We start from the raw sequence: 72,089 nt of genomic DNA, 5'->3' as shown, positions 1-72,089 counted from the left end.
AGGAGCTCCAGAGAACTAGAGCTGATCCTGAACTACAGAGATGACATCAACCCTATACTGGATGAGAACACCAATGACCTGGCCAGACTCAAACTGGCTATCAAATACAGACAGAAAGAGGTAAGATATAATTCATGTTTCCTCAGGAACCTATGTTTATTGTCATTTTTCTGCATGCTGAAGCTTGGCCAGGTGACTCTCCCGCCCAATGTCTTTGGTACAGCTGAGGATTTTACATGTTGTATTTCAGAGGATAAAGCATGAAGCTAACTTCTGCTGTTATCTCTAAAATAGGATTAAGAAGTAGTAGATGGCCGGATATGGGTGGAGACTTCCTATGGGAGTTGTAATTATGTGGTAATCACCAGGCTGTGTCTGAAAATGGCATCCTTCCTTAGTGAAACAACACATTACTGGAGCTACACTACATGACCAAAAGTATGTGGACACCTGCTCGTCAAACATCTCATTCCAAAATCATGGGCATTCATATGTAGTTGGTCCCCTGTTTTCTGCTTTAACAGCCTCCACACTTCTGGGAAAGCTTTCCACTAGATGTTTGAACATTGCTGCGGCGACTTGCTTCTTTTCAGCCACAAGAGCATTAGTGAGGTTGGGCACTGATGTTGGGCGATTAGTCCTGGCTCGCAGTCGGCATTCCAGTTCATCCCAAAGGTGTTCGATGGGGTTGAGGTCAGGGCTCTGTGCAGGCCAGTCAAGTTCTTCCACACCAATCTCGACAAAACATTTATGTATGGACCTCGCTTTGTGCACTGAGGCATTGTCATGCTGAAACAGGAAAGGGCCTTCCCGAAACTGTTGCCACAAAGTTGGAAGCACAGAATCGTCTAGAATGTCATTGTATGCTGTAGCGTTAAGATTTCCCTTCACTAGCCCAAACCATGGAAAACAGCTCCAGACCATTATTCCTTCTCAACCAAACTTTACAGTTGGTATTATGCATTTGGGCAGGTACAGTGCCTTGCAAAAGTATTCATCCCCCTTTGAGTTTTTCCTATTTTGTTGCATTACAACCTGTAATTTAAATTTATTTTTATTTGGCTTTAATGTAATGGACATACACAAAATAGTCCAAATTGGTGAAGTGGAATGAAAAAAATAACTTGTTTCAAAAAATTCTACAAAATAAATAACGGAAAAGTGGTGCGTGCATATGTATTCACCCCCTTTGCTATGAAGTCCCTAAATAAGATCTGGTGCAACCAATTACCTTCAGAAGTCACATAATTAGTTAAATAAAGTCCACCTGTGTGCAATCTAAGTGTCACATGATCTCAGTATATATACACCTGTTCTGAAAGGCCCCAGAGTCTGCAACACCACTAAGCAAGGGGCACCATTTACATTTAGCAGATGCTCTTATCCAGAGCGACTTACAGTCAGTGAGTGCATACATTTTAATTTTTTATACTGGAATCAAACCCACAACCCTGGCGTTGCAAATGCCATGCTCTACCAACTGAGCTACATCCCTGCCAGCCATTCCCTCCACCTACGTTGGACAACGCTGGGCCAATTGTGTGCCGCCCCATGGGTCTCCCGGTCGGTTACGACAGAGCTTGGATTCGAACCAGGATCTCTAGTAGCACAGCTAGCACTGCCTTAGACCACTGCGCCACTCGGGAGGACACCAAGCAAGCGGCACAATGAAGACCAAGGAGCTCTCCAAACAGGTCAGGGACAAAGTTGTGGAGAAGAAACCCTACCTCTTTAAGGAATACCTGGAATAGTAGAAAGGTAATCCTTCTCATCACCCGAGAACACCATCCCCACAGTGAAGCATGGTGGTGGCAGCATCATGCTGTGGGGATGTTTTTCATCGGCAGGGACTGGGAAACTGGTCAGAATTGAAGGAATGATGGATGGTGCTAAATACAGGGAAATTCTTGAGGGAAACCTGTTTCAGTCTTCCAGAGATTTGAGACTGGGACAGAGGTTCACCTTCCAGCAGGACAATGACCCTAAGCATACTGCTAAAGCAACACTCGAGTGGTTTAAGGGGAAACATTTAAATGTTTTGGAATGGCCTAGTCAAAGCTCAGACCACAATCCAATTGAGAATCTGTGGGTATGACTTAAAAGATTGCTGTACACCATGGAACCCATCCAACTTGAAGGAGCTGGAGCAGTTTTGTCTTGAAGAATAGGCAAAAATCCCAGTGGCTAGATGTGCCAAGCTTATAGAGACATACCCCAAGAGACTTGCAGCTGTAATTGCTGCAAAAGGTGGCTCTACAACGTATTGACTTTGGGGGGTGAATAGTTATGCACACTCAAGTTTTCTGTTTTTTTGTCTTATTTCTTGTTTGTTTCACAATAACAAATATTTTACATCTTCAAAGTGGTAGGCATGTTGTTTAAATCAAATGATACAAACCCTCAAAAAATCCATTTTAATTCCAGGTTGTAAGGCAACAAAATAGGAACAATGCCAAGGGGGGTGAATACTTTCTCAAGCCACTGTAGCGTTCTCCTGGTATCCGCCAAACCCAGAGTAGTCCGTCGGACTACCAGATGGTGAAGCATGATTCATCACTGCAGAGAACGCATTTCCACTGCTCCAGAGTCCAATGGCGTCGGGCCTTACACCACTCCAACCGACACTTGGGATTGGACATGGTTATCTTAGGCTTGTGTGCGGCTGCTTGGACATGGAAACCCATTTCATTAAGCTCCCGACGAACAGTTCTTGTGCTGACATTTCTTCCAGATGCAGTTTGGAACTTGGTAGGACAGATGGTTTTTAAAAAGCTACGCTCTTCAGCACTTGATGGTCCCGTTCTGTGAGCTTGTGTGGCCTACCACTTCGCGGCTGAGCCGTTGTTGCTCCTTGACGTTTCCTCTTCACAACAACAGCACTTACAGTTGACCGGGGCAGCTCTAGCAGGGCACGAACTGACTTGTTAGAAAGGTGGCATCCTATGTAAGGCCATCTACTGCCAATGTTTGTCTGTGGAGATTGTATGGCTGTGTGCTCGATTTTATACACCTGTCAGCAACGGGTGTGGCTGAAATAGCCGAATCCACTCATTTGAAGGGGTGTCCACATACTTTTGTACATACAGTGCGTTCGGAAAGTATTCAGACCCCTTTACGTTTCCTATATTTTGTTACGTTACAGCCTTATTCTAAAATGAATGAACTAAAAAAAATCCTCATCAATCTACACACAATACCCCATAATGACAAAGCAAAAACAGGTTTTTAGAAATCTTTGCAAATGTATTAAAAATTAAAAAACAGAAATACCTTATTTACATAAGTATTCAGACCCTTTGCTATGAGACTCGAAATTGAGCACAGGTACATCCTGTTTCCATTGATCATCCTTGAGATGTTTCTACAGCTTGATTGGAGTCCACCTGTGGTAAATTCAATTGATTGGACATGATTTGGAAAGGCACACACCTGTCTATATAAGGTCACACAGTTGACAGTGCATGTCAGAGCAAAAACCAAGCCATGAGGTCGAAGGAATTGTCCGTAGAGCTCCGAGACAGGATTGTGTTGAGGCACAGATCTGGGGAAGGTTACCAAAAAATGTCTGCAGCATTGAAGGGCCCAAAGAACACAGTGGCCTCCATCATTCTTAAATGGAAGAAGTTTGTAACCACCAAGACTCTTCCTAGAGCTGGCCGCCCGTCCAAACTGAGCAATCGGGGGAGAAGGGCCTTGGTCAGGGAGGTGACCAAGAACCCGATGGTCACTATGACAGAGCTCTAGAATTCCTCTGTGGAGATGGGGGAACCTTCCAGAAGGACAACCATCTCTGCAGCACTCCGCCAATCAGGCCTTTATGGTAGAGTGGCCAGACGGAAAACACTTCTCAGTAAAAGGCACATGACATCCCACTTGGAGTTTACCAAAAGGCACCTGAAGACTCTCAGACCATGAGAAACAAGATTCTCTGGTCTGATGAAACCAAGATTGAACTCTTTCGCCTGAATGCCAAGCGTCACGTCTGGAGTAAACCTGGCACCATCCCTACGGTGAAGCATGGTGGTGACAGCATCATGCTGTGGGGATGTTTTTCAGCGGCAGGGACTTGAGACTAGTCAGGATCGAGGCAAAGCTGAACGGAGCAAAGTACAGAGAGATTCTTGATGAAAACATGCTCCAGAGTGCTCAGGACCTCAGACTGGGGCAAAGGTTCACCTTCCAACAGGACAACAACGCTAAGCACACAGCCAAGACAAAGCAGGAGTGGCTTCGGGACAAGTCTCTGAATGTCCTTGAGTGGCCCAGCCAGAGCCTGGACTTGAACCCGATCAAACATCTCTGGAGAGACCTGAAAATAGCTGTGCAGCAACACTCCATCCAACCTGACAGAGCTTGAGAGGATCTGCAGAAAGGAATGGGAGAAACTCCCCATATACAGGTGTGCCAAGCTTGTAGCGTCATACACATGAAGACACGAGGCAGTAATCACTGCCAAAGATGCTTCAACAAAGTACTGAGTAAAGGGTCTGAATACTTATGTAAATGTCATATTTCCGTTTGTTATTTTTTTAAAGAAATTTGCAAACATTTCTAAAAACCTGTTTTTGCTTTGTTATTATGGGGTATTGTGTGTAGATTGATAAGTGAAAAAAACAATTTAATCAACTTTAGAATAAGGCTGTAACGTAACAAAATGTGGAAAAAGTCAAGGGGTCTGAATACTCAGTCTGCTGTCCAGTCCCTTGATGGGAACATAATGAAACATAATGATACATCAATAATGATGCTACAAATATGATAATGCTCTGACTGAATGTTTCCTTGGGATACTAACTCACAATACATCTAAATTACACAGAAAGCAGCATGCACAGGAAAACAACAACCTTGGCCACGTCCCATATGGCACCCTATTCCCTATTTAAAAGTAGTGCACTAACTAGGGAATACATAGTGTGTGGGGGTCAGACCTTTTGTGCTCTTCTCATGGCTTGTATGCCGTCAGTAGTTTGTGGGAATATTGTCTCATGTTAAGTGTACAGCACTGTATTGTGAATGTTTTGTTTATTTTTGGTTGCTTCCACGGATACTGTAGATGAGCAGGTACAGTAAGGTTATGAAATGGAAGTTGTGAAATGTTGCCCCCTCCTGAGTAGAAGTGGATACTGCATATGTTCTCACCTAGAGAGTGAAGTGGACTGAGAACTGCAGAAAAAACACAAATTCATTGCTAAATACTTTTAACCCTTTCCATGAGATGGACATTTACTGTATGACACTGTGGAAAATACAAAACATGCTATATCGCTTTAGAGTTAGGGATAGAACAGAGATAAGACTCAAGTCTCCATAGAGAGACATTTATAAAGAACTCCATGTTCCTGTTTGAAAGAGTGCCTGTCTGTCAAATCTGTTCCTCATTAAACATGATTATGTTTTTGTCTCTGTGAGATTTGATAGAACCATCTGCTGAACATCTGCGCTGCTCTGTGTGACGGTGAGGTTAATCTCAGTCTAACAGAATTACAAAGAAATTACAACCAAATGGATCCCCATCACTTAGAGCAGGGCATTGTGGGGGATGAGGTCATTAGTGAGGTCATCAGTCAGAGAGCGACTGAGACAGAGAGTGTTTTAGATAGTGCCTGAGACTAATAGAGTGTTCCTTATCAAACCTTGTAAGCAGAGGCTGATCTGAGATACATACCCTTTTCACACTACTGAGCCTAGTTGAGCCTAACTGTAACGGTCTGGTTACACATCCACCACAGTTCCTGGAACCGTGCTGACAAGGACAATATGAAGAGAAAGCATCCGACACAGCGCAGAACAGTGTGTGAAGAGGATATTAGAGAGGAACAGAGATGCCAGGGAGGGACACTTGGGACCAGGCCAGGGACAGCTGGTAACACTCATCAGAATGATCATGCACATTAAGGTCATTAACAGCTTGAGGTGATGCTGGACTAAACCAGACTGAACAGTCATTGACTGCGTCACAAATGGCACATAGAGTGTCATTTGGGATGCACACATAATGTAATCTGGGAACTCAATTGACCTCCTCCATTAGCTGAGTGTGTTTACTGCTGTGCCCAACTGTCCAACTGTCCAACTGTCAGTATGCTGTATGCTGTACCCAACTGCCCAGGCTTGCTTAAGATGTGCCTGTTTTCGTGTCAGTTGTTTGTCAATGTGGAGTGGAAAGCAAGTGAGAAAGAATAGTAAACATTGTGAAGTTGCATTAGACACACAGGTCTCCAATAACAACTCATCAGTAATGTATCATAAAGGCTGACTCACTCTCTCTTTCCCTCCCTCCCTCCCTCCCTCCCTCCCTCCCTCCCTCCCTCCCTCCCTCCCTCCCTCCCTCCCTCCCTCCCTCCCTCCCTCATACCACCTCTATCCCTCTCTCCCTCCTCTTTTTCCTCCCTATCTCTCTCTCTCTCCTTTCCTCCCCTCCCCTCCCCTCCTCCTTCTCCCCTCCCCTCCTCCTCAATCTCCCTCCTCCAGTTTGTAGCCCAGCCCAACTGTCAGCAGTTGCTTGCGTCTCGTTGGTACGATGAGTTCCCTGGGTGGAGGCGTCGTCACTGGGCAGGGAAATTCCTAACCTGTGTCTTCATCGGCCTCCTCTTCCCCGTCTTCTCCCTTTGCTACCTGGTCTCTCCTAAGAGCCACTATGGATACTTCATCAGGCAAGTGGCCTAGAGGTTAGAGAGGCAGGCCAGCAACTAGAGGGTTGCCAGTTTGAATCCCTGGTCTGATGGGAAAAATCTGTCAGGGAGCTGAAGTTGAATTTCTGTTAGACCTAATGGACAATAAAGTAATCTTCTTCTTCATCATTAGGAAGCCCTTCATCAAGTTTATCTGCCACACAACGTCGTATCTCACCTTCCTGTTCCTGCTGCTGCTGGCCTCTCAGCACATCGTCTCTACAGACCCCAACAGACAGGGGCCGACTCCTACTGTGGTGGAATGGATGATACTGCCCTGGGTACTGGGTAAGAGTGTGTGTGTGCGCGCGTAGATGTGCTGATCAAGAAAGGAAAGACCCGGACACATGCTGCTCCCTCCCTAGTGCTTTATTCCTGCACTATGATACATAACAAGATTTCAACTTCACAGAAGGTCAGCTGATAATAGAGTGTCATTTGAGACATACCAAGTAAACTGCTATTGATGTTAATGATGTTAGTTGATGACAATTCTGACAGGAAATGGTGGAAACCAAGCTTGTGTTTCAGCCAAATACTCTATCTACCTTTTACAGCTGGTTTTCATGCATTGAACGCACACTGTATTGTAAGACAACCCAGCCTATGTGTTTCCGATGTAACTCCCATTATGGTGTTCTGTTCAGTACAACCGCATGGCAGGATGCATGGGTATGCTACCTGTCTACCTGCTCATAACTGTCTACCTGTCCTGCATCACCGCTTGATATGGCAAATGCACCACCCTCAATAGCAAAGCGCTACAGAGGGTAGTGTGGACAGCCCTGTACATCACTGGGGCCGAGCTCCCTGCAATCCAGGACCTCTATATCAGGCGATGTCAGAGGAAGGCCCGAAAAATTGCCAAAGACTGCAGCTACCCAAGACATACCGTCCAGCAAATGGTACCGGAGCATCGGCTCTTGGACTAACAGGCTCCGAAACAGATAGAAACAGACACATAACACGCATACCGACAACACAAACATACATACAGACGTAGGATCTTAATTTGAGCCAGATTGCTACAGCAGGAAAATAATCCTGCAGCAACAGGAAATGTAAATGATTATGTGGATTATAATGAATGGACATTTTGGTAGGGATTGATATATTTTACGTTAGGGCAAATCAATTTCAAAGTGGAAATCACAAACTTTAGAATACTTTTCAAAACTCAAATACACTACAAGTTTGCATTTCCTGCAATGCTGGAAAATTCTCACCAACAAAAAAGTGGTCAAGTTAAGATCCTACATCTGTACACACACATGCATAACGAGTCACTTTGCCCTGCCTTCATGTACATATCTACCTGAAATACCTCATACCCCTGCACATTGATCTGGTACTGGTACTCCCTGTACATACAGTAGCTCCATTCTTGTGTATTTTATTCCTCTTGTGTTACTATTTTATTTTTATTATAATTATTTAACTCTGCATCGTTTGGAAGGGCTCATAAGCAAGCATTTCACGGTTAAGTCTACACCTGTTGTATTCAGCGCATGTGACAAATACAATTTGAGTTGATTTGAACACTCCCTCTTCACCTGAGGAATGTGGCCATAGATCAGAAAAGTGAGACAGACATGATAGATTAGCTCTGCCGGGCGTCAGACAGACATGACAACCCTAACCCTAACTCTAGGTCTGTGTCCCAAATGGCACCATATTCCCTATTTAGATCACTACTTTTGACCCCCATAGGCCCTCTTCAAAAGTAGTGCACTATGTAGGGAATAGGGTGAGTTACATAGGGCTCTGGTCAAAACGGATTTACGTAGGGCTCTGGTCAAAAGTAATGCACTTTGTAAGGGATATGATGCCATTTGGGACATAATTAACCCTGCTGGTCTGTTCTCTGTCCTATAGGCTTCATCTGGACAGAGATCAAACAGATGTGGGATGGAGGATTCCAGGACTATATCCATGACTGGTGGAACCTCATGGACTTTGTTATGAACTCTCTGTACCTGGCTACCATCTCTCTGAAGATTGTTGCCTATGTCAAGGTATGATGGTTGTTGTGTACTAGATAATATGAAATACGCTTGAATAAATCTGCAACGAATTCTTGAAAATTCAACCAGCTGACACTCAGGCTTCATTAAAATGAATAGGAGCAGCTCACGCTCGTCAAAAGTTGTCAGGTGGAGCAGGCCTATTGGACTTACTATGGAATGTCCCCTCTCCGTCTCTCCCTCTCTCCCACAGTAGACTCTGACCTGTCTCCTCTCCGTCTCTTCCATCTCTCCCACAGTAGACTCTGACCTGTCCCCTCTCCGTCTCTCCCTCTCTTCCACAGTAGACTCTGACCTGTCCCCTCTCCGTCTCTTCCATCTCTCCCACAGTAGACTCTGACCTGTCCCCTCTCCGTCTCTCCCTCTCTCCCACAGTAGACTCTGACCTGTCCCCTCTCTCTCTCCCTCTCTCCCACAGTAGACTCTGACCTGTCCCCTCTCTGTCTCTCCATCTCTCCCACAGTAGACTCTGACCTGTCCCCTCTCCGTCTCTTCCATCTCTCCCACAGTAGACTCTGACCTGTCCCCTCTCCGTCTCTCCCTCTCTCCCACAGTAGACTCTGACCTGTCCCCTCTCTCTCTCCCTCTCTCCCACAGTAGACTCTGACCTGTCCCCTCTCTGTCTCTCCCTCTCTCCCACAGTAGACTCTGACCTGTCCCCTCTCTGTCTCTCCATCTCTCCCACAGTAGACTCTGACCTTTCCCCTCTCTGTCTCTCCATCTCTCCCACAGTAGACTCTGACCTGTCCCCTATCCGTCTCTCCCTCTCTCCCACAGTAGACTCTGACTTGTCCCCTCTCTCTCCCATCTCTCCCACAGTAGACTCTGACCTGTCCCCTCTCTGTCTCTCCATCTCTCCCACAGTAGACTCTGACCTTTCCCCTCTCTGTCTCTCCATCTCTCCCACAGTAGACTCTGACCTGTCCCCTATCCGTCTCTCCCTCTCTCCCACAGTAGACTCTGACCTGTCCCCTCGCCGTCTCTCCATCTCTCCCACAGTAGACTCTGACCTGTCCCCTCGCTGTCTCTCCATCTCTCCCACAGTAGACTCTGACCTGTCCCCTCTCTGTCTCTCCATCTCTCCCACAGTAGATTCTGACCTGTCCCCTCTCTGTCTCTCCATCTCTCCCACAGTAGACTCTGACCTGTCCCCTCTCTGTCTCGCCATCTCTCCCACAGTAGACTCTGACCTGTCCCCTCTCCGTCTCTCCCTCTCTCCCACAGTAGACTCTGACCTGTCCCTCCGCCGTCTCTCCATCTCTCCCACAGTAGACTCTGACCTGTCCCCTCGCTGTCTCGCCATCTCTCCCACAGTAGACTCTGACCTGTCCCCTCTCCGTCTCTCCTCTCTCCCACAGTAGACTCTGACCTGTCCCCTCTCTGTCTCTCCATCTCTCCCACAGTAGACTCTGACCTGTCCCCTCTCTGTCTCGCCATCTCTCCCACAGTAGACTCTGACCTGTCCCCTCTCCGTCTCTCCCTCTCTCCCACAGTAGACTCTGACCTGTCCCCTCGCCGTCTCTCCAACTCTCCCACAGTAGACTCTGACCTGTCCCCTCGCTGTCTCTCCATCTCTCCCACAGTGGACTCTGACCTGTCCCCTCTCCGTCTCTCCATCTCTCCCACAGTGGACTCTGACCTGTCCCCTCTCCGTCTCTCCCTCTCTCCCACAGTAGACTCTGACCTGTCCCCTCTCTGTCTCTCCATCTCTCCCACAGTAGACTCTGACCTGTCCTCTCTCTGTCTCTCCATCTCTCCCACAGTAGACTCTGACCTGTCCCCTCTCCGTCTCTCCCTCTCTCCCACAGTAGACTCTGACCTGTCCCCTCTCTGTCTCTCCATCTCTCCCACAGTAGACTCTGACCTGTCCCCTCTCTGTCTCTCCATCTCTCCCACAGTAGACTCTGACCTGTCCCCTCTCTGTCTCTCCATCTCTCCCACAGTAGACTCTGACCTGTCCCTCTCTCTCTCTCCATCTCTCCCACAGTAGACTCTGACCTGTCCCCTCTCCGTCTCTCCCTCTCTCCCACAGTAGACTCTGACCTGTCTCCTCTCCGTCTCTCCATCTCTCCCTCTCTCCCACAGTAGACTCTGACCTGTCCCATCTCCGTCTCTCCCTCTCTCCCACAGTAGACTCTGACCTGTCCCCTCTCTGTCTCTCCATCTCTCCCACAGTAGACTCTGACCTGTCCCCTCTCTGTCTCTCCATCTCTCCCACAGTAGACTCTGACCTGTCCCCTCTCTGTCTCTCCATCTCTCCCACAGTAGACTCTGACCTGTCCCCTCTCCGTCTCTCCCTCTCTCCCACAGTAGACTCTGACCTGTCCCCTCGCCGTCTCTCCATCTCTCCCACAGTAGACTCTGACCTGTCCCCTCGCTGTCTCTCCATCTCTCCCACAGTAGACTCTGACCTGTCCCCTCTCCGTCTCTCCCTCTCTCCCACAGTAGACTCTGACCTGTCCCCTCTCTGTCTCTCCATCTCTCCCACAGTGGACTCTGACCTGTCCCCTCTCCGTCTCTCCATCTCTCCCACAGTGGACTCTGACCTGTCCCCTCGCTGTCTCTCCATCTCTCCCATAGTAGACTCAAACCTGTCCCCTCTCCGTCTTTCCCTCTCTCCCACAGTGGACTCTGACCTGTCTCCTCGCTGTCTCTCCATCTCTCCCACAGTAGACTCTGACCTGTCCCCTCTCCGTCTCTCCCTCTCTCCCACAGTAGACTCTGAGCTGTCCCCTCGCTATCTCTCCATCTCTCCCACAGTAGACTCTGACCTGTCCCCTCTCCGTCTCTCCCTCTCTCCCACAGTAGACTCTGACCTGTCCCCTCTCCATCTCTCCATCTCTCCCACAGTAGACTCTGAGCTGTCCCCTCTCCGTCTCTCCCTTTCTCCCACAGTAGACTCTGACCTGTCTCCTCTCCATCTCTCCATCTCTCCCACAGTAGACTCTGACCTGTCCCCTCTCTGTCTCTCCATCTCTCCCACAGTAGACTCTGACCTGTCCCCTCTCTGTCTCTCCATCTCTCCCACAGTAGACTCAGACCTGTCCCCTCTCTGTCTCTCCCTCTCTCCCACAGTAGACTCTGACCTGTCCCCTCTCTGTCTCTCCATCTCTCCCACAGTAGACTCTGACCTGTCCCCTCTCCGTCTCTCCCTCTCTCCCACAGTAGACTCTGACCTGTCCCCTCGCCGTCTCTCCATCTCTCCCACAGTAGACTCTGACCTGTCCCCTCGCTGTCTCTCCATCTCTCCCACAGTAGACTCTGACCTGTCCCCTCTCCGTCTCTCCCTCTCTCCCACAGTAGACTCTGACCTGTCCCCTCTCCGTCTCTCCATCTCTCCCACAGTGGACTCTGACCTGTCCCCTCGCTGTCTCTCCATCTCTCCCACAGTAGACTCTGGCCTGTCCCCTCTCCGTCTCTCCCTCTCTCCCACAGTGGACTCTGACCTGTCTCCTCGCTGTCTCTCCATCTCTCCCACAGTAGACTCTGACCTGTCCCCTCTCCGTCTCTCCCTCTCTCCCACAGTAGACTCTGAGCTGTCCCCTCGCTGTCTCTCCATCTATCCCACAGTAGACTCTGACCTGTCCCCTCTCCGTCTCTCCCTATCTCCCACAGTAGACTCTGAGCTGTCCCCTCTCCGTCTCTCCCTTTCTCCCACAGTAGACTCTGACCTGTCCCCTCTCCATCTCTCCATCTCTCCCACAGTAGACTCTGACCTGTCCCCTCTCCGTTTCTCCATCTATCCCACAGTGGACTCAGACCTGTCCCCTCTCCGTCTCGCCCTCTCTCCCACAGTAGAATCTGATCTGTCCCCTCGCTGTCTCTCCATCTCTCCCACAGTGGACTCTGACCTGTCCCCTCTTCGTCTCTCCATCTCTCCCACAGTAGACTCTGACCTGTCCCCTCGCGGTCTCTCCCTCTCTCCCACAGTAGACTCTGACCTGTCCCCTCTCCGTCTCTCCCTCCCTCCCACAGTAGACTCTGACCTGTCCCCTCGCTGTCTCTCCCTCTCTCCCACAGTAGACTCTGACCTGTCCCCTCTCCGTCTCTCCCTCTCTCCCACAGTAGACTCTGACCTGTCCCCTCTCCGTCTCTCCCTCTCTCCCACAGTAGACTCTGACCTGTCCCCTCTCCATCTCTCCATCTCTACCACAGTAGACTCTGAGCTGTCCCCTCTCCGTCTCTCCCTTTCTCCCACAGTAGACTCTGACCTGTCCCCTCTCCATCTCTCCATCTCTCCCACAGTAGACTCTGACCTGTCCCCTCTCCGTTTCTCCATCTATCCCACAGTGGACTCAGACCTGTCCCCTCTCCGTCTCGCCCTCTCTCCCACAGTAGAATCTGATCTGTCCCCTCGCTGTCTCTCCATCTCTCCCACAGTGGACTCTGACCTGTCCCCTCTTCGTCTCTCCCTCTCTCCCACAGTAGACTCTGACCTGTCCCCTCGCGGTCTCTCCCTCTCTCCCACAGTAGACTCTGACCTGTCCCCTCTCAGTCTCTCCCTCTCTCCCACAGTAGACTCTGACCTGTCCCCTCGCTGTCTCTCCCTCTCTCCCACAGTAGACTCTGACCTGTCCCCTCTCCGTCTCTCCCTCTCTCCCACAGTAGACTCTGACCTGTCCCCTCTCCGTCTCTCCCTCTCTCCCACAGTGGACTCTGACCTGTCCCCTCGCTGTCTCTCCATCTCTCCCACAGTAGACTCTGACCTGTCCCCTCTCTGTCTCTCCATCTCTCCCACAGTAGACTCTGACCTGTCCCCTCTCTGTCTCTCCATCTCTCCCACAGTAGACTCTGACCTGTCCCCTCTCTGTCTCTCATCTCTCCCACAGTAGACTCTGACCTGTCCCCTCTCCGTCTCTCCCTCTCTCCCACAGTAGACTCTGACCTGTCCCCTCACCATCTCTCCATCTCTCCCACAGTAGACTCTGACCTGTCCCCTCGCTGTCTCTACATCTCTCCCACAGTGGACTCTGACCTGTCCCCTCTCCGTCTCTCCATCTCTCCCACAGTGGACTCTAACCTGTCCCCTCTCTGTCTCTCCATCTCTCCCACAGTAGACTCTGACCTGTCCCCTCTCTGTCTCTCCATCTCTCCCACAGTAGACTCTGACCTGTCCCCTCTCCGTCTCTCCTTCTCTCCCACAGTAATAATAAATAATAATAATTGGTCATTTAGCAGACGCTCTTATCCAGCGACTTACAGAGCAATTTTAAGTCTGCCTTCTCGCTCGACAGATTTTTCACCTAGTCTCGGTTAGAACTCGCCTTTCCGTTACTGGCTACAGCTCTTAACCACTAAGCTACCTGCCGCCGTCTCTCCATCTCTCCCACAGTAGACTCTGACCTGTCCCCTCAATGTCTCTCCATCTCTCCCACAGTATACTCTGACCTGTCCCCTCTCTGTCTCTCCATCTCTCCCACAGTAGACTCTGACCTGTCCCCTCTCTGTCTCTCCATCTCTCCCACAGTAGACTCTGACCTGTCCCCTCTCTGTCTCTCCATCTCTCCCACAGTAGACTCGGACCTGTCCCCTCTCCGTCTCTCCCTCTCTCCCACAGTAGACTCTGACCTGTCTCCTCTCCGTCTCTCCGTCTCTCCCTCTCTCCCACAGTAGACTCTGACCAGTCCCCTCTCCGTCTCTCCCTCTCTCCCACAGTAGACTCTGACCTGTCCCCTCGCGGTCTCTCCCTCTATCCCACAGTAGACTCTGACCTGTCCCCTCTCCGTCTCTCCCTCTCTCCCACAGTAGACTCTGACCTGTCCCTCGCTGTCTCTCCCTCTCTCCACAGTAGACTCTGACCTGTCCCCTCTCCGTCTCTCCCTCTCTCCCACAGTGGACTCTGACCTGTCCCCTCGCTGTCTCTCCATCTCTCCCACAGTAGACTCTGACCTGTCCCCTCTCCGTCTCTCCCTCTCTCCCACAGTAGACTCTGATCTGTCCCCTCGCTGTCTCTCCATCTCTCCCACAGTAGACTCTGACCTGTCCCCTCTCCGTCTCTCCCTCTCTCCCACAGTAGACTCTGACCTGTCCCCTCTCCGTCTCTCCCTCTCTCCCACAGTAGACTCTGACCTGTCCCCTCTCTGTCTCTCCATCTCTCCCACAGTAGACTCTGACCTGTCCCTCTCTGTCTCTCCATCTCTCCCACAGTAGACTCTGACCTGTCCCCTCTCTGTCTCTCCATCTCTCCCACAGTAGACTCTAACCTGTCCCCTCTCCGTCTCTCCCTCTCTCCCACAGTAGACTCTGACCTGTCCCCTCACCATCTCTCCATCTCACCCACAGTAGACTCTGACCTGTCCCCTCGCTGTCTCTCCATCTCTCCCACAGTGGACTCTGACCTGTCCCCTCTCCGTCTCTCCATCTCTCCCACAGTGGACTCTGACCTGTCCCCTCTCTGTCTCTCCCTCTCTCCCACAGTAGACTCTGACCTGTCCCCTCTCTGTCTCTCCATCTCTCCCACAGTAGACTCTGACCTGTCCCCTCTCTGTCTCTCCATCTCTCCCACAGTAGACTCTGACCTGTCCCCTCTCCGTCTCTCCCTCTCTCCCACAGTAGACTCTGACCTGTCCCCTCACTGTCTCTCCATCTCTCCCACAGTAGACTCTGACCTGTCCCCTCTCTGTCTCTCCATCTCTCCCACAGTAGACTCTGACCTGTCCCCTCTCTGTCTCTCCATCTCTCCCACAGTAGACTCTGACCTGTCCCCTCTCTGTCTCTCCATCTCTCCCACAGTAGACTCGGACCTGTCCCCTCTCCGTCTCTCCCTCTCTCCCACAGTAGACTCTGACCTGTCTCCTCTCCGTCTCTCCGTCTCTCCCTCTCTCCCACAGTAGACTCTGACCTGTCCCCTCTCCGTCTCTCCCTCTCTCCCACAGTAGACTCTGACCTGTCCCCTCTCTGTCTCTCCATCTCTCCCACAGTAGACTCTGACCTGTCCCCTCTCTGTCTCTCCATCTCTCCCACAGTAGACTCTGACCTGTCCCCTCTCCGTCTCTCCCTCTCTCCCACAGTAGACTCTGACCTGTCATCTCGCCATCTCCCCATCTCTCCCACAGTAGACTCTGACCTGTCCCCTCGCTGTCTCTCCATCTCTCCCACAGTAGACTCTGACCTGTCCCCTCTCCGTCTCTCCCTCTCTCCCACAGTAGACTCTGACCTGTCCCCTCGCCGTCTCTCCATCTCTCCCACAGCGGACTCTGACCTGTCCCTCTCCGTCTCTCTCCATCTCTCCCACAGTGGACTCTGACCTGTCCCCTCGCTGTCTCTCCATCTCTCCCACAGTAGACTCTGACCTGTCCCCTCTCCGTCTCTCCCTCTCTCCCACAGTAGACTCTGAGCTGTCCCTCGCTGTCTCTCCATCTCTCCCACAGTAGACTCTGACCTGTCCCCTCTCCGTCTCTCCCTCTCTCCCACAGTAGACTCTGACCTGTCCCCTCTCCGTCTCTCCATCTCTCCCAAAGTAGACTCTGACCTGTCCCCTCTCCATCTCTCCATCTCTCCCACAGTAGACTCTGACCTGTCCCCTCTCCGTCTCTCCATCTCTCCCACAGTGGACTCTGACCTGTCCCCTCTCCGTCTCGCCCTCTCTCCCACAGTCGACTCTGATCTGTCCCTTCGCTGTCTCTCCATCTCTCCCACAGTGGACTCTGACCTGTCCCCTCTCCGTCTCTCCCTCTCTCCCACAGTAGACTCTGACCTGTCCCCTCGCGGTCTCTCCCTCTCTCCCACAGTAGACTCTGACCTGTCCCCTCTCTGTCTCTCCCTCTCTCCCACAGTAGACTCTGACCTGTCCCCTCTCTGTCTCTCCATCTCTCCCACAGTAGACTCTGACCTGTCCCCTCTCTGTCTCTCCATCTCTCCCACAGTAGACTCTGACCTGTCCCCTCTCTGTCTCTCCATCTCTCCCACAGTAGACTCTAACCTGTCCCCTCTCCGTCTCTCCCTCTCTCCCACAGTAGACTCTGACCTGTCCCCTCACCATCTCTCCATCTCTCCCACAGTAGACTCTGACCTGTCCCCTCGCTGTCTCTACATCTCTCCCACAGTGGACTCTGACCTGTCCCCTCTCTGTCTCTCCATCTCTCCCACAGTGGACTCTGACCTGTCCCCTCTCTGTCTCTCCCTCTCTCCCACAGTAGACTCTGACCTGTCCCCTCTCTGTCTCTCCATCTCTCCCACAGTAGACTCTGACCTGTCCCCTCTCCGTCTCTCCCTCTCTCCCACAGTAGACTCTGACCTGTCCCCTCACTGTCTCTCCATCTCTCCCACAGTAGACTCTGACCTGTCCCCTCTCTGTCTCTCCATCTCTCCCACAGTAGACTCTGACCTGTCCCCTCTCTGTCTCTCCATCTCTCCCACAGTAGACTCTGACCTGTCCCCTCTCTGACTCTCCATCTCTCCCACAGTAGACTCGGACCTGTCCCCTCTCCGTCTCTCCCTCTCTCCCACAGTAGACTCTGACCTGTCTCCTCTCCGTCTCTCCGTCTCTCCCTCTCTCCCACAGTAGACTCTGACCTGTCCCCTCTCCGTCTCTCCCTCTCTCCCACAGTAGACTCTGACCTGTCCCCTCTCTGTCTCTCCATCTCTCCCACAGTAGACTCTGACCTGTCCCCTCTCTGTCTCTCCATCTCTCCCACAGTAGACTCTGACCTGTCCCCTCTCCGTCTCTCCCTCTCTCCCACAGTAGACTCTGACCTGTCATCTCGCCATCTCCCCATCTCTCCCACAGTAGACTCTGACCTGTCCCCTCGCTGTCTCTCCATCTCTCCCACAGTAGACTCTGACCTGTCCCCTCTCCGTCTCTCCCTCTCTCCCACAGTAGACTCTGACCTGTCCCCTCGCCGTCTCTCCATCTCTCCCACAGCGGACTCTGACCTGTCCCCTCTCCGTCTCTCCATCTCTCCCACAGTGGACTCTGACCTGTCCCCTCGCTGTCTCTCCATCTCTCCCACAGTAGACTCTGACCTGTCCCCTCTCCGTCTCTCCCTCTCTCCCACAGTGGACTCTGACCTGTCCCCTCTCCGTCTCTCTCTCTCTCCCACAGTAGACTCTGAGCTGTCCCCTCGCTGTCTCTCCATCTCTCCCACAGTAGACTCTGACCTGTCCCCTCTCCGTCTCTCCCTCTCTCCCACAGTAGACTCTGACCTGTCCCCTCTCCGTCTCTCCATCTCTCCCAAAGTAGACTCTGACCTGTCCCCTCTCCATCTCTCCATCTCTCCCACAGTACACTCTGACCTGTCCCCTCTCCGTCTCTCCATCTCTCCCACAGTGGACTCTGACCTGTCCCCTCTCCGTCTCGCCCTCTCTCCCACAGTCGACTCTGATCTGTCCCTTCGCTGTCTCTCCATCTCTCCCACAGTGGACTCTGACCTGTCCCCTCTCCGTCTCTCCCTCTCTCCCACAGTAGACTCTGACCTGTCCCCTCGCGGTCTCTCCCTCTCTCCCACAGTAGACTCTGACCTGTCCCCTCTCTGTCTCTCCCTCTCTCCCACAGTAGACTCTGACCTGTCCCCTCTCCGTCTCTCCATCTCTCCCACAGTGGACTCTGACCTGTCCCCTCGCTGTCTCTCCATCTCTCCCACAGTAGACTGACCTGTCCCCTCTCCATCTCTCCCTCTCTCCCACAGTGGACTCTGACCTGTCCCCTCGCTGTCTCTCCATCTATCCCACAGTAGACTCTGACCTGTCCCCTCTCCGTCTCTCTCTCTCTCCCACAGTAGACTGAGCTGTCCCCTCGCTGTCTCTCCATCTCTCCCACAGTAGACTCTGACCTGTCCCCTCTCCGTCTCTCCCTCTCTCCCACAGTAGACTCTGACCTGTCCCCTCTCCGTCTCTCCATCTCTCCCACAGTAGACTCTGACCTGTCCCCTCTCCATCTCTCCCACAGTACACTCTGACCTGTCCCCTCTCCGTCTCTCCATCTCTCCCACAGTGGACTCTGACCTGTCCCCTCTCCGTCTCGCCCTCTCTCCCACAGTAGACTCTGATCTGTCCCTTCGCTGTCTCTCCATCTCTCCCACAGTGGACTCTGACCTGTCCCCTCTCCGTCTCTCCCTCTCTCCCACAGTAGACTCTGACCTGTCCCCTCGCGGTCTCTCCCTCTCTCCCACAGTAGACTCTGACCTGTCCCCTCTCCGTCTCTCCCTCTCTCCCACAGTAGACTCTGACCTGTCCCCTCGCTGTCTCTCCCTCTCTCCCACAGTAGACTCTGACCTGTCCCCTCTCCGTCTCTCCCTCTCTCCCACAGTAGACTCTGACCTGTCCCCTCGCCATCTCTCCATCTCTCCCACAGTAGACTCTGACCTGTCCCCTCTCTGTCTCTCCCGCTCTCCCACAGTAGACTCTGACCTGCCCCCTCGCTGTCTCTCCCTCTCTCCCACAGTAGACTCTGACCTGTCCCCTCTCTGTCTCTCCCTCTCTCCCACAGTACAGCGGCTTCAGGGCCAGGAACGAATGGCAGATGTGGCATCCTACCCTGGTAGCAGAAGCTGTGTTTGCCATCGCTAACATCTTCAGCTCCCTCCGCCTCATCTCTCTGTTTACAGCTAACTCACACCTGGGACCTCTACAGGTCAGGATTATCATACTACGTTTACATGATTTGTAATTTAATGCTATGTTTCTGTCATTATGTCCAGGGGCAGTATGTATTAAGGGTCTTAGGGTAGGACTGCTAATTTAGGATCAGTTTTTCCTTTTATTTAAAGGAAAAATATTACATGGTCAGGGGAGGACCTGATCCTAGATCAGCAATCCTACTCTGAGAAGATTGATACTTATGACCCATGATCTGTAAAGCTGCAATTTATTGTATGAAAGGTTCTAGTTTATGATGATGATGATGATGAATATGATGATAATCCTCATTATTCCAGATCTCTCTGGGCAGGATGCTGCTGGACATCCTTAAATTCCTGTTTATCTACTGCCTGGTGCTCCTGGCCTTCGCTAACGGGCTCAACCAGCTCTACTTCTACTACGAGACAGACAAGGGCCTGAAGGGATGCAAGGGCATCCGCTGCGAAACACAGAACAACGCTTTTTCAACGTTAGTAAAGACCATGCATTATAATGTGTTCGTTTGTAACATGTTTAAGTTTTGGTAGGGTTAAAAAACTTTGTTAACTTTCCCAGAATTCCCGGAATCATTAGGCAATTAGCAGGAAACCCAGGAATTTCTGGAATTTGGGGAAAGTTACTGGAATTTTGCAACCTTACATTTTTGTCGTTTAGACGGATACGTATGTTTTGCCAATTGCCTGGATTAGGGCAAAAGTAGAATGGCAGCCTTTTATGATATCTTGACTATTCTTGTAGATCCTGCTTACCTTATATATTTAGAAATATAACCCCCTCTCCCTTTTATCTCTCTCTCTCTCGCTCTCTCTTTCATCCCTTTCTCTCTCTCTCTCTCTGTCTCTCTCTCTCTCTCTCGCTCTTTCATCACTTTCACTCGCTTTCTCTCTCTTTCATCCCTTTCACTCATCTCCCTCTCCCTCTCATCTCTTTCTTTCTCTCTCATCTCTCTATCTTTCTCCTCTAGGTTGTTTGAGACGCTCCAGTCTTTGTTCTGGTCTGTCTTTGGGTTGATCAGTCTGTATGTGACCAACGTGGAGGCAGACCACCAGTTCACAGAGTTTATAGGGGCCACCATGTTTGGAACCTATAATGTCATCTCTCTGGTGGTTCTACTCAACATGCTGATCGCCATGATGAACAACTCCTACCAACACATCGCTGTGAGTCTTACACTATCACTGGAAAGCAAAATCATTCATTCATTCACTTGTTTGTTTGTGAGCCCAACAACCTGTCTGCAGTAATTTATATCACAAAGTTTTGTTCATATCACTTGTTCAGATGCTTAGCATATGTTGTTTCTGTTCAGGATCATGCAGACATTGAGTGGAAGTTTGCAAGAACCAAGTTGTGGATGAGTTACTTTGAAGAGGGAGGGACTCTGCCTTCTCCATTCAACATCATCCCTAGCCCCAAGTCAATCTGGTACTTCATCTGCTGGATCAGGAAACACATCTTCAAGATCACCAGGGCCAAGAAAACAGAAACATTTGGAACGATAGGGGTGAGGATTAAGTCTCTAGTCTACATCAACAATACTTTTACTGAACAGTAGGGCTGTAAAATTTAAGTAATTGGTTGGATGATTCCTGGATTTCTTGTTTATTCCCCTCTGATTCTGGGAATCTTCCAACTGGGATTTCTGGAAGACCTGGGAATTTTGGGAAAGTTACTGGAATTCTGCAACTCTACTGAACAGTTTACGGTTGAAACTTCTACTTCTTCTCTTCTCCTCTAGCCTCAGAGGGTTGTTCTCAATGAATTATCATGAATGAAATTACCTGTTCTTCCCAGAATGGTTAGACGTGCATCATGAGACATAACTGGACTGAAAGCATCAGCAGTTAGAAGTTAAAGGGATAGTTCGGGATTTTGGCAATGAACCATTTTTCTGTCTCTGCGTCCAGTATGAAGGAAGTAGTTTCGCAAGCCAATGCTAACTAGCATATGCGCTAGCTTAGCGAAAAATACTTGTGTACAGCTAGTTAGCATTGGCTCACAAAACGATCCTTTTAACAGAGAATGGGCAGGTGATGACAGAGCTAGCTGGCCAAGTCTCCACCAAGCAGTAAATCACATTAACTGATTAGTCATGCTGCCTGGTGTGCTTTTGTAGTAAATTAATGTTCCTCTTTTGTAGAGACGGGCTGCTATAAACGTAAGAATAAACCACCAGTATCAGGTATTTATTTATGTGTTTGTTTTTTCACTATAAAATGGATTACTTGTCATTCGTTATGTGTCAGTTTTCAATGTGTTTCATTCCGTAGATGCACATATTTTGAACTCGATTTTTCCCAAATGGCACCCTATTCACAATATAATGCACTACTTTTGACCAGAGCTCTATGGCCCTGGTCAAAAGTAGTGCACTACAGTATATAGGGAATAGGATGCCATTTGGGACGCATCCCTCTACCTGTCCACTCTCAGGATTATGTTTTCCATATTATCTCCAGAAGTTGTTAGTAACCCAGGAGTGGATGTATTTGATATGATTCTATCAACCTGTGGACTGTGTTGTTTTCAGGAGGTTTTGAGGAACCTGGTGAAGAGATATGTAGCAGCCATGATCAGAGATGCCAAGACAGAGGAAGGACTGACTGAGGAGAACTTTAAGGTAAGGTTTGGTTTCCTCTGACATTTCACATTTCTTTACATTTGTTTCTCTATCCAGCACCAGACAGGGACACAGACAAAAAATAAGCATTGTTTCTAACTTCGGCAATTAATGTTGATTAACGTGCACTGTCCACTGGAAATGTCATAAATAGATAAACAAGTTGTATGTGTGTATGTTTCTTTCCCCAGGAGCTGAAGCAGGACATCTCCAGCTTTAGGTATGAGGTCCTGGGGATGATGAAGGGGAAGGTGGGGCCCGGGAGTGGGGGCGTGGCTCTAGCGGGAAGTAAACCCAGTGAAGGGGCAGGGGCCTCCAGTCTGGTCTACCCTGACCACTCCTTCAAATACTCCCCCAAGTTCCCCCCGGCCATGCCTAAGACCAACATGTTTCACGTCACTAAATCCATGCTCCAGCAGAGGGCAGCCCCCTCCTTCACCTCCTCCTCCACATCCCCTTCCACCTCTCAGGGCTTGAACCGACTGGTCAACGGCTCTGTGGTACCCTCTCTGGCCTCCACTGACACCTCCTCCACCGCCATCTCCTCTTCCTCTTCCACTCCCTCCACCAAAGACAGACTGGCCAGGAAAGACTTTCCCAAAGACAGCTGTGACTTTGGGCTCTACTCTGTGTCTGAGGAGATGGGAGAGGCTGACCTGGAGGAGCTGGACTGTATTGGAGAGTGGGAGGAGCAGGGTGGAGCGAGGGAGAGGACATGTACAGAGAAGGAAGAGAATGAAGAGGAGGGGAGAGTGAAGAGAGAGAAGAGTCAATGTTAAAACAGACTGTTGAGGATGAGACTGCTGCGTAGAAGGACTATAGGGTGAATGCTGTTCAAAAGACCACAAACTATTTTAATGTATCATTATGATGCGTCTTCATGGAGGCCTGTGTAGTAGCTTGCCTTGCGTCTACAGAACCAATTCAGCTCTCAGACTAATATATTCTGGTCTATAAGACAGAATGTATAAGCTGGAGAACAGGAGACAAGAAGTCTGTTTCTTGGGCTGTGTCTCAAATAGCACCCTATTCTCTATATAGTGCACTACATTTGACCAGTGGACATAGGGCTCTGGTCAAAAATTGCGCACTGTATAGGGAATAGGGTGTCATATGGAACAAGAAGATAAGACGTCAATCTCCGACCAGGATTTCTGGAAAACCTGGGAATTTGGGGAAGTTACCAGAGTTTTGCAACACTATACGTGATAGAACTGTTAGTATTTTATTAACAGGCCCTGTCTCTGCTGCTTCCCCCAGTCAGCCCCCTGCTATTTGCACAACGATCCCTTGTCATAATGCATAATGGAAAAAGCTAATGCTTCTTACAGGTAGATCTGTACAATGTCACACCTTGGCGAATTATTCAAAACTGGTTTGAATGATGCTGTCTAGTCTATCCTCTCGTGTGAGTCCCAAATAGCACCCTATTTCCTATATCAAATCAAATCAAATTATATGTGTGAATAGTGCAGAATACAACAAATGTAGACCTTACAATGAAATGCTTACTTACAAGCCCTTAACCAAAAATGCAGTTTTAAGACAAATATGTGTTAAGTAAAAAATTGATAACTAAAAAATAAAAAATAGTAAAATAACAGTAGCGAGTAGCGAGGAGAGTTCCTTGAAAAAGTCTTCATCCCCCTTGGCGTTTTTCCTATTTTGTTGCATTACAACCTGTAATTTAAATTGATTTTTATTTGGATTTCATGTAATGGACATACACAAAATAGTCCAGATTGGTGAAATGAAATGAAAAAAATTAATAACGGAAAAGTGGTACGTGCATATGTATTCACCCCTCAGGGGACTGAGCACGCACCCCTGAGGGGCCCCTGTGTTGAGGATCAGCGTGGCAGATGTGCTGTTACCTACCCTTACCACCTGGGGGCGGCCCGTCAGGAAGTCCAGGATACAGTTGCAGAGGGAGGTGTTTAGTCCCAGGGTCCTTAGCTTAGTGATGAGCTTTGAGGGCACTATGGTGTTGAACGCTAAGCTGTAGTCAATGAATAGCATTCTCACGTAGGTGTTCCTTTTGTCCAGGTGGGAAAGGGCAGTGTGGATTTCAATAGAGATTGCATCATCTGTGGATCTGTTGGGGCGGTATGCAAATTGGAGTGGGTCTAGGGTTTCTGGGATAATGGTGTTGATGTGAGCCATGACCAGCCTTTCAAAGCACTTCATGACTACAGACGTGAGTGCTACGGGTCGGTAGTCATTTAGGCAGGTTACCTTAGTGTTCTTGGGCACAGGGACTATGGTGGTCTGCTTGAAACATGTTGGTATTAAAGACAGGTTGAAAATGTCAGTGAAGACACTTGCCAGTTGGTCAGCGCATGCTCGGAGTACAAGTCCTGGTAATCCGTCGGAATGTTGACCTGTTTAAAGGTGTTACTCACATCGGCTATGGAGAGCGTGATCACATAGTCGTCCGGAACAGCTGATTCTCTCATGCATGATTCAGTGTTGCTTGCCTCGAGGCGAGCATGGAAGTAATTTAGCTCGTCTGGTAGGCTCGTTTCACTGTTCACAGTTCGCGGCTGTGCTTCCCTTTGTAGTCTGTAATAGTTTGCAAGCCCTGTCACATCCGATGAGCGCCGGAGCCGGTGTAGTATGATTCAATCTTAGTCCTGTACTGACGCTTTGCCTTTGATGGTTTGTCGGAGGGCAGAGCGGGATTTCTTATAAGCGTCCGGGTTAGAGTCCCGCTCCTTGAAAGCGGCAGCTCTACCCTTTAGCTCAGTGCGGATGTTGCCTGTAATCCATTGCTTCTGGTTGGGGTATGTAAGTACGGTCACTGTGGGGAGGACATCATCGACGCACTTATTGATGAAGCCAATGACTGATGTGGTGTACACCTCAATACCATCGGAATTATCCCGGAACATATTCCAGTCTGTGCTAGCAAAACAGTCCTGTAGCTTAGCATCTGCGTCATCTGACCACTTCTTTATTGACCTCGAGACTTCCTTAATATTAGATTTCATGCACCAGCTGTTGTTTACAAATATACACAGACCGCCACCCCTTGTTTTACCGGAGGCAGCTGTTCTATCTTGCCGATGCAGCGTATATCCCACCAGCTGTATGTTATGCATGTCGTCATTCAGCCACGACTCGGTGAAACATAAGATATTACAGTTTTTAATGTCCCGTTGGGAGGATATCCGTGATCGTAGTTCGTCTATTTCTTTTATCCAATGATTGTACGTTGGCTAATAGGACTGATGGTAGAGGCAGATTACCCAGTCGCCGTCGGATCCTTACAAGGCAACCCGACCTACGTCCCCAATATCTCCATCTCTTTCTCATGCGAATGATGGGATTTGGACCTTGTCGGGTGGAGAAGAAGATCCTTCGTGTCCGACTCGTTAAAGAAAAAATCTTCATCCAGTACGAGGTGAGTAATCGCTGTCCTGATATCCAAAAGCTATTTTCGGTCATAAGAGACTACTATATAGTGCACTACTTTTGACCAGAGCCCTATGGAGCAACACCTTGAGACAAAGTATGCAGGTCTTCGCAGGGCTACTCCTGCCCCCTCCAACCAAGCTTTCATGTGCCCTGTCTGCAACTGCAGCTGTAAATCCAGGATTGGTCTCTGCAACCACCAGAAGTTGGGCCTCTAAAGAGATGCTATACTGTACATGTAGGGGAGAGTGGGGTAAGTTGAGCCACCCTTGTTTCTGGGGAACTATACACAAAATTAATCATTTGACCAAATATTTAGGAAGAGGTCATTTCATGGAGTCTGTGAAGGAAGAAACCCCAAAATAAAAATAATAATAACGGATTTTCACCAAGTCAAATTAATTTATTGTGTTAGAGGTTTCGTGATGCTTGTATCTAAACCAAAGTAGATGATTTTAAGATTGCTCTGTACAGTACATCAGTTGAGGTTAAGTGCATCCTAGTAGCTGTGTGGGCTAATAGTCAAAATGTTTGCCTTGGGGTAAGTTAAGCCAATGACCATGGGGTATGTTGAGCCAATGGCAAGTTGAGCAAATTGAAATGTTTTCTTCCCAGGCGTAATGCAAGGTATTATCGCTGGGATAGGAGGTAACAACAGGGACTGGCCAATTTTTTTAATGTTTAAAAAAAGTACAGTCTTTGTTAGGTGTTAAGTCTGTGTTAAAATATGTTTAAAATTATTTAAAGACAAAAAAGCGATTGTAATTGTGTTAAAGATAGACATTGTTTCAAAAAGGTAGTGGTAATATTTCATTCAGTACAGAAATTTGAAGGCGGCTTAACTTACCCTGTCCCACGGTTCAATTTACCCCATACCTGGTGTAAGTTGTGCCAGTCCCTGACAAGCTATGGTTTAAAACTGTCATGTTTACATGAATTCTGATTATTTCCAGGGATACACAACATCCTGAAATAATGTAGATATCTTTGTTAGATATAATACTATATTTACCTTGATGGAGTGATACTGAATGGAAAAAATGGCTCAACTTACCCAACTCTCCCCTACAACTGAATGTTGACCTAGCTTAGCATGTGAAATACAATTCCTTAGCTTTTTGTGAGGAATTCCCCACGTTCTTACTAAATGATGCTATACTCAATACTGACAGTAGCACTGAATACTATCTCAGCTCCTAGCATCCCATTGTTAACCTTAAAGGGGCAATCTGAGATTGGTACATTCATTTGTGCATATTTTGGGGGGATTTTTATCACTCTGTTTATGAATTTGAGAGTGTTTTTTTTCAACAAGTGGTGTTTACCAAAACAAGTGGCGGGGTTACCCCCTTTGTTGTTTTTCGAATCCCAGATTTGCCCTTTAAGGTAAGATTCTGGGACTCTCAGCATCCCATTGTTAACCTTATTGACATACAGTGGGGGAAAATAGTATTTAGTCAGCCACCAATTGTGCAAGTTCTCCCACTTAAAAAGATGAGAGAGGCCTGTAATTTTCATCATAGGTACACGTCAACTATGACAGACAAAATGAGAAAAGAAAATCCAGAAAATCACATTGTAGGTTTTTTAATGAATTTATTTGCAAATTATGGTGGAAAATAAGTATTTGGTCAATAACAAAAGTTTCTCAATATTTTGTTATATACCCTTTGTTGGCAATGACACAGGTCAAACGTTTTCTGTAAGTCTTCACAAGGTTTTCACACACTGTTGCTGGTATTTTGGCCCATTCCTCCATGCAGATCTCCTCTAGAGCAGTGATGTTTTGGGGCTGTCGCTGGGCAACACAGACTTTCAACTCCCTCCAAAGATTTTCTATGGGGTTGAGATCTGGAGACTGGCTAGGCCACTCCAGGACCTTGAAATGCTTCTTACGAAGCCACTCCTTCGTTGCCCGGGCGGTGTGTTTGGGATCATTGTCATGCTGAAAGACCCAGCCACGTTTCATCTTCAATGCCCTTGCTGATGGAAGGAGGTTTTCACTCAAAATCTCACGATACATGGCCCCATTCATTCTTTCCTTTACACGGATCAGTCGTCCTGGTCCCTTTGCAGAAAAACATCCCCAAAGCATGATGTTTCCACCCCCATGCTTCACAGTAGGTATGGTGTTCTTTGGATGCAACTCAGCATTCTTTGTCCTCCAAACACGACTGAGTTGAGTTTTTACCAAAAAGTTATATTTTGGTTTCATCTGACCATATGACATTCTCCCAATCCTCTTCTGGATCATCCAAATGCACTCTAGAAAACTTCAGACGGGCCTGGACATGTACTGGCTTAAGCAGGGGGACACGTCTGGCACTGCAGTATTTGAGTCCCTGGCGGCGTAGTGTTTTACTGATGGTAGGCTTTGTTACTTTGGTCCCAGCTCTCTGCAGGTCATTCACTGGGTCCCCCCGTGTGGTTCTGGGATTTTTGCTCACCGTTCTTGTGATCATTTTGACCCCACGGGGTGAGATCTTGCGTGGAGCCCCAGATCGAGGGAGATTATCAGTGGTCTTGTATGTCTTCCATTTCCTAATAATTGCTCCCACAGTTGATTTCTTCAAACCAAGCTGCTTACCTATTGCAGATTCAGTCTTCCCAGCCAGGTGCAGGTCTACAATTTTGTTTCTGGTGTCCTTTGACAGCTCTTTGGTCTTGGCCATAGTGGAATTTGGAGTGTGACTGTTTGAGGTTGTGGACAGGTGTCTTTTATACTGATAACAAGTTCAAGTGCCATTAATACAGGTAACGAGTGGAGGACAGAGGAGCCTCTTAAAGAAGAAGTTACAGGTCTGTGAGAGCCAGAAATCTTGCTTGTTTGTAGGTGACCAAATACTTATTTTCCACCATAATTTGCAAATAAATTCATAAAAAATCCTACAATGTGATTTTCTGGATTTTTTTTTCTCAATTTGTCTGTCATAGTTGACGTGTACCTATGATGAAAATTACAGGCCTCTCTCATCTTTTTAAGTGGGAGAACTTGCACAATTGGTGGCTGACTAAATACTTTTTTCCCCCACTGTAATACTGCATTCACATGTGAAATATTGCATTGTATTCTGTTATTCTGATTATGCAAATTGATTAGATATGTATCATTTCTGAGGGAGTGCTAATGTATTTTTATTGTATTTCATTTTTGGCTATACAACATGAATCAATAAACATAATATGTTTTTAACATAAATGATTTGAAGTCAGTATCACCATCCTTTCAACAGACAGTGAGCATTTCTCACATACATATCACCATATCACAATGTCACTGTTCCTCATACAGCTTTCTGCACTTCCATGGATATTCTCAGCTTCACACCTACAGGCCTGCTGGAGTGTCTCATCTACTCATTAGATCTCTGTCTCCATGGTAACATGAATTTGAAGAATCCTTTTCTATAATGAAGGTAATTCACTGCTACTTCAGACTTGTTAAGGTCACACAGAGGAACCCTCGCTTGGCTGAGATACCTTTTGAAAGTCGTAAACAAAACCTTTTTTTGTACAATTTTTTCCACAATCCTCGTACATATATTTTAAATAGTTTTTATAATAGGACGAATAGGTACAGTTTGGGAGATAGACATAAAGGATTTAAGGGCACAGACAGACGGCTGAGCCGGGGCTCGAGCCCCCGTTGCCCCGTCTCACTATTGGCTCTGGTCAAAAGTAGTGCACTTTATAGGGAATAAGGTACCATTTCAGAGTCAGACATAGCCCATCTTTCCGGCTGCTCCTCTCCCCAGTCACTCAGTGTTCCAGCAGTCTGTAGCCTTTACAGTGAAAAGTCACACTGCATGTGTTAAAAGTGTTAACCAGTCTGGGTGTTAAAACAGTGTCATTATTCTCTCATCTAACAGGGACATGCTGCAACGGGAGATTGCCTGGTTCCTCTGGCTAGTGGAAATACTTAATTATGGATTGTAGAGTGAATTGATTGTAGATTGTCACCATGAATGTGGTGGGACCCTTAGCCTGACTGCCAGTCTGTGGTTCTCTCATGCAAATTATTTTTCACTCATTGTTATGTTTGGCTTGACAATGACAGCGATTGGAGTTGGGAAACCCTGGCTTTGGACTATGGGCTGAAAAGAAATGCATTCTCCAGCATGTGTCATTAGCTGTAAGGGTTAGGGTTCAGGGGACGTGTACTGTGTAGTTTCTGTTGTGTGTACTGTGTACTGTGTAGTTTCTGTTGTGTGTACTGTGTACTGTGTAGTTTCTGTTGTGTGTACTGTGTACTGTGTAGTTTCTGGTGTGTGTACTGTGTACTGTGTCGTTTCTGGTGTGTGTACTGTGTACTGTGCAGTTTCTGGTGTGTGTACTGTGTAGTTTCTGGTGTGTGTACTGTGTACTGTGTAGTTTCTGGTGTGTGTACTGTGTACTGTGTAGTTTCTGGTGTGTGTGTACTGTGTACTGTGTAGATTATGTTGTGTGTACTGTGTACTGTGTAGTTTCTGGTGTGTGTACTGTGTACTGTGTAGTTTCTGGTGTGCGTACTGTGTACTGTGTAGTTTTCCTGGTGTGTGTACTGTGTACTGTGCAGTTTCTGGTGTGTGTACTGTGTACTGCTCCTATCCTCTCCAATAGTCATAGCCTCCTCTATGTCACACTCCCCTCAGTCCACTAGGTGGGGCTAAACCCAAACTGTTCCTTCTGACAGACCACTTCACTCCTACCTCTGAGTGTGTGAGTTTTGTTTGTGTGGTTTAATAATTGGGAATTGACATACAGATTAGTGACTGGCACTGGAGGACACAGCTCCTGTAGGTCCATCTGGAGTGTGTTTGTGGCTTTCTGAATCTGGAGCCCAGCTTGGTTCTGAATAGAAATGACTTACAGCCTCCAGTGGTGCCTGCCTGTTCACAGTGGTGACTAATACTGCAATATGGTACCATGTCTGTCTGGACCTTGTCTGTCTAGAACAGGAAACCTCTCTGTCTAGCTACTTGTTTTCCGACAGGAACGGTGGATGTATGTTCTGGCTTCTACATTCCAGTGTGCTTTGTACAGGCATGTATTTTCCATAGCATAAATAAATACCATATGTATGATCTTGTCTTGTGAGTTCTTTGTGATTTTTCCTTAAATTTAAACGTAATCTTAACAGAATCTGAAGTGGGAGCAAATTATCAGTATCAAAATGATTACTAAATAACAATCTCAATGATGACAATATCTTCCATTAATCCTACAACTATTTCCCCGTACAGTAGCATGTCTCACCACACAGTTTTAGTGTAGAGTGAGGAACATGGTCTTGGAGGTGTGCCGGGTGGTCCAGGCGTGGGTCTGGCTTTGGTGTGTTGCATTCCTCCCTCTTTGTTCCTCAACCAGCCATCCTAGTGAGTTTCTCCTACTATATAAGTTCCCTCTCCCCAGCCTGCTCCCATTTCTCAGTGTTTCTGTGTATCTGGAGGAGCTTCCTGGGATATCATCATGAAGATCCTGTTTGCAGCTCTCTTTGCTGTGTTTGTCCTGTCTAACTTTGACATGGCAGACTCCTCTTCTTATGATAAGATAGTCTACCACAGTAAAGTCAGGGCAAGAAAAGAGGGGTACGTTTATTATTTTAAATTATTATTGTTATTATTGTTATTATTATCAGTAGTAGTAATTGTAGTAGTATTATTATTATTGTTATTATAATTATTATAGTTATTGTTATTATTATTATTATTATTATTATTATTATTATTATTATTATTATTATTATCATCTGAAGGACTTGCTCTGCATTCACTGATTTATGCTGATGCATACACAGTCTCTACAAATGTGTCATGTAAAAGTTGTTTTTAATCCAAACTTTTGCTGAGTTGAAACACCACTCTTTTTCTGCTTTTATGGTAATTTCCGGAAACAAATTCTATCAGAGACTTTAATTGTGAATATGATTATTTCATAATTGCTAAATTGACCATTCTTTAAAGTTCACTAAACTACATTTAAGAGCTAATATAAAGAACTTGCTATGTCAGATAAATGTTTATGAAAGCAAATATTACCAAATGGACAAAACTGAAATAACAAAAGTGAAATATACTGTGAATGTGAAATAACGATAAGAGATCAAACAGACATGCAGTATTTATTACGTTATACTGCATGCAGAACACTTTAGCTATTCCAACTGTGTTCATTTAACCATCTGTCTCCTCTGTTTCCCTGGCGACTGTTAGACCCAACGTGTGCGCTCTGCAGCAGGTCATGGGGACCAAGAAGAAGTACTTCAGCACGTGTCGTAATTGGTATCAAGGGGCCATCTGTGGAAAGAAAGCGTAAGTGACGTTTAGTTTTTTCGGGGGGGCTCCTCTAGGACACATTCTTTCCTCTGGGTTGAAAGATGAATAATATGACACTGCTAGGTTTAGGGTGAGAGCTTTGATAGGGACCTATGTATAGACCACAGAGGATGTGTCCCAAATGGCACCCTATTCCCTATATATTGCACTACTTTTGACCAGAGTCCATAGGGGGTCATAGGGCTCTGGTCAAAAGTAGTGCACTATACAAGGAATAGGGTGCTATTAGGGACAAAGACATGGACCAAGGAATGATGTAGTCCCATGTGCCACACATAAATGTCCAAATGGACATAGGATGATCCCTAGTGCCATGGAAACTCATATGGCCCACATAACCTCAGAACAGAGCTTAATAATTACGATAATAATAATAACAACAACAATAATAATTACAATAATAATAATAATAATAATTTGGTGGGTGCTTATATTTGTTCTTTTTCACACATGTACAAGTGTGAATTAATATGCATGTGTGAATTGGAAATGTGTTTTTTTGCATATCCCAACTCCCCCTGAGACACCCTCAGAGAGTGGGGTCACAACAAAGCCAATAGTAGTACATTATATAGAGAATAGGGTGCCATTTGGGACGCAGATGGAGTTTTAGGGAATATAACAAAGGTCTGTGTTATCTTTGACTCATTTTGCCACTAACATCAGAGGAATGTCTAACGTAGAAGGATGACCTACCATCTAATACCCTCTCATTTTCATCCATGTTGAGAAACAAAGAGACCTTTAATGGAAATATGCCTGAACTTGAACTTGAGAGAGAGAGTAGTTGAGAAGGATAGGTTTAATTAACATAAAAATGAACAGCACTCAAGATTAATCTAGGAGGATGACGGACCATCAAATACCTTCTCTTCATCTAGGGTATGTTGGGAAACAAAGACTACTCTGAAGGAGAGGAGTTCAGAGGGTTTAGAAATGAACGTCAAAGGAAAAAGATTTAAGATTATACCTAAGCAAGCCTTCAACTCTTGCATGAAACATCAATGCACAATGCCATGCATTATAAAGGTCCTGGTTACTATGGTTACTATGGTTATTATGGTATGGTGAGTGTGGTCGCATGTAGGGACGCCACAGTGGTGCACCGCTGGATCCTGGCTCTGATAGGGCAGCAGTGTGTCAGCCATATTTATTGGTTGGAGGTTGATACAGTGGAAACTCTCTGAGTACAGACAAAGAGGACAGAGCCCACATAGTACAGAGAGGTTTCCCACATATTGCTGCTCACACAAAACAGACCACATAGTATAACAACCACATGGTACTTCAAAGAACAGAATGGCTCCCATGGTTCCAGCTCTCTTATTGACTTTCTGATCCATGCTGGACTCATGTGCCAGCTATGCTCTTGGATGATGAGTAGTGTTCTATGCTAGCTATGCTCATGGATGCTGAGTAGTGTTCTATGTTTTTGGATGCTGAGTAGTGTTCTATGCTAGCTATGCTCTTGGATGCTGAGTAGTGTTCTATGCTAGCTAGCTATGCTCTTGGATGATGAGTAGTGTTCTATGCTAGCTATGCTCCTGGATGCTGCGTAGTGTTCTATGTTTTTTTATGCTAAGTAGTGTTCTATGCTAGCTATGCTCCTGGATGCTGAGTAGTGTTCTATGCTAGCTATGCTCCTGGATGCTGCGTAGTGTTCTATGTTTTTTTATGCTGAGTAGTGTTCTATGCTAGCTATGCTCCTGGATGCAGAGTAGTGTTCTATGCTCCTGGATCCTGAGTAGTATTCTATGCTCCTGGATGCTAAGTAGTGTTCTATACTCCTGGATGCTGAGTAGTGTTCTATGTTTTTGGATGCTGAGTAGTGTTCTATGTTAGCTCTGCTCCTGGATGCTGAGTAGAGGTCTTTTCTCCTGGATGCTGAGTAGTGTTCTATGCTAGCTATGCTCATGGATGCTGAGTAGTGTTCTATGTTTTTGGATGCTGAGTAGTGTTCTATGCTAGCTATGCTCTTGGATGCTGAGTAGTGTTCTATGCTAGCTAGCTATGCTCTTGGAAGCTGAGTAGTGTTCTATGCTCTTGAATGCTGAGTAGAGGTCTATTTTATTGGTTGCTAAATAGTGTTCTATGTTTGTGTATGCTGAATAGTGTTCTATGCTCTTGGATGCTGAGAAGTGTTATACGTAGCTATGCTATTGGATGCTGAGTCGCAATAGTGTTCTATGCTAGCTATGTTCTTGGATGCTTAGTAGTGTCTATTCCAGTTATGCTCTGTAACGTAGAACACTGATACACAGCTAAGGAATGTGATCTATGTTGATGAGGAATTCTTTAATTGTTTGTCTGTCATATTATTCTATGGAATCAATCAAACCACAGTATCCATGCCAAGGCACCACCATCAGGGTGCACAGAACATTGTGTTCTTTAAAAAAAGAGAGGATCAGCTTGAGCAAAGTGATGTGTAGAATCACTGATGTACAAATAGTATTCCCTGCCAAATAATAGGCTTTGTCGAACCCGGGTCCAACGACTGTCAAGCCAACACCTTAACCATTACACCAACAGGTCCAAACCTCTTGGTGTAACAGTTAATGTGTTGGCTTGACATTCACTGGATCAGGATTCGAGTCCCAGTCGGGGCTACCCTCTGAATTTGCTACAACATTCTTCCATGGTTGGTTTCATTGACTGTCCCCTTAAACTGCCCCTAATTGACCCATTTTATGCAACAACTTCCGAGTCTGTTGGAGAGGATCAGCTAGAGCAAAGTGAGGTGCAGAATCACTGATCTACTAATAGCATTCTTTGCCAAAAAATAGGCTTTGTGCAATTAAGATTCGTAGAGCTACGTCTTCCTGACTTAGGCGATCCCCCCACCAAACACTCACCACAACCAGACATTGATTGATTGATTGATTGGAGACAGCTTGTTTCAATTAAAGAACATTTCCTAGCATTGTCTACCTGCAGCAACCTAATGGATAATGCTGGATAGAAAACCCCTCACAAAAAACAACCAAAACAACTGACACTGCACAAGGTATGGATTACATAATGATAGGCCACATCATTAGTAATGATGTGTTTATTGGAAACAGCACAGTTTTCTCCATTGACCACATGCCAATACTACAGTAGTATTGGTTTAGCTGGCTGACATACAGAGATCTCCAGTCTAAAGTAGAGCTGCTGACCAGACAGAGGGAAGTTTCCAACCCCGGGGCCAGGCCAGAGGGAGTCTTGGGTCTCCTGTATGTGCGTGGGAGAGTGGAGATGGTTTTGCTGACTGTGCCTCATCAGGGCATGTGTGATCTCATGCCTGGCTCATCCCCCCACTCCTCCTCTCCTCTTCTCTGTGTTTCCAGGGGCTAAGTTCAAAAGAAGGCAACTATGGCAGTCAGCCATGAGCCATGAGCCATGAGCCATGAGCCATGAGCCATGAGCCATGAGCCATGAGCCATGAGCCATGAGCCATGAGCCATGAGCCATGAGCCATGACCTCTCCTCTCCTCTCCTCTCCTCATTTGTGTCCCTATTGGCACCCTATTCCCTCAAACTCAACTCTGGACCTCGAAGCCAGTTCCACTGCGTTTTTTCATAGTTGCCCTCTAATCAGGGACTGATTTAGACCTTGGACACCAGGTGGATGCAATTAATTATCAGGTAGAACAGAAAACCAGCAGGCTCCGGACCTCATAGGGTCAGAGTTGAATATCTCTGTCCTATATAGTGCAATACTTTTGACCAGAGCCCTATGGGTCCTGGTCAAAGTGGTGCATTATATAGAAAATAGGGTGCCATTTGGGACGTAGCCCCTCTCCTCGTACGGCAGGCCTTGACCTGCTCTGTTTCTGTCTGCTGACTCTTACTGAGGGACGATAGCTTTGTGTGTGCGTGAGAGCATGAGTGCGTGAGTGCATGTGTGCGTGCTTGCGTGCATGTCTGTCTGAGGGATGAGCCGTGGATGACAGCTCTGAACAACCCACCACACTGTAGTCTCATCGTCTGTCTCTATGAAGGAAACAAGCCACTGTAAACCTCACTCCATCCTGCCCTCGACCCCCTCTCTCTCCACTCAAACTCTGTTGATTTAGACAAGGCTGTCTTGTCCTATTATGGACCCAGCTACCACTGGAACACTGGAGAACATGTGGAAATGTTTTTCTGGTTTGCAGACGTCCCAGTGGGACCACTGATGAAGAAGCACAGCTGGACTAAAGTTCCAAGCCACCAGAATGAGCAACAGACTGAGCAACAAGCAACCATTACTCAAAAACCATTACTCTGGAGAAAAGAAACTAAACTCCCTACCATCATCCAGACATGAATTAGTGAGTTATCTAGGTTCAGCATCATGCAGGGTGAGCTCACTGGGCACAGACATCAATTCAACGTCTAATTTTGTTAAAATAACTTGGAAACAGCGTTGATTCAACCAGTGTTTGCCCAGTGGGAGGGTTCATACAGCATAAAGCTTTCTCCAGAGATCTGACATTTCAGTTTCACAACCATGTAAGGTCTGGTCAACATCAAACTGGACATCTATTTCCTACTATAGCCTACTTCATATATCATTGTTATTTGTATATTCAGCATTTGCTGGTTTGTTGTACTGTTTAGAATTTCTGCAGACGAAAACAGTGGAATAGCATGCTGTCCAGGGGTGTACTTGTACATCAAGCTGCCTCACGTCTGCCTCTGGCTCAGAAAAGGCTTACTTACATTTTACATTTTAGTCATTTCTTCTTCTTAAACAGTGGAATACACCCTGTGGCATTTACTGGCATATCATAAAGCAAGGTCTGTGAGTTCTCCTCTCTCAACAATACCTCTGGCTCTGCACAAATTGAAGCATCATTGTTCTGCTTTAACGAGTCATGTCATGGTTTATGAGGTGTGGGATTATGAAATGGACTAGCTAGGTGGTTCTAGGCTGCTTCCCAAATGGCACCCTTTTCCCTTTATAGTGCACTACTTTTGATCAGTGCCCATAGGGCTCTGGTCAAAAATAGGGCACAATATATAGAGTAGGGTGAAATTTAGGACTCAGATAGTGTCCTTCTTTAGTTTTTGTCTATTAAAACAAACAGAGCTGGAAGGACTCTGCTTATAATTAATTAAACTCTGATGCCAACTTGGTGCCCATGTGGTACTGTTTAGAGTTTTAATAGCTATAGGGGAGCTGATTACCACTAAAGAGAGAGATGGAGAGTAGTTACGGGGCCTCTGGGGTTTTTCAGAGTGGATAAATCAGACTTTCACTGTACTGTAACTCTCACTCACGCTCAAAGCGTGCACAAACACACACACACACACAGACACAGACACCCTCACAGACACACACCCATGAACACGCACACACATGCTCAGACATGCTGATCTACAGGGTAAGGCCATTTATATAGCTAACAGCTGCAGGTTGGATTTCCCCATCTTCATATCTTAATAATTATTTGTAGTAATGTATAGCTACTGTGTCCTGTCCTGTTTCCATTCAATCAGAATAAACAGGACTTCACTTCACATGTTGGTACAAGTCTCAAAACATCTAACAGCTGTCTGAGTGGATGAGATTACTAAACATCAGAATTTGATACAGTCCATGTGCAATGTCATAAGAATACATGGGATATGTCCCATTTGGCTTCCTATTACCTTTATAGTGCACTACTTTTGAACAGGGCCCATAGGGCTCAGGTCAAAAGTAATGCACTATGAAGGGAATAGGGTGCCTTTTGGGACACAACCCAGGTCTGAAAGCATCAGTTTTGATACAGTTCATGTGTACTACAGAGGTGTCATACAGATACATGATGATGTTAAACAGTTTCCCAGCTAACAATTATAGGGAGAGAAAAGGGTTTTGTAATGTTACCCGTAATGTTCCCATAATGTTTGAGTGTCCAGTTTTCCATTAGTTAGGGGAACGGTCTATCTATGCTAGCAAAAACCTTCTGAGAACATTTTTAGCATGTTTTGGTGTAAAGTGTTAGGAGAGCATTCCCTTAATGTCAAAAAGAAAATACCTATAACGTGGTTACCATGTTCTCAGAATGTACAATGATAATGTTCTAGACACGATTCACAGGATGTTGCAAGAACATTAATATGTCCATTTGTTTTTGTGTTAGGAGAATGTTCCATCAACGTCCCACCAAACATACACAGAACATGGTTGCCATGTTCTCCGAATATAAGATATTAATGTTCTAGACATGTTTCATGGGAAAGTTGCAAGAACATTCACATGTCCAGTTTTCTGTGGGTTAGGAGATTATTCCATCAACGTCCACCCAAATGTCCCCCCAAACATACCAAGTTTATTTGACTTTATTTTTTACAAATCCATCTGTTTAAGCTATACTCTTAGAAAAAAAGTGCTATCTAGAACCTAAAATGGTTCTTTGGCTGTCCCCATAGGAGAACCCTTTGAAGAACCCATTTTGGTTCCAGGCAGAACCCTTTTGGGTTCCATGTTGAACCCTTTCAACAGAGGGTTCTACATGTAACCCAAAACGTTTCTACCTGGAACCAAAAAGGGTTCTCCTATGGGGACATCTGAAGAACCCTTCTGGAACCGTTTTTTTAAGAAGGTAGAGATATCTGTTTTTTTGCATGGGCTGCGTCTCAATCCACCGCATCCACCGATATCTCCCTGGCAGAGCTAGAGCGATGTTTGTCAGACCATACGACATCCCGAAAATAGGTCTTATCACAAAAACGTCTAAAGCGTCCGAACGTTTTGGCCTACCCCTCTGTGGAAAGACTCTCACGATGGTGTTCTCCGTTTTGCTCAACGACAAGCATCAAGGGACTCGTCTGAAATCGGTACAGCCTCTTCTGACAACTTCTGTCTGTAGCGTCCGAACAGTTTGGGCTACACACTAATATGTGTCTCTCACGAACACATACATGTCGATTGTTTTGCTGTAGGATGCCCACAAGCCTCATCTGAAGGTCCCCAGTACCAGTTAATAAAATGAATGGAAATACACTGAACAAAAATATAAACACAACATGTAAAGTGTTGGTCCCGTGTTTCATGAGCTGAAATAAAAGATCCCAGAAATTTCCCAAATGCATAAAAAGCTTATTTCTCTAAAATGTTGTGCACAAATTTGTTTACATCCCTGTTAATTTCTCCTTTGCCAAGATAATCCATCCACCTGACAGGTGTGGCATATCAAGGAGCTGATTAAACAGCATGATCATTACACAAGTGCACCTTGTACTGGGGACAATAAAAGGCCACTCTAAAACGTGCAGTTTTGTCACACAACACAATGCCACAGATGTCTCAAGTTTTGAGGGAGTGTGCAATTGGCATGCTGACTGCAGGAATGTCTACCAGAGATGTTGCCAGATAATTGAATGTTCATTTCTCTACCATAAGCCGCCTCCAACTTCATTTTAGAGAATTTGGCAATTCGTCCAACCGGCTTCACAACCGTAGACCATGTGTATGGCGTTGTGAGGGCGAGCGGTTTGCTGATGTCAACGTTGTGAACAGAGTGCCCCATGGTGGCGGTGGGGTTATGGTATGGACAGGCGTAAGCTACAGACAACGAACACAATTGCATTTTATCGAGGGCAAATTGAATGCACAGAGATACCGTGACGAGATCCTGAGGCCCATTGTCGTGCCATTCATCCGCCGCCATCACCTCATGTTTCAGCATGATAATGCACGGCCCCATGTCGCAAGGATCTGTACACAATTCCTGGCAGCTGACAATGTCCCAGTTCTTACATGGTCTGCATATTCACCAGACATGTCACCCATTGAGCTTGTTTGGGATGCTCTGATCCACGCACCTACCTTTTTTGAAGGTATCTGTGACCAACAGATGCATATCTACAGTTGAAGATGACATACACCTTAGCCAAATACATTTAAACTCAGTTTTTCACAATTACTGACATTTAATCCTAGTAAAAATTCCCTGTCTTAGGTCAGTTAGGATCACCACTTTATTTTAAGAATGTGAAATGTCAGAATAATAGCAGAGATAATTATTTATTTCAGCTTTTATTTATTTCATCACATTCCCAGTGGGTCAGAAGTTTACATACACTAAATTAGTATTTGGTAGCATTGCCTTTAAATTGTTTAACTTGGGTCAAACGTTTCGGGTAGCCTTCCACAAGCTTCCCACAATAAGTTGGGTGAATTCCTCCTGACAGAGCTGGTGTAACTGAGTCAGGTTTGTAGGCCTCCTAGCTCGCACACGCTTTTTCAGTTCTGCCCACTAATTTTCTATAGGATTGAGGTCAGGGCTTTGTGATGACCACTCCAAAACCTTGACTTTGTTGTCCTTAAGCCATTTTGCCACAACTTTGGAAGTATGCTTGGGGTCATTGTCCATTTGGAACATCCATTTGCGACCAAGCTTTTACTTCCTGACTGATGTCTTGAGATGTTGCTTCAATATATCCACATAATTTTTCTTCCTCTTGATGCCATCTATTTTGTGAAGTGCACCAGTCCCTCCTGCAGCAAAGCACCCCCACAGCATGATGCTTCACGGTTGGGATGGTGTTCTTCGGCTTGCAAGCAACCCCCTTTTTCCTCCAAACATAACAATGGTCATTAAGGCCAAACAGTTATATTTTTGTTTCATCAGACCAGAGGACATTTCTCCAAAAAGTACGATCTTTGTCCCCATGTGCAGTTGCAAACCATAGTATGGCTTTTTTATGGCGGTTTTGGAGCAGTGGCTTCTTACTTGCTGAGCGGCCTTTTAGGTTATGTCGATATAGGACTTGTTTTACTGTGGATATAGATACTTTTGTACCTGTTTCCTCCAGCATCTTCACAAGGTCTTTTGCTGTTGTTCTGGGATTGATTTGCACTTTCCGCACCAAAGTACGTTCATCTCTAGGAGACAGAATGCGTCTCCTTCCTCAGCGGTATGACGGCTGCGTGGTCCCATGGTGTTTATACTTGCGTACTATTGTTTGTACAGATGAACGTAGTACCTTCAGGCGTTTCAAAATTGGATGAACCAGGATGAACCAGACTTGTGGAGGTCTACACATTTTTTTCTTAGCTGATTTATTTTGATTTTCCCATGATGTCAAGCAAAGAGGCACTGAGTTTGAAGGTAGGCCTTGAAATACATCCACAGGTACACCTCCAATTGGCTCAAATCATGTCAATTAGCCTATCAGAAGCTTCTAAAGCCATGACATCATTTTCTGGAATTTTCCAAGCTGTTTAAAGGCACAGTCAACTTAAATGTATGTAAACTTCTGACCCCCTGGAATTGTGATACAGTGAATTATAAGTGAAATAATCTGTCTGTAAACAATTGTTGGAAAATGTACTTGTGTCGTGCACAAAGTAGATGTCCTAACCGACTTGCCAAAACTATAGTTTGTTAACAAGGAATTTGTGGAGTGGTTGAAAAACGAGTTTTAATGACTCCAACCTAAGTGTATGTAAACTTCCGACTTCAACTTTATATTCCCAGTCATGTGAAATCCATAGATTAGGGCCTAATGAATTAATTTAAATTGACTGATTTCCTTATATGAACTGTAACTCAGTAAAGTCTTTGAAACTGTTGAATGTTGCATTTATATTTTTGTTCAGTATATATATGGAGATAGTTTAGTGCCTAAAATAAGGGGTTAAATACATGTCAAAAAAATATAGTTCCCTGATCTTTCTTGTACTGTATCTCTCAGATATAGGACAGACAATTCAGAACAACCTCTGTCCTTGGGACACCAAGGGGTGCACGTTTTGGTTTTTGATCATTTGAATCAGCTGTGTAGTGTTAGGGCAAAAACCAAAACGTGCACCCCTTGGGGTCCCGAGGTCCGAGTTTGGAAACGCTGCTCTAGAGGTTTAAGGCAATGGTCTCTTGGAAACATTCCTTGCATATCATGGGAACATTCCTATGAAAATGTTAGTTAATGACCTAAAGTTGTGGGAATGCTTGTCGTTAGCTGGTTTGTAATGTCATGAAGTTTAATCAAAGAGCCTCTGAAAACCTAATGAGGCCTGTTCTGTGTTTGTGTCTGTGATTACGATTGCTGTTAAAAGCCGTTTGATTTAGATGAAAGATTACAGTGCCATTTCCTCCCATCATTCCCCCGCCAAGTAATTTCTAATGAGCTAGTCTGTTACAGTTTCCACACAGCCCATTTAACAGTTTGTGGTAAATACAGGAGTTGAAAAGTTCCATTTCCTAACCGAGGTTTCCGACTGCTTACGGATTTGATTGCAACACGCTACTTCAAGACCCAAAACATAATGTCTTAGAGGTTAACCAAGGCTGAATCATGGACTAGAAGGCTTGACTAATTGTGTATCTTCAAAGGGGCAAGGTCCTTGGTAAATGGCACCCTATTCCCTACAAAGTGCATTATATATGGAATAGGGTGCCATTCGGGAGGCAGACATAGTTTATGTATGTATACCATGTGGTAGCGTTACCCTGGAGGCGTGCTGGCCTGGGCCCTGGGACCACATGGCCTTATGGGTAATAAAACAGATAATGAGGACCATGTGGAAACAACTGAACACACACACACACACAGGAGCATGAAACATTCTTTCAGTAAAGACATTAGTGATGATTCAGCTGAAATATACAAGGATGAACTCCAGGATAAATATACGATGTGCTCTGTTGTACTGAAAGACCTTCTAGAACACTGTAATTACATGGGATGTGGTGATCACTGTTTATGTACCCCGACTCTGAATATTCAAACGAATATAGGGTATGTCTCTGTGTCTAGCTCGTGACCTATCCGTCTGTCTGTGTCTGTGTGTCATCTCTGTCTCTAAAGCGTGATCTGTGTGGGATGTCTCCATCTCTCCCTCCTCTCTGTCTCTAACGTGTGTGTCCCTGTGTTGTCTGTAGGACAATGCTGTATGAGTGATCTGTCCCTAAACATGACGTGTCTGTGTCTCTCAAATCAAATCAAATTTTATTGGTCACATGCGCCGAATACAACAGGTGCAGACATTACAGTGAAATGCTTACTTACAGCCCTTAACCAACAGTGCATTTATTTTAAACAAAAAAGTAAAAAATAAAACAACAACAAAAAAAAGTGTTGAGAAAAAAAAGAGCAGAAGTAAAATAAAGTGACAGTAGGGAGGCTATATATACAGGGGGTACCGTTGCAGAGTCAATGTACGGGGGCACCGGCTAGTTGAGGTAGTTGAGGTAATATGTACATGTGGGTAGAGTTAAAGTGACTATGCATAAATACTTAACAGAGTAGCAGCAGCGTAAAAGGATGGGGTGGGGGGGCAGTGCAAATAGTCCGGGTAGCCATGATTAGCTGTTCAGGAGTCTTATGGCTTGGGGGTAGAAGCTGTTGAGAAGTCTTTTGGACCTAGACTTGGCACTCCGGTACCGCTTGCCGTGCGGTAGCAGAGAGAACAGTCTATGACTAGGGTGGCTGGAGTCTTTGACAATTTTGAGGGCCTTCCTCTGACACCGCCTGGTATAGAGGTCCTGGATGGCAGGAAGCTTTGCCCCAGTGATGTACTGGGCTGTACGCACTACCCTCTGTAGTGCCTTGCGGTCGGAGGCCAAGCAGTTGCCATACCAGGCGGTGATGCAACCAGTCAAAATGCTCTCGATGGTGCAGCTGTATAATTTTTTGAGGATCTGAGGACCCATGCCAAATCTTTTTAGTCTCCTGAGGGGGAATAGGCTTTGTCGTGCCCTCTTCACGACTGTCTTAGTGTGTTTGGACCATGATAGTTCGTTGGTGATGTGGACACCAAGGAACTTGAAGCTCTCAACCTGTTCCACTACAGCCCCGTCGATGAGAATAGTGCTCAGTCCTCTTTTGTTTCCTGTAGTCCACAATCATCTCCTTTGTCTTGGTCACGTTGAGGGAGAGGTTGTTGTCCTGGCACCACACTGCCAGATCTCTGACCTCCTCCCTATAGGCTGTCTCATCGTTGTCGGTGATCAGGCCTACCACTGTTGTGTCGTCGGCAAACTTAATGATGGTGTTGGAGTCGTGCCTGGCCATGCAGTCATGGGTAAACAGAGAGTACAGGAGGGGACTGAGCACGCACCCCTGAGGGGCCCCCGTGTTGAGGATCAGTGTGGCAGATGTGTTGTTACCTACCCTTACCACCTGGGGGCGGCCCGTCAGGAAGTCCAGGATCCAGTTGCAGAGGGAGGTGTTTAGTCCCAGGATCCTTAGCTTAGTGATGAGCTTAGAGGGCACTATGGTGTACTACTCTATGTCTGTAGGATGGTGCTGTATGAGTGATCTGTCCCTAAACATGACGTGTCTGTGTCTCTATGTCTGTAGGACGGTGCTGTATGAGTGATCTGTTTATACGTGATCTGTCTGTGGTGCATTGTCTATTTCTCTGAACTTGGTCTATCTTTGTCTCTCTGTCTATAGGACAGTGCTGTATGAGTGCTGTCCAGGGTACATGAAGCTGGAAGGAATGAAAGGATGCCCTGCAGGTATGTAGCTACAGTTGGTTACAGCACATGTAATGTTAAAAGGATATGCAGTGTACTCAAGTTTGTAGTGCACTTAATGTTATAGTGTACTTCAAAGATTAAACAAGAGATTAAATGAAGACATACCAAGGGGTATTACGTTTTCTCATTAAATTCAAGAGTCACAACGCCACACCAACATAAAGATTCAGCTGGCACATCATCCCACCCATGCATGTTTCCTTTTAGCTTCATCCAGCTGTCTTTGGGGTTCGTTAGAGTTGTTTTAATGAGACTTGAGTGCGTCCCAAATGGCACCCTATTCCATATGTACTGCACTACTTTAGGGCTCTAGTCAAAAGTAGTGCACTATATTGGGTATAGGATGCCATTTGGGATTAACCCGGTATGAAGGGGGATGTAGTCATTATGGTACCTTCTCGTTCCACAGTGGCCCCTATAGACAATGTGTATGGTACCTTGGGCCTGGTCAAGGCCATCTCCACCCAGGAATACTCTCACATCTCTAAGCTGAGGGAGGAGATAGAGGGATCTGGGTCATACACCTTCTTTGCTCCCAGCAACGATGCCTGGGACTTGTTAGATGGGGTAAGTCAGGATACAGTGAGGGAAAAAAGTATTTGATCCCCTGCTGATTTTGTACGTTTGCCCACTGACAAAAAAATGATCAGTCTATAATTTTAATGGTAGGTGGTGAGAGACAGAACAACAACAAAAAAATCCAGAAAAACGCATGTCAAAAATGTTATAAATTGATTTGCATTTTAATGAGGGAAATAAGTATTTGACCCACTCTCAATCAGAAAGATTTCTGGCTCCCAGGTGTCTTTTATACAGGTAACGAGCTGAGATTAGGAGCACACTCTTAAAGGGAGTGCTCCTAATCTTAGCTTGTTACCTGTATAAAAGACACCTGTCCACAGAAGCAATCAATCAATCAGATTCCAAACTCTCCACCATGGCCAAGACCAAAGAGCTCTCCAAGGATGTCAGGGACAAGATTGTAGACCTACACAAGTCTGGAATGGGCTACAAGACCATCGCCAAGCAGCTTGGTGAGAAGGTGACAACAGTTGGTGCGATTATTCGCAAATGGAAGAAACACAAAATAACTGTCAATCTCCCTCGGCCTGGGGCTCCATGCAAGATCTCACCTTGTGGAGTTGTAATGATCATGAGAACGGTGAGGAATCAGCCCAGAACTACACGGGAGGATCTTGTCAATAATCTCAAGGCAGCTGGGACCATAGTCACCAAGAAAACAATTGGTAACACACTACGCCGTGAAGGACTGAAATCCTGCAGCGCCCGCAAGGTCCCCCTGCTCAAGTAAGCACATATACAGGGCCGTCTGAAGTTTGCCAATGAACACCTGAATGATTCAGAGGAGAACTGTATGAAAGTGTTGTGGTCAGATGAGACCAAAATGGAGCTCTTTGGCATCAACTCAACTCGCCGTGTTTGGAGGAGGAGGAATGCTGCCTATGACCCCAAGAACACCATCCCCACCGTCAAACATGGAGGTGGAAACATTATGCTTTGGGGGTGTTTTTCTGCTAAGGGGACAGGACAACTTCACCGCATCAAAGGGATGATGGACGGGGCCATGTACCGTCAAATCTTGGGTGAGAACCTCCTTCCCTCAGCCATGGCATTGAAAATGGGTCATGGATGGGTATTCCAGCATGACAATGACCCAAAACACACGGCCAAGGCAATAAAGGAGTGGCTCAAGAAGAAGCACATTAAGGTCCTGGAGTGGCCTAGCCAGTCTCCAGATCTTAATCCCATAGAAAATCTGTGGAGGGAGCTGAAGGTTCGAGTTGCCAAACGTCAGCCTCGAAACCTTAATGACTTGGAGAAGATCTGCAATGAGGAGTGGAACAAAATCCCTCCTGAGATATGTGCAAACCTGGTGGCCAACTACAAGAAACGTCTGACATCTGTGATTGCCAACAAGGGTTTTGCCACCAAGTACTAAGTCATGTTTTGCAGAGGGGTCAAATACTTATTTCCCTCATTAAAATGCAAATCAATTTATAACATTTTTGACATGCGTTTTTCTGGATTATTTTTTTGTTATTCTGTCTCTCACTGTTCAAATAAACCTACCATTAAAATTATAGACTGATCATGTCTTTGTCAGTGGGCAAACGTACAAAATCAGCAGGGGATCAAATACTTTTTTCCCTCACTGTAAGTGTCATCTCTCACATCTGGAAAATTCCAGGTAATTCAGACAATCAGTTGAATCCACCAGCGATAGTAGTAGGTTTTTTCAGTGCCCAAAACCATTTTGTGCTTGTAATGTGACCATTTAAAAGAGCAACAACATAAAACACAAGAATGTGTGGCATTGACCTGAACCCTACAGTCTGTTGCTGTAAGTCTTTGTCATCACTTTATGTTAAGTATTTATGTTATCTTAAGCCTTTCTATTCTGCATTTCTTTAACAGGAAGTGCGTAGTGCGTTGGTGAGTAACGTGAACATTGAGCTGTACAACGCTCTGCACTACCACATGGCTAACAAACGCCTGCTGACCAAAGACCTGAAGAACGGCCTGGTGGTCGACTCCATGTACAACGACCTGGGACTCTACATCAACCACTACTCCAACGGGGTGAGCATCCTACTAGACCTACACAACATCAACTTTTCTGCATCCCAAATGGCACCCTACTCCCTTTGTAGTGCACTAATTTTGACCATGATTTCTATGCCATGAGAAAGTTGCCGTCATGGAAAGCTAAGACTTTATTGTGTGTAGGTAGTTAGTTGTTGAAGGCTGTGTTGTGTGCACATTGGAGAGTTAAGAACGGTATACTGTTGTGTGTTGTGTGTAGATACTGACTGTGCTGTGCATGTCCTATGTGGTGTGTTGTTATGTATGAAGATCGTGACGGTGAACTGTGCCAGGATTATCCATGGCAACCAGGTTGCCACCAATGGAGTGGTGCACGTCATCGACCGTGTCATCACTGCCGTGGGCAACACCATCCAGGATGTCATCGAGGTTGACGATGACCTTCACCACTCTCAGTGTAAGTATTTTATTTTCTTCTGTTCTCTTCTCGTCCCGTCTTGTCTCTTCTCTTCTCTTTTTATCCCTTTCCTTTCCTACCTTTCCTACCTTTTCTTTCCTACCTTTCCTTTCCTTTCCTTTCCTTTCCTTTCCTTTCCTTTCCTTTCCTTTCCTTTCCTTTCCTTTCCTTTCCTTTCCTTTCCTTTCCTTTCCTTTCCTTTCCTACCTTTCCTTTCCTACCTTTCCTTTCCTTTCCTACCTTTCCTTTCCTTTCCTTCCTTTCCTTTCCTACCTTTCGTTTCCTACCTTTCGTTTCCTACCTTTCCTTTCCTACCTTTCCTTTCCTTTCCTACCTTCCTTTCCTTTCCCTACCTTTCCTTTCCTACCTTTCCTTTCCTACCTTTCCTTTCCTACCTTTCCTTTCCTACCTTTCCTTTCCTTTCCTACCTTTCTTTTCCTACCTTTTCTTCTGTATCATTTTTCCTCTTTTCTCATTTCCCCTTCTCGTCTCGTCTTTTTTATTCTATTCTGTTCGATGTATCTATTCACACATTATTAATGGAGCATATGATGGAGGATATGATGTGTTTTCTCCCTACAGGAGGTTGCTCTGGCCTCAGGCCTGCTGGACAAGCTGGGACAGCCCGGCCAGTACACCCTGTTTGCCCCCACCAACGATGCCTTCGCCAAGCTGGACTCAGACGTGCTGCAACGACTGATGGGTGACAAGGGTGTCCTCCAAGGTAAACCAAACCGCTGGGCCAGGCTTCAGCGCTCCATCACCTCTCTGGAATGCCTTCTAGAAATACAGACAGCAGCTCACAGGAGAGTACTTTAAAGCAGAGGGGAGACATAGAGACTTTATATAGATCTCCAAACTCAGACCATATCCGTGTTTAATGAGATGAAGGTGCAGGAAAAGTAACTCAATGGTTCTCGCTCGCCATGTTTGCAGGGCTGAGTAACCGCAGAGTTTTTACATGTAAGCGCTTTTTCCTACTCAAAACAGATGGAGCCAACTAGTTACAGTCTGAGCTGTGGATTTGTAATTCTCAGACAGTTGGCAAACTGAGCGTTCACCACAGTTGTGTAAGTGAGTAATGAAAAAGAAAAGAGCACTTGTTTCAGATGTTGGATAAAATATGGTCTACGAAATAATGGCTATTCAGACATACACTTTCATATGGTGAAGCTTTTTGATAATTTGACATGTTTACAATCTAAACATTTACTGTCACGCTATAATTTATGTCTGGGTGGCACACAATAATAAAACACTCTAACTTGTTCAAAAACATTTCCCAAGAGGTGTCGTTCATCCGGTGCTAAACACCACAGGGCAGGAAGCAGAAAGCAGCTGGCTCTGTCTGTGTCCCAAATGGCACCCTATTCCCTACGTTCCATACCTCATACGGCTCTGGCCAAAAGTAGTGCACTATATAGGGAATAGGGTGCCATTTTGGGACACATCCCAGTCAAAGGGTTGGGACTGGAAAGGTTCAGAAGGTTCAGAGCATTAGGAGGGTTGGCAGTGGTGTGATGATCCCTAATTTCTTTATTAATCCTGAGACTTCCCTGAGCTGTGAGATCACGCCACTTCACACACAGTCAAACAGAGTAAAATATGGCAGTAAAAAAGTAATGAGTCTCCCTGCACTCACTAGTCTCCCAACACCAGGACCCAAGGGATCTAAGGGATCTCCAGGTCTCCGAGTTTCATAGGCTGCGTCGCATATGGCACTTGATTCCCTATTTAGTGCACTACTTTTGACCAGGGCCCATAGGGATCTGGTCAAAAGTTGAGCACATAAAGGCCCAGTGCAGTCAAAAACAGGATTTTCCTGTGTTTTACATATACTTAGTGGCCAGTTTATTAGCTACACCCATCTATTACCGGGTCGGACCCCCCTTTGCCTCCAGAACAGCAAGAATTATTCTGGCATGGAAAAGTTGATCAATTCGTATCAAGGGACATAACGTGTGCCAGGAAAACATTCCCCACACCATTACACTACCGCCACCAGCCTGTATCGTTGACATCAGGCAGGATGGGGCCATGGACTCATGCTGCTTACGCCAAATCCTGACTTTGCCATCAGCATGAGGCAACAGGAACCGGGATTCGCCGGACCAGGCAATGTTAATCCACTACTCAATTGTCCAGTGTTGGTGATTGCGTGCCCACTGCAGCCGCTTCTTCTTGTTTTAAGCTGATAGAAGTGGAACCCGGTCTGGTCGTCTGCTGCAATAGCCCATCGGTGACAAGGACCGCCGAGTTGTGCGTTCCGAGATACTTTTCTACACACCGCTGTTGTACTGCGCCGTTATTTGCCTGTTTGTTTGTCTCACCATTCTCGCTAAACCCTAGGCCGTTTCTGAGATACTGGAACCGGCGCACCAGGCACTGACGATCATACCATGCTCAAAGTCGCTTAGGTCACTTGTTTTGCCCATTCTAACGTTCATACGAACAGTTACTGGATGCCTGTCTGCCTGCTTCATATAGCAAGCCACGGCCACATGACTCACTGTCTGTAGGAACAAACCATTTACCTAATAAACTGGCCAACGAGTGTATATTTCCAAATTGTGGAAATTATGATAATACACTTTTAGTCTTTACATATTTTACCTCTAGCTAAGGAGTTTTGTGCTTGAAGAAGGATTTGTTTGTTAGGTTCAGTTTGATAATGTTTGATAATGTGCACCTGCTCATTAGTTAGCTAGCTAACTAACTTTAGTTTGCTAACTGAGCCAGGCAGTCACACACACTTCATATGAAACAAATGGGGTGGTAAATGCAGCACAACACTAAATGTTTTACTAAACTAGCTATCTAGCAAGACGATGAAGAAATAGTTGTATTTACTCTCCATTTTCCCATACTTCCAGTGCCAGTTCGCTTGCTAGTTAACGTTAGCTAAATGGTTAGCATCGACAGCTAACAGGCAGCTGCTTAATTCAAAAATAAATCCATTGTGATTTAATTATAATGTTGCTACCAGTTATCTAGTTGTGGCCATCTGGTTAGTATCAACAAGGGCTTACTACAAATTCTAGCTAGCAACATTAGTGCGGTTCTTACTATTGGCTATATCGTAAAAATTTATGAAAACAAAAATGTGCTTTTTGGTCTTAATTTAAGTTTATGGTTAGGCATAAGGTTAGCAGTGTGGTTAAGGTTAGGGTTAAGGTTAGGTTTAGGTTTAAAATCACATTTTAAGAAGAGACGTTGTAGAAATAGGCAGGGTTATGACTTTGTGGCTGTGGTAACTAGTGATGACCCAGTAGCGCAGCTTGCTAGTTATCTTACATTATTTACAGCAGGCACGAGCCAAACAAGCTACTACCACCTTATGGCCTGGAGTATTTAAACGAAGCAAATCGAAGGTAAACTGTTCTATGTGAACAACAAAAAGTTAACTGCTGACACTCTGGGCAGAGGTGCTAAGTACCTATCGGCAATCAGATTTCTCTATGTATCTGACCCTTTAGAGCTGTTTGAAATGACTGCCTGAAATTTCAGCTAGTTTTGGTGGGAGGGAGTTTTGGCCTTCCATGGTGACATCACCATGGGATAAATTAGTTAATAGACCAATAAGAAAGAGAGTTCCAAACCTCTCTGCCAATAACAGCTCATTATAAGTTTTCCCCTCCCCACTCAAACCACTCCCAGACAGTCCTAGCTTGAAAACAATCACAGTAAGGTACTCAATTGTTACCCAGAAATTATTAGATTTTGCGATTTAAATGGCTGCATTGGAACTTTAATGGAGAATAGGGTGCAATTTGGGATGCAACCTGTGATTCATTTGCTATTCTGAAGCCATGCTGGAAATGACATAATCCCATGCAAAGGCGCCTCTGTTTCTAGCAGCCAACTGGCCTACTCTCATGTTCATGTTCAAATCTCAGTCAAATTCATCCAGACATGTAATACAGCCATAATACTAGGTAGCCAAGGATTTGCCCATACAATCCGAAACGGTGCCAGAGCTTATGAAAGTATAAAAACCTATACTAATTTCCTCAAAGTTTTTTATAGTCCTAATAAGCTAACATATGGAATTGTTTTAAGATGGATCATGGATCATTTAGCTATTTGATTTGGAATTTTAGGACCCTTTAGGTATCCCCCAAAAAGATTAGAATTTGGCCTTTACTACTATAGCCCATAGAAACACATTGAATAACACATTCATAAATGGCAAAAAAATTGAGTAAAACAATTAATCATAAGGACTAAGGTTTTGAAGTGTCTGTCCTATATCTAGAAGATATAAGAAAGCTCAGGAAATATTTTTGTTTTTATGGACGCATAGTTAAAACCCTTTATTTGTGTTGGCACAAAACTACCTCCATACTTCCATTCATTTGTATGGGTTACCTTCAGACGAGCCCTGTGACACTTGTGGAGGTTGTAGAGCAAAACGAGTGTCTCCCCTTCCACAGCGGGGTCATATTAGTTTGTAGCCCAAACGGTTCGGACGCTACAGACAGAAGTTGGCAGATCAGCGTTACCGACTTCAGACGAGTCCGGTGGGACGTATTCGTGAGAAGACTGATTTTCGGGATGTTTCATGGTCTGACAAACACCGCTGTAGCTCGGCCACCTTCCACCGCAGATGCAGATGGCCGACATAGGCGGATGCGGTAGATTGAGACAGAGCCCATGCAAAATATCTCTAACTTAAACTGACAGGTTTTGATGGGGATTTTTTTATTATGTTACTGAGGATTAAAATGACGCCTGGCTAGTACAGTATATGAAGTCAAACAAATATCACTTTTCCCCGGATGCTGGGCCAGTCATGACGTAATGTAGTAAACCAAACCAAACCAAAATGCTGTTAATCAATAAGGATACTGTATGTAGGAGTATCTGAGTGTGTGGGCCCGACTGACACTTTTCTCCTCTCCTCTCCTCTCCTCTCCTCTCCTCTCCTCTCCTCTCCTCTCCTCTCCTCTCCTCTCCTCTCCTCTCCTCTCCTCTCCTCTCCTCTCTTCCCCTCTCCTCTCCCTCCAGCTCTGCTGAACTTCCACATGTTGAACTCTGTTCAGTGTTCAGAGGGCATCATGTCCGGCCAGACCTTTGAGACCCTGGAAGGCCACAACATCGAGATTGGCTGTGACGGGAACAGCCTGACGGTCAACGGCATCAAGATGGTGCTGAAGAAAGACATTGTCACCACCAACGGAGTCATCCACCTCATCGACGAGGTCCTCATGCCTGACTCAGGTTAGTTCCCCCATCTCGACCCACCTAATAATTATACATGTAATTTGTATAGTGCTTTCATTACAGAGCTGTGCTCCTAACACACATCTCAGAATATGCATGAGTTTGTGTTTTTGCATTTGCTTGTTGGAATGTAAATAGCATAAACTGTTTCACGAAATACACAATACCTTTATTTAAATCTCCCTTTGCTGTTACACTAGTCAACCATACACATAGGCAAATAGATAGAAACAATGATATAATGACGGCAAGACCAAGATAAAATCTAAACTCTGAATAAGTGTAGAAGTGTTGATCTTTCAGTGGTAGAGAAGCTTTTAATGTTGTCTGTGTCCTCTAAGCTAAGCAGGTGATGGATCTGCTCACCCCTTCCCAGTCCACCTTCAGTGACATGGTGTCAGAGCTAGGTCTGTCTGCAGCCATGGCAGCCGAGGCAGAATACACACTACTGGCCCCGCTCAATTCTGTCTTCACTGGTGAGTATACACTACACTCTTAGAAAAAAGGGTGCTATCTAGAACCTAAAAGAGTTCCATGTAGAACCATTTCAACAGAGGGTTCTACATGGATCCCAAAAGGGTTCTTCCTGGAACCAAAAAGGGTTCTTCCTGGAACCAAAAAGGATTCTCCTATGGGGAGAACTCTTTTGGAACCCTTTTTTCTAAGAGTGTACTGGCCCTGCTCAATTCTGTCTTCACTGGTGAGTACACATCATGGCCCCGCTCAATTTTGTCTGTAACACATCCCTTGTTCCCCTAAACACTCTTGAACGTCCTGAACTCTTTCCTTTCTTGCTCCTTTCTCTCTCTCTCTCTCTCTCTCTCTCTCTCTCTCTCTCTCTCTCTCTCTCTCTCTCTCGCTCTCTCTCTCTCCCTTTTCCTCTCTCTAGCTCCTCTGTCACCACTTTATCACTACTCTCCTTCTTTCTCTTTCTCTCCTCTCAGCAGGTGGGTAATGCACACTGAGCTCCAAACTGTGACATTAGTCTTGTTGTCATGCTGACTCACTAGTGAGCAATATACTAGACATACTGTATACGGGTCTCCTGAGGGAAGAGTGCCGGAATGATTCATAGCTGGAGCTTTATGCCATGCAAACCCTAAGAATACATAATTACCACTGCGCGCACACACACACACACACACACCGTATAGGAACATTGTAGACCTCACAAGGTGTGGGGAGAAATATCTCCTACCTTAATCACACATTTGTAACGCATGTGTGATAAACTGAACCGAAGTATATTAATCAGTAGTATGATACACTAGCCTGCTGCACGTTGCAGGAAAGGAAAGAGTCCCCCAGGCTGGAATAGCTGTGTTATGGCGTTGAGCTCATAAATTCCTCCACTAAATTGTTATCTGATTTAGACTCTACATGATTTGTCCATTGTCGACGTACAGTACAGTACAGAACAGAACAGCTCTGTATCTCAGACAGCTCAGCAGCTGTTAAAACGTCCTCTGTTATTAGAGCCATCGTTTCCTCTCTGGAGGAGGTAGCTCTTCTCCCGAAGGGACATCAGTATATTAGGTATGACGACCCCAGGGTAATGCAGACTGGAACAGTCACTGACTGTGTCCCAAATGGCACCCTATTCCCTATATAGTGCACTACTTTTGACCAGAGCCCTATGGGAATAAGGGAATGAGGTGCAATTTGTGACGCAGACACTGTTACAATGTGGCTGATCAATCTGTTTATAGGGAAGCTACAGAACCCAGGAGATCTCCTAGAAAAGAAGGTTGACATTTTACAATGACTGACTAGACGACCAGACTGCATCATTAGCCTATATTATGACTCATATAACGATAATAATCACAATTTAACTTTTTATCGTCTGCGTCCTGGGAAAACCTTTGATCTACATTTATGCCGAATCTGGGCTAGTTTCTAGAAAAGTAATTGTTTGCAAACAGATTTACTGTAATCTTTTGATCTGTACACGTCTGAGTTTTGCCCAATACCGCGAGATCCCCTGCATTTGGCTGTAGTCTATTGTGTGTTAAGTAAGTTATGTAAGTCTGCTATTAACCATGTACATACTGTATATATATACCATGTATATCACCCTTCCAGACGAGGTGTCTACACATATGGGTTTTTGTCACGCCCTGGCTCTGGGGACTCTTGTATGTTGAGCCAGGGTGTTAGTTTCTTTGTGTAGTGTCTATGTTTCGTTTTCTATGTTCTGTTCCAGGTTATGTGTTTCTATGTTGGCCGGGGTGGTTCTCAATCAGAGGCAACGAGAATCAGCTGTTGCTTGTTGTCTCTGATTGGGAACCATACTTAGGCAGCCTTTTGTGCACTTGTGATTCGTGGGATCTTGTTCCGTGTAGGTTTGTGTTTTGTTAACTGAGGACTTCACGTATCGTTTGTTGTGTTATTGTGTTGCTAAGTACTCTATTAAAGAAGATGTACGCATATCACGCTGCGCCTTGGTCCACTCATTATAACGATCGTGACAGTTTTCTTTAAAAGATAAGTTTACCATGTATATATTTACCATGTATACCATCCATCCAGTGGAGGTGAAGGTCCATTTTTGCAGAATTGGGGCTAGTTTCAAAAAAGCTATTGTTTACAAACAGATTTAATGTAATCTTTTGATCTCTTACAATGTATCTATATGAAATATCTCATCCTCCAGATGAGGTGATGGCCATTGACCAGAGCTTTCTGAAGGTGATTCTGGAGAACCACATCCTGAAGGAGAAAATCACTCTGGGACAGCTGTACAATGGACAGCGCCTGGAGACCATCGCCGGGAAGTTCCTCAGAGTCTTCATCTACCGCACAGTGAGTATGTGTGTGTGTGTGTGTGCGTGTATGCATGTGCATGTGTGTGTGTTTGTGAGCGAGAGAGTTTGTGTGAGTACACGAATGTGTGGGTGTGTGCATGCATGCGTGCACGTGTGCGTGTGTGCGTGCGAGTCCATCTCTTGTCTCTGAACAGCTGGTCAAACACAATGGCTGTCTGCCATACAACACATATCATTTTCACTGGGCTATCCATCTGCTGGACTGACTAAGAGTCTGTTAATTCAGGAGCTAGCAGACTGTTCGTTTCCATGCCTTATAAAGAGCGACTTCAGCAGATGCTCCAGTTTTAAAGATGCTCAAAACAGAAGTTAGGTGGCTGGAGAACCAATTAGTCTAGCTAGCTAACTATCTGGCTAGTTAATTAGTTAGGTGCTTATGCTAGCATACCAAAATGCTCAAATATGTCAATTTTGCTAAAATTAGGATATTAGGACTTGAGTTACATTATTAGGATAAAACCCAGAAAAACCGTTTTTGAGTTCAGTTTTCGCTAAAGTGGTTCTTTAACCTGTTTACCCTGTGTCCTGTCTGTCTGTAGGCGGTGTGCATAGAGAACTCCTGCCTGGTGCGCGGCAGCAAGGAGGGCAGTAACGGAGCCCTCCACCTGATGAGGACTCTGATGAAGCCAGCTGAGACCACCATGTTCCAGATCCTCACTGACAACGGAGGATTCAAGTAAGCTGCTTGGGGACATATAGACTGTGTGTGCTTTATCCTGGTCCCAGATCTGTATGTGCTTCAGCCAATGAAATAGTCAGATAAGTTAGCTCAAGCTCATACAGATCTGAGACCAGACTAGTGGAAGGATTTTGGTCAACTTTTGTGGCCAACTCATGAATATACTGTATATTAAACTCGGAGTACAATCCTGTCTCTCCCCCTACTCCTGCTTGAGAAAGGATGTTCTTTAGCAAACCCAATAGCCAGAGAGTCAGAGAGAGTTCACTAATCAAACAGAGTTCAATCAAATTCACACAGACCTGGGAGCAGGCTGGGAAATGTACTAAGAGTTTATACAGACCAGTGGGCCAACTTCTTTCCAAATCATGTATACCTCTTGCAAGTTATCTTTTTATCTAAATAATACCAAGGATCTCATCACTGAAGAGGATCCTTTTCTATAGCTCAATCGGTTCGTACAGGCAGTCACATGTGTTGACGAGGTAGAGAACCTTGGTTAAAGCCCAGTCAGAGACGAGTTCAGGAAGGCAGCGCTATATGCTAAGCTATCACACTGGCACCAGTTATATCTACCCTCAGTGGTTGTCATGAGAGCCAGGTAACTATTTCCTTCATCATGTTTTGGTTGCAGGATCTTCCTGTCACTGATGGAGACGGCTGGTCTGACTGACCTACTCAAACAGGAAGGAGAATACACTCTGTTCACTCCCAGTGATGAGGCCTTCGCTGGCATCAGCGACAGCGACCTGGCTCTGCTCAGAGGTTGGTTCGTCTCTCAGACTCTCCCTCTCTCTCCGTCCCTCTTAGTCTGTCTCAGTCTCTCTAACAAAAATCATAGCCAGAGGTTTTTCTAGTCAGGCCACATCGTGGTGGTCAGGAAAAAGTGCTGACTTTAACCATACAGTAGCTACCATAGCTACTAGCTATCTCCTAAAGGTTGTAATGTCAAAGGAACATCCATAAGACTTGAGTAGTTGTATGTGCGATACGTACTCTGGTTCCATAGTCTTCCGTCTAAAGTCCTGTCTGTCCTGGCCAGGTAATGTGAACGCCCTGCGGACCATCCTGCTCTACCACTTCAGTAACGGAGTGTTCATCGGCGGAGGTCTGGAGACTGGGGTGACCAACCTCCTCAAGTCTCTGCAGGGCAACAACCTCCGAGTGCTGCATGTGAGTCCAAACCTCTCAACACTCAACAAGGCTTTAAATATAAGAAATCATGGCATTTTCCAATGTACGTTTTCAGAAAAGCCGCAACAAAACCATGCATGTATCACAAAGATCCTGAAGAGATTGTACAATATCCAGGCTCTGTCGTAGCCGGCCGCGACCGGGAGACCCATGGGGCAGCGCACAATTGGCCCAGCGTCGTCCAGGATAGGGGAGGGAATGGATGTAGCTCAGTTGGTTGAGCATGGTGTTTGCAACGCCAGGGTTATGGGTTCAATTCCCAAGGGGGGCTAGTAAAAAAATATATATATATAAAATAGAATAATGTATGCACTCACTAACTGTAAGTCGCTCTGGATAAGAGCGTCTGCTAAATGACTCAAATGAAAATGAAAAAAATACAATGTTTACAGTGAATCAAGAGCCTCTCATCCTGATCCACTCAGTATTACTAACAACCACAATCCTTTGTCATCAACAATATAAACAAATGTTTAAACTAGGAATTATGGCTAACTATTACTTCTTGGAACGTATATATACAGTATAACACTTAAACATGTTTGGGAAAAGAGGAAGTCTAAAATAAGAGAAACCAGAACAGTATTTATTGGATGAACTTCCCCAGAGACAACTTCCCCAACATAATTCAGCATGCTGACAAAACTTGGGATTTCGCAAAGGCTTGCATTGACCTTTGATATTTACTATTGAAATGTTGGGTTAATTGTATGTTTAGCTTTTAAGTTTTATTACAGCAATGTCCTTAGGTTCATATTCTAAGATCATAAAAACATTTCCTTTCTTAAAATAAAGCAGAAAGCCATGTGAGGTCCCTGGATGTTTGTAGTGCAGCCTATTCATGATTTAGTTTAGATTACATTTTACCCAACAACAGATAGTTGCATTTCACAGCTACCAATTACTTTACACCAGACGAAGTTAAGCTACACTAAAGCTACCCTTAAAAAAGATAGTTTACTTAACTAAAGTTACTTTTAAAAAGTAGTTCACTATATCCAAACTACTTTGAGATAAATGATCATATGTAAATCTGAAATGTCGTAGACTACAAATTGCAGGAACATATCACTTTGGGGTCATATGTTAACAGCATGTTTAATTTTTCCTATTAAACACAAAAACAATGTTTCAAGTGAGAATTAGGCATGTCTGATGCCAAAAAATAAAATACATTCTTGCCTACTTCACCCATATTTTATTTTTGCAAAAAAAATAGTGTGTTAGTAGTTCCAGTAGTTCGCTACACCGCTACAAGGCATAAAAGTAATTAACTACTGAAAACACTACCAAGTTTTGAATTTAGTTAAACTAGCACCAAGTTACTGCAAAATGTAGTTAAGCTACTAGTTGAACTACATGTAGTTCACTACTCCCCAACACTGACTGTTGCAATTGTTCTGTATATACAGTGCATTCGGACAGTATTCAGAACCCTTCACTTTTTCCACATTTTGTTACGTTACAGCCTTATTCTAAAGTGGATTCAATTGTTTTATTTCCTCACCAATCCACAAACAATACCCCATAATGACAAAGCAAAAACTGGTTTTAGAAATGTTAGCAAATATATTTTAAAAACCCCGGAAATATCACATTTACATAAGTAATCAGACCCTTTACTCAGTACTTGGTTGAAGCACCTTTGGCAGCGATTACAGCCTCGAATCTTCTTGGGTATGACGCTACAAGCTTGGCACACCTGTATTTGGGGAGTTTCTCCCATTGTTCTCTGCAGATCCTCTCAAGCTCTGTCAGGTTGGATGGGGAGCGTCACTGCACAGTCTGAGGTCTTGAGCGCTCTGGAGCAGGTTTTCATCAAGGATCTCTCTGTACTTTGCTCTGTTCATCTTTCCCTCGATCCCTGCTGCTGAAAAAAATCCCCACCGCATGATGCTGCCACCACCATGCTTCACCGTAGGGATGGTATTGGCCAGGTGATGAGCGGTGTCTGGTTTCCTCCAGACGTGATGCTTGGCATTCAGGCCAAAGAGTTCAATCTTGGTTTTATCAGACCAGAGAATCTTGTTTCTCATGGTCTGAGAGTCCTTTAGGTGCTTTTTGGCAAACTCCATGCAGGCTGTCATGTGCCTTTTACTGAGGAGTGGCTTCCATCTGGCCACTCTACCATAAAGGAGTGATTGGTGGTGTGCTGCAGAGATGGTTGTCCTTCTGGAAGGTTCTCCCATCTCCACAGAGGAACTCTGGAGCTCTGTCAGAGTGACCATCAGGTTCTTGGTCACCTCCCTGACCAAGGCCCTTCTCCCCCGATTGCTCAGTTTGGCTGGGCGGTCAGCTCTAGGAAGAGTCTTGGTGGTTCCAAACTTCTTCCATTTAAGAATGATGGAGGCCACTGTGTTATTGGGGACCTTCAATGCTGCAGACATTTTTTGGTACCCTTCCCCAGATCTGTGCCTCGACACAATTCTGTCTCAGAGCTCTACGGACAATTCCTTCGACCTCATGGCTTGGTTTTTGCTCTGGCATGCACTGTCAACTGTGGGACCTTATATAGACAGGTGTGTGCCTTTCCAAATCATGTCCAATCAATTGAATTTACCACAGGTGGACTCCAATCAAATTGCAGAAACATCTCAAGGATGATCAGTGGAAACAGGATGCACCTGAGCTCAATTTCAAGTCTCATAGCAAAGGGTCTGAATACTTATGTAAATAAGGTATTTCTGTTGTTTAAAAGAATTGCTTTGTCATTATGGTGTATTTTTTGTAGATTGATGAGGGGAAAAAATATTAATCACACAACAAAATGTGGAAAAAGTCAAGGGGTCTGAATACTTTCTGAATGCACTGTAATGTCATCAATGCCAACCTATTTGAGAAACACATGGCGCATTACCAGCTTGTACTCATAACTCATCTCATTGTGGTTGTCTTGTCTGTTATCATCCCATCAGTGTTTTGATCTTAATCCTCTCTACTCCTCTCCTTCAGGCTAACAACACAATCAGAGTGAACTCTATTGAGGTCCCTGAACATGATATCATGGCCACTAACGGAGTCATTCACTTTGTCAAAACCCTCCTCTACCCCGGAGGTAAGACTGACTCAAACCTCTCTGACTGCCAGCTCCTCTGTTGGAGAAACTGATTATACCCTGATTATATTGTCATGTGTTGAGAGACACACTGTGCAGGGAATAATGTATTGATATATTATAAATATTTAGCAGTGCTCAATGGTTCAGTACGTCTAACACCCTGTGCTGTTCTGTATGTACCCTAGTGTAAAGTGCTACCAGTATGTCTAACACCCTTTAATGTATTGTCCTGTAGAGCTGCCTGTTGGAAACTCTGACCTCCTGGGGCTGCTGAGAAGACTCATCAAGTACATGGAGATCAAGGTACACCCACATAAAGGAACAGACCACACAAATATAATGAACCAAGACAATAGGCCACACCCACATAACTATCGTAACCACAGCATTACTTACAGTACAGAACAGGGCCAGACATGTTCTTATGATTAGGAAAATGACTAAAATGTAATTAGGGAGAACCCTGAGCTAGCAAGATGAGATTAACGTCTAAGTGTTTGTTACAAAATTACCTTAAGATGACAAGACACCATGTAAAGCCTTGAACAAATACAGTACCTACCACATAATAGAGGCAGATATGTCTCCTTCCTTCACGAGCCCCAGGCAGTGCATCTGAAGGTTCAATGTTGCCCTCTGCATTGGAGTTGAGCAGAACGGTGTGTACACAGACCTACAATAATATGGTTTACAGCCTCTAATCCTTCTTTCTATTCATTCACAGTTCGTGTCAGGGTACAGCTATAAGGAAATTCCCCTCACATTCATGAGTGAGTACAACAGTATCAGTCCAAGTCTTAGATGTCCCCTGTACCTTTTTGCATTGCAACTATTTGTAATTTTGTTGTTGTCCAGTGACTAACTGCTGTGTGTCTTCTGTTTCCTTCAGAGAGGACGACCATCACACGCGTCATTGAGTCAGGTAAGTTACAGTTAAAGGATCGAAGCAACATCCTTCATGCATAAATCTTAGCATTGTGTAGGACACTGAGTGTACAAAACATTAGGAACACCTTCCTAATATTGAGTTGCACCCCCTTTTGCCCTCAGAACAGCCTCAATTCATCGGTGCATGAACTCTACAAGGTGTCGAAAGCGTTCAACAGGGATGCTGGCCCATGGTGACTCCAATGCTTCCCACAGTTATATCAATTTGGCTGGATGTCTTTTGGGTGGTGGACCATTCTTGATACACATGGGAAATTGTTAAGCGTGAAAAATCCAGCAGCGTTGCAGTTCTTGACACACTCAAATTGGTGCACCTGGCACCTACTACCATACCATCTTTTGTGTTGCCCCTTCACCCTCTGAATGGCAAACATACACAATCCATGTCTCAATTGCCTCAAGACTGAAAAATGCTTATTTAACCTGTTGACTCCACTTCATCTACACTGATTGAAGTGGATTTAACAAGTGACATCAATAAGAGATCATAGGTTTCACCTTGTTAGTCTATGTCATGGAAAGAGCAGGTGTTCCTAATGTTTTGTACACTCAGTGTATATTCATTTTACATTATATATCACAGTTAGTCTTGGAAAGACTTGAAGACATTGTGCTACAAGAGTTGATAGAATATTTGGCACAGTTCAGATAGGGAGGATCTCGGCCTTCAATGAGATTCATGACCCACGTCCAAGAGGAAAAAACATTATGGCTGTTCAGATAATTACAGTACAGACAGCAACAAAAGAAGACTTGCCGTAGTAGCAGACACCTGGGAAGGTTCTACCTGTTCTGGGTAAAATAACCGTTATTTATTGGGCTTAATCCTGACCTATGTTTTGTGTGGTTAATTCTTGATGTCAAAGAGAAATATGCACAGAAGTTCAAGTTACTGTTTATGCAATTATCTCCAGTCAAGATTCTGAAAAAGGTATTTGCTACTCTAAGCGGAAAACTGATGTCTTGGAGAAAGCCTTTACTCGGAAAGTATTCGCAAAGCACATATCCACGTGGTCTTTGATTATGTAATATATTCCAGTCATATGAGTCCTTTTAGAGCCAGTGAAAGGTTGCCATTCAGTCTAATTCGATAAAAACCATAAACTACAATCTCTATTAATCAAGGAGTAGAGGAACCACTGACACATTACATGTCTGTAGTTCATGGAGTCTAGAGTTTTTAAGTTCATTTGGACCTTCAGATCTTACTAGTTTGCCCTTTAAACTTCATGTTCTTCAATTATGCTTTTGTTGTTATTTATTCCAGTTGTTAAACTTGTTGTCCTCTCTCTCTTTCTAAAGTGCCTGATGTGACCCATGTGACTAGGGTTATCGAAAGGGAACCTACCATCACCAAGGTGACAAGGGTGATTGAGGGACAGCCTGCCATCACCAAGGTAACACCAATGTAACAAACCATGTTTCAGCCGTTGTACCCACCCATGTAACCACCAAATCACTTTGAGGATCGGGAAAAGCGTTACATAAATCTAATACATGATTATGATTATTAGGTGACCAGAGTCATTGAAGGCGAGCCAAAGTTCACCAAGGTCACTAGAGTCATCGAGGGAGAGCCCAAGGTCACCAAAGTTACCAGAGTGGTCTCAGGTACGTACCTCACAGACACACAGGTCTTTCTTGACTCCTGTCCATGAGGTCTGAAGAACTCTGGGTACATATCAGCATGTAAATAAACCTGTTTTGGTCTATTGTTGCTATATGGTGTATTGATGCATTATATGAAACAAAGAAGGGAGTGTTTGAGTTGCTGAGGTGAGACACAGGTCTACAGATGTTAATGTGTTGTACTGAATGCCCTTTACTGTACGTCACCCCTGGATCATGACTCCTACAGCTGCCACTCTGTGAAAACATTATGTTTCCATGTGAAGACTAATGTAATGTGTCGATATGATGTCATCCACAGGTCCTCAGTACTCAGCCAGCAGCAGTAGTATCTCCAACATTGAGCTGGAAGGTCAGTAACATTACCCCTCTGGTCGTAGATAGATAACTTAATATAGAGGAAATAATGCCATGTTTAATTGTAAACAGGTTCTGTTGGAATCTGGGTTGAGAGACTGACAATCAGGATTCAAACTAACTGTCACATTTCCACCCAAAAATATTTGGCTTAGTGGGCAGAATTAGTCAATTGTCCAATAGAATTGCTTGTTTCGTTAGAATACATAATTTTCCCATCTGTGACATATACAGTACCATCCCTGTCTCCGTCCTGTAGGTGCTGACTTCTCCCATATCTCCACCATCGAGGGGAACCCCTCAATGCTCGACATGGACTCTGAAAAAATCACCAAGTTCATCCAAGGTAAGATACACATCTAAACTCCACTCAACCTCACTGGGTTCTGTAAGGTTCTGTAGTGATTAAGATATGGTTCCTGTTGTGACTAGGGTTTGGATTCAGTAGGGTTCTATTGTGACTGAGGTTTGGGTTCTGTAGGGTTCTATAATGACCAACATTTGGGTTCCTAAAGGTTTTATAATGACTGAGGTTTATATTTGTCTTCACAGAGGGAAACCCGAGACGAGTAACTGGCAGGAGAATTCCAGGTAAAACATGATTCCTTGATAACATAACATAATGTTAGACCGTGTTGGGGGGATTCAAATGATGGGTAATGTCATCCTATGAGGATCTGTAATTGCGACCATAGAAATAGAATGACCACCCATCATTGAACATTGACTTGAACTTTATTTCTATGATTTTGAGTGTATGATGATCTTTCTGTTGTCTCTGTTCCTAGCTGGTGCCAGGAGGAGAGTCAGACCAGAGGAACAAAGAGCATAAACATGGACAGACCAGGTGACTGAAGACGCACCAGCAACCAGAGAGGAACAACAGAGATAATGTCAATGAACGGTCTCCCATAAAAGCTCTACACTCCAAATGATGTGTGTGTAGACATACAGAACTTGAACTTAGTGAGACCAGAAAAGCAATTTTCTAAACAAAACAAAAATCATTGGTGCATGTATCTAAAGATAACTAAAAGCCATCAATATATGTAAATAGAGTATGCATATTTTGTTTTTTGGGGGGGTTAATTAGAGATAAAAGATTAGAAGCTAGCCAGGGGTAGCAAAATAATCTTTGAAACCAAGCTATTGGAAGCTTTGACCATTGGTTGAGGTGATACGACAGGATTTTTAGGAAGATTTCATAATTTACCTCTGCATGATATCGAGTTTGTGGTGCTCACATAAAAATAAAAAAATGAAAATGTGATTGCTGTTTTCTGACTGTAACTTAATTTCTGCAAATGTTGATATTTATCTACCAGATGTAATTTCAGCTCTGATCTGAATGTCACAGTAGTGTGTTTGCGTTCTCTTTCTGCCTTTCTGTCTGACTGTCTGTTATTCTACCTAGCTAACCATTCAGATATTGATCTTGTCTTTGCTTTTCGATGTTTCAAATGTGCAACATTCTGACAAACGTAACTTTTCACATATTCTCAATAGCTTTTTTTACTGCAGTTTTCAAAACTTTTTCAATAAAGTATATTCTTGGAAATGAAATGTATCATTCGCCAGGAGAAAAACTTTAGTTGGAAAACTTTTTAGTAGTCCATCGCTACAAGGAATTCAAGTCAAGTAAAATTTTTGAATCACATTTACCCAATTTGAGGAGAAGATGTATGATAACAATCTAATTTGTGTCTACTGGTCCCTGCCTACTTAATGAAGTACATTGTCTTAGTATAACGCTAGTTGTTTGGGGAGGGGGAAAGGGGGTTGTCTGTTTTTTAGATCTCCTAAAATCTATAAAAGAGTCTGACAATGCTACAAATGCTAATCTCTGTGTCCTTTTAAATGTGTCAATTGTTACACTTTAACCTAGCTCCCTCTAAAGATAAACTCCTAAAGTGAGAATGAAGTCAAATCTAAAGCAAATGTCAAATGTCAGAGTGCAAATTATACATGACATTCGGGGGTCTCAAATTTTTTTGACTGGACCTCCTATGCGTGCACGCGCTTGCTAATGCATTACATTTTTTTATGGGCCTAATAGTAAAGACGTCATTTAATGGTACATTTTTATAAATGACCTTTTCATTTGTCATGAACACAACCAGTCAAGATGTGTTTACAGTGGCTTGCGAAAGTATTCACCCCCCTTGGCATTTTTCCTATTTTGTTGCCTTACAACCTGGAATTAAAATTGATTTTTGGGGGGTTTGTATAATTTGATTTACACAAAATGCCTACCAATTTGAAGATGCAAAATATTTTTTCTTGTGATACAAACAAGAAATAAGAAAAAAAAAGAACTTGAGCATACATAACTATTCACCCCGCCAAAGTCAATACTTTGTAGAGCCACCTTTTGCAGCAATTACAGCTCCAAGTCTCTTGGGGTATGTCTCTATAAGCTTGGCACATCTAGTCACTGGGATTTTTGCCCATTCTTCAAGGCAAAACTGCTCCAGCTCCTTCAAGTTGGATGGGTTCCGCTGGTGTACAGCAATCTTTAAGTCAAACCACAGATTCTCAATTGGATTGCGACCACTCCTGAGTGGCGCAGTGGTCTAAGGCACTGCATCACAGTGCTAACTGTGCCACTAGATCCTGGTTCGAATCCAGGCTCTGTCGCAGCCGGCCGCGACCGGGAGACTCATGGGCGGCGCACAATTGGCCCAGCGTCGTCCAGAGTAGGGGAGGGAATGGCCGGCAGGGATGTAGCTCAGTTGATAGAGCATGGCGTTTGCAACGCCAGGGTTGTGGGTTCGATTCCCACGGGGGGCCAGTATAAAAAAATATATATATATATGTATTCACTAACTGTAAGTTGCTCTGGATAAGAGCGTCTGCTAAATGACGTAAATGTAAATGTAATGTCTGGGCTTTGACTACGCCATTCCAAGACATTTAAATGTTTCCCCTTAAACCACTCGAGTGTTGCTTTAGCAGTCATTGTCCTGCTGGAAGGTGAACCTCTGTCCCAGGCTCAAATCTCTGGAAGACTGAAACAGGTTTCCCTCAAGAATTTCCCTGTATTTAGCGCCATCCAACATTCCTTCAATGATGACCAGTTTCCCAGTCCCTGCCGATGAAAAACATCCCCACAGCATGATGCTGCCACCACCATGCTTCACTGTGGGGATGGTATTGTCGGGTGATGAGAGGTGTTGGGGACATAGCGTTTTCCTTGATGGCCAAAAAGCTCAATTTTAGTCTCATCTGACCAGAGTACCTTCTTCCATATGTTTGGGGTGTCAGGATGTCAAATGTGCAGCGGTAGGACAGAGTCAGGCGCAGGACACAGAACTGAGTACACGACGTACTTTACTCTGAAAAAACAAAAACTAATTTCCACGCAGGGAAAACATACCAGCTCACAAAAGCGAAAATCTGACCAGAGTACCTTCTTCCATATGTTTGGGGAGTCTCCCACATGCTTTTTGACGAACACCAAATGGGTTTGCTTATTTTTTATCTTTAAGCAATGGCTTTTTTCTGGCCACTCTTCCGTAAAGCCCAGCTCTGTGTAGTGTACAGCTTAAAGTGGTCCTATGGACAGATACTCCAATCTCCGCTGTGGAGCTTTGCAGCTCCTTCAGGGTTATCTTTGGTCTCTTTGTTGCCTCTCTGATTAATGCCCTTCTTGCCTGGTCCGTGAGTTTTGGTGGGCGGCCCTCTCTTGGCAGGTTTGTTGTGGTGCCATATTCTTTCCATTTTTTAATAATGGATTTAATGGTGCTCCATGGGATGTTCAAAGTTTCAGATATTTTTTTATAACCCAACCCTGATCTGTTCTTCTCCACAACTTTGTCCCTGACCTGTTTGGAGAGCTCCTTGGTCTTCATGGTGCCGCTTGCTTGGTGGTGCCCCTTGCTTAGTTGTGTAGCAGACTCTTGGGACTTTCAGAACAGGTGTATACAGTGAGGGAAAAAAGTATTTGATCCCCTGCTGATTTTCTATGTTTGCCCACTGACAAAGACATGATCAGTCTATAATTTTAATGGTAGGTTTATTTGAACAGTGAGAGACAGAATAACAACAACAAAATCCAGAAAAACGCATGTCAAAAATGTTATAAATTGAAAAAAAAAAGTATTTAGTCAGCCACCAATTGTGCAGGTTCTCCCACTTACAAAGATGAGAGAGGCCTGTAATTTTCATCATAGGTACACGTCAACTATGACAGACAAATTAAGAAAAAAAAATCCTGAAAATCACATTGTAGGATTTTTAATGAATTTATTTGCAAATTATGGTTGAAAATAAGTATTTGGTCACCTACAAACAAGCAAGATTTCTGGCTCTCACAGACCTGTAACTTTAAGAGGCTCCTCTGTCCTCCACTCGTTACCTGTATTAATGGCACCTGTTTGAACTTGTTATCAGGATAAAAGACACCTGTCCACAACCTCAAACAGTCACATTCCAAACTCCACTATGGCCAAGACCAAAGAGCTGTCAAAGGACACCAGAAACAAAATTGTAGACCTGCACCAGGCTGGGAAGACTGAATCTGTAATAGGTAAGCAGCTTGGTTTGAAGAAATCAACTGTGGGAGCAATTATTAGGAAATGGAAGACATACAAGACCACTGATAATCTCCCTCGATCTGAGGCTCCACGCAAGATCTCACCCCGTGGGGTCAAAATGATCACAAGAACGGTGAGCAAAAATCCCAGAACCACACGGGGGGACCTAGTGAATGACCTGCAGAGAGCTGGAACCAAAGTAACAAAGCCTACCATCAGTAACACACTACGCCGCCAGGGACTCAAATCCTGCAGTGCCAGACGTGTCCCCCTGCTTAAGCCAGTACATGTCCAGGCCCGTCTGAAGTTTGCTAGAGTGCATTTGGATGATCCAGAAGAGGATTGGGAGAATGTCATATGGTCAGATGAAACCAAAATAGAACTTTTTGGTAAAAACTCAACTCGTCGTGTTTGGAGGACAAAGAATGCTGAGTTGCATCCAAAGAACACCATACCTACTGTGAAGCATGGGGGTGGAAACATCATGCTTTGGGGCTGTTTTTCTGCAAAGGGACCAGGACGACTGATCCATGTAAAGGAAATATAATATAAATAAATATAAATAAATATATATAAAGGAAAGAATGAATGGGGCCATGTATCGTGAGATTTTGAGTGAAAACCTCCTTCCATCAGCAAGGGCATTGAAGATGAATCGTGGCTGGGTCTTTCAGCATGACAATGATCCCAAACACACCGCCCGGGCAACGAAGGAGTGGCTTCGTAAGAAGCATTTCAAGGTCCTGGAGTGGCCTAGCCAGTCTCCAGATCTCAACCCCATAGAAAATATTTGGAGGGAGTTGAAAGTCTGTGTTGCCCAGCGACAGCCCCAAAACATCACTGCTCTAGAGGAGATCTGCATGGAGGAATGGGCCAAAATACCAGCAACAGTGTGTGAAAACCTTGTGAAGACTTACAGAAAACGTTTGACCTGTGTCATTGCCAACAAAGGGTATATAACAAAGTATTGAGAAAAAAATTATATTGACCAAATACTTATTTTCCACCATAATTTGCAAATAAATTCATTACAAATCCTACAATGTGATTTTCTCATTTTGGCTGTTATAGTTGATGTGTACCTATGATGAAAATTACAGGCCTCTCTCATCTTTTTAAGTGGGAGATCTTAAACAATTGGTGGCTGACTAAATTCTTTTTTTCCCCAATGTAAGTATTTGACCCCTCTGCAAAATATGACTTAGTACTTGGTGGCAAAACCCTTGTTGGCAATCACAGAGGTTAGACGTTTCTTGTAGTTGGCCACCAGGTTTGCACACATCTCAGGAGGGATTTTGTTCCACTCCTCTTTGCAGATCTTCTCCAAGTCATTAAGGTTTCGAGGCTGACGTTTGGCAACTCGAACCTTCATCTCCCTCCACAGATTTTCTATGGGATTAAGGTCTGGAGACTGGCTAGGCCACTCCAGGACCTTAATGTGCTTCTTCTTGAGCCACTCCTTTGTTGCCTTGGCCGTGTGTTTTGGGTCATTGTCATGCTGGAATACCCATCCACTACCCATTTTCAATGCCCTGGCTGAGTGAAGGAGGTTCTCACCCAAGATTTGATGGTACATGGCCCCGTCCATCGTCCCTTTGATGCGGTGAAGTTGTCCTGTCCCCTTAGCAGAAAAACACCCCCATAGCATAATGTTTCCACCTCCATGTTTGACGGTGGGGATGGTGTTCTTGGGGTCATAGGCAGCATTCCTCCTCCTCCAAACACGGCGAGTTGAGTTGATGCCAAAGAGCTCCATGTTGGTCTCATCTGACCACAACACTTTCACCCAGTTCTCCTCTGAATCATTCAGATGTTCATTGGCAAACTTCAGATGGCCCTGTATATGTGCTGTCTTCAGCAGGGGGACCTTGCAGGCGCTGCAGGATTTCAGTCCTTCACGGCGTAATGTGTTTCCAATTGTTTTCTTGGTTACTATGGTCCCAGCTGCCTTGAGAGATTTGACAAGATCCTCCCGTGTAGTTCTGGGCTGATTCCTCACCGTTCTCATGATCATTGCAACTCCACGAGGTGAGATCTTGCATGGAGCCCCAGGCCGAGGGAGATTGACAGTTATTTTGTGTTTCTTCCATTTGCGGATAATCGCACCAACTGTTGTCACCTTCTCACCAAGCTGCTTGGCGATGGTCTTGTAGCCCATTCCAGCCTTGTGTAGGTCTACAATCTTGTCCCTGACATCCTTGGAGAGCTCTTTGGTCTTGGCCATGGTGGAGAGTTTGGAATCTGATTGATTGATTGCTTCTGTGGACAGGTGACTTTTATACAGGTAACAAGCTGAGATTAGTAGCACTCCCTTTAAGAGTGTGCTCTTAATCTCAGCTCGTTACCTGTATAAAAGACACCTGGGAGCCAGAAATCTTTCTGATTGAGAGGGGGTCAAATACTTATTTCCCTCATTAAAATGCAAATCAATTTATAACATTTTTGACATGCGTTTTTTCTCTCACTGTTCAAATAAACCTACCATTAAAATTATAGACCGATCATTTCTTCGTCAGTGGGCAAATGTACAAAATCAGCAGGGGATCAAATACTTTTTTCCCTCACTGTATATACTTAGATCATGTGACAGATCATGTGACACTTAGATTGCACACAGGTGGACTTTATTTAACTAAATATGTGACTTCTGAAGGTAATTGGTTGCACCAGATTTTATTCAGGGGCTTCATAGCAAAGGGGCTGAATACATATGCACACACCACTTTTCTGTTATTTATTTTGTCATTTCACTTCACCAATTTGGACTATTTTGTGTATGTCCATTAGATGAAATCCAAATAAAAATCCATTTAAATTACAGGTTGTAATGCAACAAAATAGGAAAAATGGCAAGGGGGATGAATACTTTTGCAAGACACTGTATCTTATTGTCAAACAAATCACTGTGCACTGTTTGGATGCTGGAACTATTTTGGAGTGGACGAACATGCGCAGGTAGTACATACAGTTACACATCACAGCTAGACACACAGGGCCAGAGCCTTAGCTAGTGAAGTCCATTCAGGAGTTAAAATACTATGATACAACATATTAGTTTGATGTTATTACACTATACAAACACATATGATGGTGTCTTAACATGATAGGGGGTTTAAGGTGGTGGTATTATAAGACAATGATGTGAAGCGTATGGTTTAGATCAGGGGTATTTAAATCCAAGCCAGGAGGTCCAGAGTACTGGTGGTTTTCTGTTCTACATGATAATTAATTGCACCCACTTGCTGTCCCAGTTCTAAATCAGTCCTTGATTAGAGCGGAAGGATGAAAATCAGAAGTAGAACTGGTCATAGTGTACTTGCTAGATGATTGGTACGTCAATTATCTGCTTCCATCCAGACTATAACCACAACCAGCTGATCCCAGAACAGGAGATGCATTGATCTGGCAGGAATACAGATCAGATCTGGCTGCAGATCTACAAATAGAGGCCCAGTGATAGTGTACAACCCCATAAGCCAGTGTTTATGGCTGTACAGTTCAACAGTCGCACCAATAGTTCCCTTTACTGGATCCTACACTCTTTTAGAAAAAAGGGTTCCAAAAGGGTTCTTCGTCTGTACCCACAAGTTCTAGATAAAAGTTTTTTTCTAAGAGTGTAATGCAATTCCATATTCCATATCACACCACCATATACGTTTGATGTTAAAGCTACAATATGTAACTTTTTGGGTGACCCGACCAAATTCACATAGAAATGTGTGTTTTTTATCTGTCATTCTCATTGAAAGCAAGTCTAAGAAGTGGTAGAGCTGTTCTATGTGCGCTATTTCTATGCTTCCCATTCTTAAGTTTTGTTTTTGCATCTTTTACTTTTGGTTTTGAACACCAGTTTCAAAGAGCTGATAATACAATATTTTTGGTTATGGAAAATATATTGCAGAGCGGTTTAGATGGTACAATGATTCTCTACACGATACTTGCTTGTTTTGTCACATAAACTGAAATAAGGTGAAGTATTTGAATTTTTGCAACCAGGAAATGGCGATTTCTGCATAGTGCAGCTTTTTTTTAAATGTTCAATTTTCATATTTCTGTTTACAGTGGTTGCTTTCCAACAGTCATCTATTTTTCTTTGTGCTGGTTCAGATTCTGAATTAGGATCTTTAAATCTTCACCAAGAAAAACGCTGCAACAGCTCATTTCCAACTGCAAAAAATAAGCACATCCATCTTAGAGACTGTTGAACTGTCAGTGAAGAAGGTAAGCCTGGGCCTACTGTTGCATCCTGGGGCTGAAAAGATACAAATGATATTTGCAGTTATGCTGTAGGACGGTGTGACGCACAGAGACTGGTATGATATTACAGAGACAGGGAAGTCACAATAAGAAGGAGCCCATCCAAAAACAAGTGTAAAAACCTCACAAAAGAAAAGACAGGCGACCGACCTTGACTTCTATTATTCTTTATTCTATTTATTTTTCATTTGCTGTGCATCAATGAAAAACTCGCTTCACTTCTTCAGGTTCGTTTGTTTACTGTACAGCAGTTATTTATTTCTCAACCTGAAAAGAGTTTACTTTAGGT

General features: G+C 44.9%; 2 protein-coding genes across 2 annotated transcripts in view; both read left to right on the top strand.

Annotated features, from left to right (window-relative positions):
• The window catches only part of LOC121568367 (short transient receptor potential channel 4), a 30,502-nt gene extending 7,827 nt beyond the window's left edge, over positions 1-22,675 (top strand). The window contains exons 5-15 of the mRNA XM_045216825.1: positions 1-120; positions 6,475-6,660; positions 6,812-6,962; positions 8,550-8,689; positions 19,125-19,268; positions 19,573-19,745; positions 20,241-20,436; positions 20,586-20,780; positions 21,417-21,458; positions 21,807-21,896; positions 22,088-22,675. The exon at positions 1-120 is cut by the window's left edge and continues 81 nt beyond it. Of these exons, the coding sequence (XP_045072760.1) occupies positions 1-120; positions 6,475-6,660; positions 6,812-6,962; positions 8,550-8,689; positions 19,125-19,268; positions 19,573-19,745; positions 20,241-20,436; positions 20,586-20,780; positions 21,417-21,458; positions 21,807-21,896; positions 22,088-22,675 (2,025 nt within the window). The remainder of the gene's footprint in view (positions 121-6,474; positions 6,661-6,811; positions 6,963-8,549; positions 8,690-19,124; positions 19,269-19,572; positions 19,746-20,240; positions 20,437-20,585; positions 20,781-21,416; positions 21,459-21,806; positions 21,897-22,087) is intronic.
• An 8,028-nt stretch (positions 22,676-30,703) lies between these two features.
• Positions 30,704-64,278, top strand: LOC121567885 (periostin). The gene is given in 24 exon segments (XM_045220361.1): positions 30,704-30,877; positions 31,502-31,600; positions 43,985-44,049; positions 44,480-44,637; positions 46,507-46,671; positions 46,945-47,079; positions 47,081-47,092; positions 47,675-47,816; positions 52,100-52,312; positions 52,657-52,791; positions 54,972-55,120; positions 55,683-55,819; positions 56,457-56,587; positions 56,865-56,995; positions 59,969-60,071; positions 60,310-60,377; positions 60,799-60,844; positions 60,964-60,996; positions 62,325-62,419; positions 62,537-62,633; positions 62,953-63,003; positions 63,268-63,354; positions 63,561-63,599; positions 63,797-64,278. Coding segments are annotated over 24 exon segments (2,454 nt in total). The 5' UTR covers positions 30,704-30,758; the 3' UTR covers positions 63,841-64,278.
• Positions 64,279-72,089: the final 7,811 nt, after the last annotated feature.

The sequence above is a fragment of the Coregonus clupeaformis genome, chromosome 6 (genome assembly GCF_020615455.1).
Source record: "Coregonus clupeaformis isolate EN_2021a chromosome 6, ASM2061545v1, whole genome shotgun sequence".
In the NCBI taxonomy this organism is placed as follows: domain Eukaryota; kingdom Metazoa; phylum Chordata; class Actinopteri; order Salmoniformes; family Salmonidae; genus Coregonus; species Coregonus clupeaformis.
This window is presented reverse-complemented; position numbering and strand designations above follow the sequence as displayed.